This window comes from Oxyura jamaicensis, chromosome 1 (genome assembly GCF_011077185.1).
Source record: "Oxyura jamaicensis isolate SHBP4307 breed ruddy duck chromosome 1, BPBGC_Ojam_1.0, whole genome shotgun sequence".
Lineage (NCBI taxonomy): Eukaryota > Metazoa > Chordata > Aves > Anseriformes > Anatidae > Oxyura > Oxyura jamaicensis.
In genome coordinates this window covers 25,825,287-25,896,720 of record NC_048893.1, presented here as the reverse complement: position 1 = coordinate 25,896,720, position 71,434 = coordinate 25,825,287, and the positions used below count along the sequence as shown (strand labels likewise).

The window sequence follows — 71,434 nt, the reverse complement described above, 5'->3', positions numbered from 1 at the left end:
ATTAGCAAACATGCAGCCACAGGGCTAGCCAATGACCTACAGGAAAAAATGGGCGTTTTATTTGTAGATTGGTTTTCTGGAGTTAGTGGTTGCATAGGTGCATTACAGCAAGCTCTGACATAAGGAAGGCAAAAGTAGTGTATAGGTAGGTCAGAGCAAGCTAGATAGGATCTTGAGATCAGAATTACTTGGCAGTAAGATAGCTGACACAACAATAGCATTGGCCTTAGATGTTTCAGATCTTCTTTCTTCAAAAGCATCTTTGGGTGTCTGTAACTGTTTAAAACCACGTAAGAATGTTGTTTGTTTTTACATTCAATGCCCTCTCCTTCCCTCTTTTTTCTGCAGCATTTCATGAAGTTTCAGTTTACCCCAAGAAAGAGCTTCCCTTCTTCATCCTCTTCACTGCTGGACTCTGTTCTTTCACAGCCATGCTAGCCCTCTTGACACATCAGTTCCCAGAGCTTATGGGGGTCTTCGCAAAAGCTGTGAGTATTCTCTGCTGCTGCTCTCTTCTGGTTAACTAAAGACACAGATACAGGAAGAGCTGAGAGAAATATTGCCGAGTATTAAACATCTGCACATTCAGTAATATAAATAAAACATCGTGAGATGTCTGAGCAGGGACATGGAACAACTGGTAAGGGTTGTAATCGGTAAAACACACTATTGTCGTCTTTGGTTTACATGGCTCTTTTGTTAGGTTACATCTCTTGTGATTTTGCCAAAAAAGGTCTCGGTTGGACAAGGTAATACTTGTGTTTGCATACATAATCCAGTAAAACTAATGATGGCTTGCAGAACTCATCTATTTACTGTAGAGCCATTAATGACTGCACCACGCTTCCCAGTGCAATGCAAATTCTTAGAATGAGCAGAAACAGTCTGCTCTTAACAAGGGGAAATTTCTCTGTTCTTTCCCCATGAAAGAAATACCATCGGTACTTCCCTCACAACTTCTCTTAACTGCATCCAGGGAAGCCTGTGCTAATTCTGCTTCTGTAATCCACTAAGGATTAATAAGAGTTGGACGCTGAGGGGGAAAGGCCATTAATTGTTCACACATGTTTTTTTTCATTGCAAAGCCAAGAACATCATTGTTCTGGCGTTTTAGGACATGAAAAAGGTCTCATTCTAGAAAAGTTCCTGGATGATCAAAAAACTGTCTACTCCTCCAAGAAATGCTGAATATCCTCTGTAGGAATATGTTTTCTCAAGTATATTTGTATCTGATGTAGGTCTTGTGGCTTTGGTACTTTTGAGTTTGAGGGGGCAGGGGTGAAGAAAACTAGGCTGAATGGCTTTGTCAAATTCCAGGTTGTAAATTCTTTCTCAGGCTCCCTTTGCAAGTGAGCCAGGACTTCTACAGCCCAGGCTTGTGAGTGATAGAGGTCTGGTACAGCAATGGCTCTAGTGTCAATAATTTTGTTTCAATAGTTCTAGGAGACAGACAATAAGATAACCTGTAGCAAAAGATACCACTTCTATCAGTAAAAAGTGTTGAAGATTATCTGAAATGCCGTTCTTTTCTCTTGTTTCTCAAGTGTGTATGTAGGCACTTGGTGGACAGCAATTGTGCAACTCAGGTTCCTGAGCTTCTTTGTTAAGCCTTTTTGTTTATTTTTCATTCAGTCTTTGCAATGCGTGACCCTTGTTTGGGGGCTCTTTCAGTGTAATCTTCAGTTTTCTGATGTTGCCAGTTAATGAGGTGAAATCTGTCCTGTTAGACTTGTCCCTGTGCTTGTCAGCCCTCTAGCCTGAACAAAGGGCGTATGTCAAGCGGGCAGCACGATGAGGTTTTGCACCGAGTGTATCTACTGCCGGCAGTGATCTACTGCAGCTGGAGAAAGCTGGTGGCATATTTGTGTGAGCTTAACTCCCCTGGCTGTGGTTACTGAGTGAATCAGACAGAGCCGTCGAAGTTACAGTGGTGACGTGTTAGTAATTGTTTCTCAGCTTTGTGGAGCCTGCAGGCTCCAAGGCCATTTGAGGAGTAGAGTCTCTCTAGAAGGATCTGCTTCCTTGATGGGTAAGTGCAGCTGCCATTGGTGTTACACTAACACAACAGATACCACAGCTTGTGCTGTACATAGGAAGGGCAGAATCCAAGCCTGTGACGTTCCCATAGTGACTCACAAGAAGGCTTTGCTTCAGGCGGCTCGTTCTGCGATCTCCTCTGGGAGAAGTAGCCCAGGTATGAGACTGAAGAAAATCACGGCAGCCAGCTCTTTGAAACGTGGCTGGGTCAGAACAGAGCAGAAAAGGTTAACCAGCCATGGCTCATCCCTTCCAGCTTTAGGGAAGACAGTTTCATAAGTAGCTAAAAGATGAAGGTACTGACTATTGCTGTGGGTATATGCGTTGAGTTACCTACTCCTGTCTGGTCGGTGCTCATTGCCACGTGGTGCATTACAAACAGCACGAAACTGCTTTAATGGGTCAAGATTATTCTTTCTCTATGCCTCCCAGTCCCAAAAGCATTTCAGAGATGTAATATCATCATCGTAGCCCAGGCTTATGTGACTGTAAATTGATATTTATTGTATTTCACAACCACTAAGTTAGCATGAGAGGGTGTTGGGAACTGGCTTGGTCCTGTTCTCCAGGAAGCGTCTTGTTGCACTTCTTCCATAGCCCGTTAACCCAGACGCTCTCGCTGTCCTGGCACACAGGGGCTCCAGACCGGTCCACTGATGGTCTGACATACGTAGAAATTTGTGAAAAGCCTGCAGAGACCACCCCATATGTAGATATCTACGCCCTTTCATTAATGCGTCTGTAACAAATCTAGGTGCCAAATGTGTTAATAACAGCAATTAATCTTGCATGTCAAGGGGGAAGGAAGGAGAGAGAGCAAAGGAAAGAAATCACAGAAGTGGCATTTTCTAAGCCCGTCTGTTCCATCCATTCTACTAACTGCTGGCCGGTTGGTCAGTTACAGTCAAATCTGACATGGGAGTCCCAAAGCTACGTAGTTCTGGCACAATTTCGTGAAAATGGGCATCTGGGCGAAAGAGAAAGACTGGTACCACCCAAGAGGGGTTGCTACCTGAGTTCCGAGGCATTACTAAAGATGAGAGTCCACACGCATGCTGAGACCTGGTGTTCACGGATTCTGTTTGCAGAGCTAAAGGAGAAATGCTGGTTCCAATGGGAACTAAATCCAGTGATGCTAACGTGTCCGTGCTTTTACTGTAGGAAAAAATACAATTTCAGGGTAAAATTCAATTTGTACAGAAGTTTTGATCATCTGTACTTAGAGAAAACTGGTTTTCTCATGAAAAGACCGCCACTTCAGCTAGCGCACTGTCCTAGGGCCACAGATGTGAATGTGGCAGTGACAGACTGCCCAAGGCAGAGAAAGCCCCTGTGTGCTGAGGACCTCCCTGTGTGAGGCTGTGCCTCTGTCGCAGTCCCTTTGGGCAGCTGTGTCACACCACTGGACGCAGAAGCCAAAGGCATTTTAAAGCTGTTTTCCTCTTCTGGGAGGTTGAACAAAGGCTCACAGGAATTCACCGAACTCCATTAGTGCACCCGTGTTTCGGAGCCACAGCCTGCTCTGAACGCTGCCTGCCAGGTCAGCAGCAGGTGCAGATGTTCCCCATGCATCCAGCCACGTCTGTACTGTTGTACCTGCAAGTAGGCCTGACCCTGCCCATGCAGAGAGGAGAAGAATCCGGTTCTCCCATTCGAGTGTTTTGTCAGCATGAGTATAAGTAGCTTGAAAGTGACAACGGATCTGAGCATTTTTGCTTGGTGTTCTTGGCTTACGCGTTTAATTTTTGCTAGACTTTCTAATGAGGCTTTTGGAGGTCGCTCAGTATGTGAATACAAGCAAAACAAATTTCTGGCTGCATGGCTTGGATGGAATTGCACAGTGTAAATGCGTATGAAAGTCATCATCATGCAGAAGTAAAACAGTATCTAAATGCAGGTCCTTCATAACAGGGCAGCAATGAGAATGCGCCTTAAACAAAACAGAGAGGCACTAACAAGGGAGTCACTGCGTAATACATCAAACCAAGTCGGGTGTCCAGAAGCGTAGTGCCTAGTTAAGTCACACCAAATTGCTGAGATGAGTGAAACTTCAGAAGGACTAATTTGTCTTTGATTGGATTCCTTTGTTTGCCTGAGATAAGTGACCTGGCCTGTTTGAATATTTCTGGTGTGATGGATGAGACCTCAGCTCAGCAAGCAGGTTTGCACAGGGAAATCTTTCATCTGCTTGGACCTCTACAGCCGCTGAGGTAGGGAATGTGTGGTCAGATCGCAGCGTCAGTTCCTTCATACAGATCCTGGCTATGCCATGGAAAAGCTTAAAAAGATACTTTTCCACGTCTGTTTCACCAGACGTTATTCAGAAGGTGGTCCTGGAAATCTGCTTCTGCCAGCTTTGAGATAGCCAGGTTGTTAGCTGTCCTTTAAAGTACAACATAAGGAGAGCAGACCTTTACAGGTCTCCCATCACCAGCTCTGCCACCTGAATTCCTGCTCTACTGCTGGTGCTGGTCTTCCTGTTCTGTGTGGGGAAAGAAAAGGCGGTACCAAAAACGGTTAAAACAGAAATGTGTGATGCAGACTAAGCCCTCATGGGTGGTGAACAGCGGGGCTGGCAGCTGCCAGTGCTGTTGGAGGGCAGGAGCACCAGTTTTCCAAGGGCCACACACTGTGCCCCGCTCCAGCAGCCTGGTGGCTGGCTACCAGGCCTTGCACCAACCACGCTGCAGTGCTGTCAGCCGAGAGGAGCCCATTGTGTCCTGCAGCTTTCAGGGCCAGGAACTGGGTTCCTTATTACCAGCGAGAAGAGAAACGGAGCTGTGGGGTCGGGGTTTTAGCTGGCTCTGTGAGAGATGGGCTGCTTGTGCCCCGTGAGCTTTGTATTATGCTTTGTAAACCAGCTGATTTTCCATGTGGAAAAAGACAGAGCTCATCTCGGCTCCAGAGTCTTTGTCACAGGATATAATCGACTACTTCAGAAACAAAAATTCTGCGAATTGCAATAAAATTTACCATCAGGCAAATGAGGCCTAATGGATCTAACAAGTAGGCAATTTGCACGGGTCACGAAGCTGAGCTTTACCCACGTGTGTGTGCTGCTGCAAGATTGCTGCTTAGGTCCAGTGCTGCACAAAGAGCAGAGGTTGGCCTCTGATGAGCTTTTTGCATTCGTCAAAATTTACGGGACGTGTTTATTTAAACAGTTCACAGCTTAACCAGGGGAATGGTTCACTTGGGTAAGCCCCTGGGAGAAGTCATGGCAAGCGCTAAGATGAGGGAGGTCAGCGCTGCACTCATTCAGCTTTGATTCATGGCAATAGCTTGAGAGCTGTTACATGGGGCTGCAGCTGCAGTCCTCTGTTCGGCTGCAGTTAGGAAAAGCTGCTTCTTTGACCTGTGCTGGTGACAAAATCTCTTGACCAGCGATGGTGCTACCTGATTCCTCCATGATGCACAAGGTGACCGCGATGTAGGGTATGCATTGTACGCAACGTGTCCAAGAAGGGAAAAAAGAATTTCAGCGCTTACTGTTGCCTTTAAAATGCACGGACTGAATCCACAGCATGAAAAGGAGTGCACGTGTGTTAGGTATTGTCTGGTGCCCTCGTTTTGTCAGGAGAGAGACTTCTCACGGGCCAAAGGAGAACACATCCAGCAGCACGTTGGCTTTAACGCTGACCTCCTGAGGAGACTTAATAGACACGTCGGGGTAGTAAGCAGAGTTCGCTTGCTTTGTGCTGGCTGCACAGCAGTAACTGAAACACAAATCTCACGCAGCTCTTGCTGCTCAGGTCCGCACAGAACTGTTTATTTCTGGCAAAAACGGTGAGAAGGCACAGTGCTCAGAGTCTCGCGGTGGCCGACTCTGCACATTGTTGTGTTCTCACACGTGCGTGGGGCCCCAGAATACCTCTGTGTAATGTGTACCGTTGAATTAGTGTAATGTCAAATAAAATAAATAATTGTATTATTAAGTATTTGTAAATAAAATCCGTGTAATGAAGCCTACTTCGCTTCGGTAGGATTTGGTTTGAGCTTTTAGTGGCTTCAGTGTGAGCCTCGGTGCAGGATGTTAGATTAGTGGGAACTTGTGTAGTTCATCCCTTTGCTCTTTGTAGAAATGGGGCTCTTTCTTGCCTGACTGCAAAATCCAGAAATCCGTATACATGTAAGGCTCAGAATTTGGCAGAAAGGCTTTATGCATGAACTGTCCCGTTTTTATAATGCTAGTTTTACAGAAGCAAGCAGGAAGAGTTGGTCATGTCGGACAGCTTTCTCCTGATGTGTATCGTGTCCTGGATTTTGACCTGAACGTGTATCTGATTTCTTTGCAGTTTCTCAGCACCCTCTTTGCCCCTTTAAATTTCGTGATGGAAAAAGTGGAAAGCATCCTGCCCTCCAGTCTGTGGCACCAGCTGACGCGGATCTGAGGGAGCACACCCGCGGACTGACTGCCATGGCGTCTTCTGTGCCAACGTTTTGTTGACCACAAGAAAGCATGATAAAAAGGGAAGCAGTTCTAAGACTTAAAAACTCTTCATGGATTGTCTGTTCTCATATGAAAACTGTTTTGTTGTACAAAATACATTGATGTTAGGTTCTATTATATTTTGCCTTCAGAAAAGACAAACTTAAAAATAAACTTTTTGTGTATTGCAGCATCGCTGTCTTTTGGCTTGTTCTTCAAAGCCCAGGCTGTACTTTGTGTTCTTAAACATCTGTGTGCTGTATCTGCCTCACCACAACCAGGGCTTGCCTTTCCGTTCAGTTAGTGGAGAAACACTAATAGCCTCACAGCTTAAAGCAGCAGAATCGCTGCCTCTTTGCAGAGGTCCGCCGGGGAGGAGCCTTCACCACTGCAGAGAGCCCAGGCCAGGCTTCTCGGCACTTACAGCTCCTGCTTCAAGCAGCTTTCATCTCTTGCTCGAGACAGTGTCAGGCTCTCCGTGTGGTTTTAGTGGTGCGTTGGTTTTCTGATTCCCATCCCTGCACAGAGGTCAGTTTTACCTGCATGTGAAGTTTCAAGAAGTCCACGTACTTTAAAGATTTTATTAATGTCAAGATATTTCAAGCACCTCCAGAAGCTCCATGCTTTGTTGGCTGTTCACAGATCACAACAGAAGTAGCAGCAGAGAACTGAGGACAAATTAACCCGCATTGTGTGGCCACTGCTTTCGTGCCTCTGTGTATTTGTTGCCGAGTTTTTCCTGTTATTTCCTGTGCTCATCGAGTATGAAAAAGCAGGTACCTTTTCCTGTACGGATTAAACATCAGCACTATAAAATGTTCGTTGCTTCAGACCAGAAGCTCATTAACGAAATTAGCGTTGGTTCATGCACAATTAATAGAGAGGTTGTTCACAAAATAGAGAGGTTGGTGCACAATTAATAGCGAGGTCGGAATTTTGTCATTAGTGCTTGCCTCAGGAAATCTCACCTGAGTGCTGGGATTCGTGTGTAACTTACCACTGCAGATGGGAACGTCCCGCAGACAGCTCTGCCATGAGGCCAGCTCTAAAATCCGTGGTTTGACCTGGAAGCTGAAGCAAGTAGTCCCCGCTGTCAGGAATTGATGGTGCACTCTTACAGATGCCTCGAGGATTTCTTTTTGGCTCCCCTCCCAGATGAGGGAGCGTTAATCTCAGGCAGCGGAGAAAGAAAGGCAACTTTGCCAGGCCAGCTTTGACGGGTACAACATGGCACGAGGCACTGCTGCGGCTTTAAAAATGCTGAGCAGTGTCAGGGACTGTGATTAGCAGGAGATAAATCTGTTTATCAGTGAGGAAATTAATGAGAAAGGCAAAACTCCCATTACTGGTGTTGGTATTAGAGGAAGGTATCACCAGCAACAACCGAGTTACCTTAGTTTTTGCCCGTTCGATCACAGATAGGCTACTCTGTGCAGAAGGTTTTTGTGCAGGCGAGCAGTGGTGCTGCATTAAAGCAAGAGCTGCCGTGCAATGAGAACGGTTGCCAGGAGCAATCGGTTGTAAGGATGAGACCAGGGAGGAACGCAGAGCAGCAGAGAGCCCAGAGCCGGAGCTGTGTGGCAGCTGGGGGCTTCCGTGCAGGTTTTTCATCTCAAGCCATTTGTCCTGCAAAGCAGCTCGCGGTCATGTTGAAAACAGCGTGGCTTACACCGAATGTGGGATGTGGGAAATGACTACAGGTGGAGGACGAGATGTGGGAATGTGAAGTGCAGCACAACGCTTATGTTCTCAGTACTGCACATGAATTACTGAAGCAGCCACTATGAAATACCTGTAAAGCAGGCACTCCTGGGCATCTCTAGCACTAAAACTTAGGATAATTTTATTTGTTCGCCTCCCAGCCGTGCTGTCAAGTCAGAAGGGTCAGGCTCAGTCAGGCTTTGGTTGCTTTGCCCTTGTCAGCTCTTGTTGCCATGTGTAGCTTTGTGTCGCTTACTCCCAGCCCCCTCAAACACCTGTCAAAGCTGATTCATGCATGCCCGACAGCTCTTAAGAGCAAATTGCTGTGATTGAATATATAAACGTGTTTGCACACACCAGGGTATGTGTAGCTGTGTGCAGATGTCCATGTTTATCAGCCGCTGAGGTACGAGTTTGGCCTGCTGTTGGAGGAAGAGATAAGGTGACATTATCTGTGTGGGAATTATTACCCGCACCAATCTGTGTGACAAAAAAAAGAATGCTTAATTCCTTGGGGCAACCAGAGCCTTCCCTTGAACTCCGGGGAGCTTAGAGGAGCTCAAAAATACCTGTATGCGATCATTATTTCTACTATCCATCTCCCTTATAAGCAGTAATGAGCTATGGTTTTTATCTAGAAAGTATCTTTCTGCTTTAATTATACTTCTAGGCATCTGAGAGACCAGGCAAGTCAGACAAAGGCTTTTCTTTTTCATCAGGTGTAGTCTGATGCCTTAGGGTTTTGTGCCTCTGACATGTTTCCTGTGAAGTTCAGCATTGCTGAGATCAAACGCCGAGCACAGCCTGTGATCACCGTGATAGAAAGCCCCTGGCTCCCTGCGGAGATGAGCTCTCCGAAATCTGGCTCAGATAGGAACGCATCTTTAGTTTGAAGGCTGATGGAGATGGGGGCTTTTTAACTCAGCGTTCACAGTTCCTGGTTTGGTTTTTGGTTGGTTGGTTGTTTCCTTTAAGACTCCCACATGCCATTTGCCAGCACGCTCCGCCTTCACGCCGTGACCTGCAGAGGACCAGACCCCGGAGCAGCACGAGGCCGCTCAGGCTGCCGTCTGCTGGCCCTCCCCCGGTGGGCTTCGGGCTGCTGCAAGGCAGGAGCCGTGCTCGAGGCAGCGAACGCTGTGCCTCCAGGAAGGCTGCTGCTGCCCCTGGTTGGTCTTCATTTGCTGTGATTTGGTGTGAACACCAAACAGACTCGGGCTTTTCAGCAGCTAGCGAAGTCCTTACCCCGGTAGAAACAAGGGAAAAGACTGCCAGTTTTCCTGCATTGCAGAGGGCTTGGAGACCTCACGGGCTCCAAGAGCACGGCATTACCTGAGGTGCCAGCACAGCTTCTTCTGCGCTGAGTTGCGGGAGCCCTCGTGACCGGGGTTCTCCACAGCAAGGCTGGGGAAAGATGCTCTCCACCATGGCGGATTGAGAGCTGCTTGGTCTGGGGCAAAAGCCCCTTCCCCTTTCCCCACACTCCCAAAGCTGTGTGGTCCGTGTGCCCTCCAGTAGTGCTTGGCCTGGATAAAGCTCGTTTCCCCCTCGCCACCGGCTAGCGTGTGGCCAGGGGCTGGGCAGGGGGAATTGCTCCCAGCCTGCGGCCTGGCTGCCTGCCCCCAGCAGCTCCGCAGGACCAGAAGCAGGGACAGCTGAGGTACCGCATTTCTAATTAAAACCTAAGCAAATTCTGCAGGGGTGGGAGGTGAGGAGGTTGCACATGTTACATGCAGAGATTTTTGCAGGGAAAAATAAACAAATAAATAAATAAATAAAGCACCACAAAAGCAGCCCAGTAGTCTCTTTAGCTGTGGTACTAACATGACAACATGCCAGACCTAAAAGTCATTCCCACTGTCCAGGAAGTAAAAGAAAGTCAGATTTTTGGGCTGAGATTTCTCCTAAGAGCTGAACAAGCTTTTAGTGGTAAAGTTTGCTGAAGAATAAAATAGTGGCGAGGGACCGATCCCAAAGCACTTGGCTGGCTCACGGCATTGCAGAGAAATCGCTGGGGTCTTATTATGAGCACCACAAGTAACAGGAACGTCCTCAAGAAAACTGGACTCTGTATTAAAAAAAAAATAATTCCTACAGCGTTTTGCCTCATCTAGCATTTTTTTCTGACACTGAACTGTCTGCCTAGGGAAAACACTTTTCTTCATGAATAAATAGATGAGAAAATTTCTTCCATAGGACAACCTATAAGATTGTTTTATTTAATTTGCCTTGCTTGATTTCTTTGTTTCTCTCTTTTTTTTTTTTTTTTTTTTTTTTTTTTTTTAGATGAAGGTCAAGGAGGTTCTTTCCTAGAAATATTTACATAACCTCTTCTTCCCACTAAGAAATGGCAAACACTCCCAGGAGTGCCTTCTTCATGGAAGGGGCAGCAGAAATGCTCATAGATGTAAGAAGCCTACATTAAGCTCCCTGTTTTTTTTTTGTTTGTTTTTTTTTTTATTCATACAAATAAAGCAAAAAATATAAGCTTATTGTGCGTGGTACTGAAATGGAGTATGAGCAACCCGCCGTGCACAGCTGCGTTGGGCCTGCTGCATGGCGCAGGGGATCTGGTGAGAAAAGGCGCCCCGACAGTACCCAGTGCCGCCTTTGTGGTCTTCGCGGTGAGTCCAGGCTCAGGAATCGCAGGCCCCTAAGACCGGGGGGTTGTCTGGAGGCAGGCTGACCGTGGTGGAGGACTGGGTTAGGGAACATTTAAATGACGAGGACAGACACAAGTGCCCGGGACCTGACGGGAGGCACCCGCGAGTGCTGGGGTCACCATGGGGCCACTCTCCATCTTCTCGTGGAGGCCACAGCAGCGGGGAGAGGCTGCTGAGGCCTGCAAGACAGAAGGGCCTCAGGAGCTAGAGGCCGGCCAGCCTCACCTCACTGCCCGGTCAGGTGATGGAGCACAGCCTCCTGGAAGCCACTCCGAAAATGCTAGGGGCAGGAAGGTGACTGGGGTTGTGTGAAAAGGGAAATTGTGTGGCTGTTGCTCACCTTTACCTTACCTTGATGCCACCTCCCACAGCATACTCCTGGACTCAGCGATGCAGTGCAGGCCGAGTGCGTGGGAGGTGGCTCAAAAACTGGCTGCACTGAGCTCAGAGGGCTGTGACGGGTGGCACCCAGCACCCATTCGCCCGTGGCGCTCCCCAGGCGCCTGGGATGATCTGGACAAGTAGACAGAGTGCAGCCTTGCAGATTGTACCTACGTGGTACCTTTTGTATGGTTTTTTGCTTAGATTGCAATGGATAGTGCAAAGACATAAGTTTGGTGTAAGAACTCAACACACACGCCACCAGCCACCTCTCAGGGTTTCAGGCTTTCAAAAAGTGCTGTTCCCTACAAAGACAAGATATCCCATAAGATGAAAGTAACCTAAAACCCTCAGTCTGGAGAAATGGAGTTTTTAAAGGGCATTCTATCAGCATACTGGCTATTTCTACATCATTTCTTGCACAGGTAAAATGAAGACTTAAGTAACAGGACTTAAATCTTAGCTACGTTTTCATGTAAGGTAAAGGTAAATGTTTTTTGCCAGCAGTGCTCCAGGTTTTGTGATGTTTCGTTCTGCCGGAATAAAAGTTCTGGCACCATTAATACAGTGACCTCAAAACACTTTATATGGGGCTGTAGAATTCAGGTGTATTTGTCTGCTGCTGAATTAACCAAACAATGAACTTAAGAAGCAATTGAGACCGATTTCATTGCCTTTTATTCAACTTCCTAGAACAAGTTCCCGCCCCCCCTTTTTTTTTTCAGAACATTGAAATGTTTTCAGCATTACTACATGGTGAATTTGTAGACTACTCAAAGGATCTCTGAATCTTTCAAAACACCTGACACACACACACACAAATTATATTATGCTTCTTTTAGGTTCCTCAAGGCCTAGCATGTGGTCGTGCTCAGCCTGTGAACTCCATTTAATTTCACAATGAAATTTTAATGAAAATTCTCCTTGGAGCTCACCTCTAAATACAACTGGGTGTGAGATTTTGCTTATTCAGCCTAGAGCCAGACTTTCCAGCACAGCCACTGAACTGTGTGTACAGGTGTATGTGCACTGCGCGTGCATGTGGGTAACGTGCACGCTGTAACTAGCACGCTGGGGGCCGATCCCCACCAGCACTGGGTGTCTGCCCAGTGGCATGACTGTCTGTTACTTCTAACCACAATCATTACATTAGTGCTGTACACATTAACAGAAACATTATTTTGTCCAGATAAATAGCTTTCTGGATCCTCCTAATCTTTTAATGCAGCTGTGCCTTCTGGAGCTGCATTGCCCATTTTAATGATGAAAGCTTTTCTACAAGAATTTCAGATTTAAACGACTGCTCTCTCAAGACCTTTGAATGAAAATAAAAAAATAAAAATAAAAATAAACACATTATTTTTTAATATCCTTTTCAAACAAAACAAAACAAAAAACACATTAACCTGACTACTCACCTTGCTTTATTGCCATGGTATGCTTCTTGTCTATTATTTTTTCACACACCGTTTGTACACACTAAGGTTCCTCCAGTCTTTTCCATTTTCACATGGAAATATTTTCTGACACCCACTCAAGCTCCTTTTCCTAAGTTATTTTTCATTACCATGCCTGTCCCTGCACTTCATGGGTGCTTTTCCACAGCCTTCCAGGGCTGCCTTACTAGACTGACTCAGTGGCACTGGCCCCATTTCTGCCCTCTGCTCCTCAGCAAGCTGGCTGTTACCTCTCTGACACAGCTCCCCAGCCTCTCTCCTGTGAGGCTACAACTTCAGGGCCTCATGAGCCTACGCACATTTCCAGCACTTCGTTGTTTTTTGCTGATCTGAGCCCAGAACACAGACCTGGCGCAGCTCACAACTGCCTCCAACGTACAAAGGCCACTGTACAATCAGCTGCAAGTTTGTGCAGCATGCGGTCCGAGAAAAGCTCATTCAGAAGTCCCCACTGGAACTGAAAGTATCATTCTGAGCACACTTACATTAGGTTTATTAAATTTCAAAGAACATAGGAGTCGATAGATTCTTTAGAATGAAACCCAATTGTTATTAAGACAAGGTATTGCTTTCTCCATCATATTTCTGCAAATGTTTCAGTAAAATTCAGTAAATGAAAAATAGGAAATCTTATCCTTAGGTAGTTTAGTGTCCTGTCTCCAGCTGTCATTGGGCTGGAATTACTTTTCTTCGATCCTTCAGATCAAAAAAAAAAACAACAAAAAACAAACAACAAACATCAGTGGTTAGTATGAATAACCTTTTATAAGTCCTTAAGGCAAGTTTTCACAAATATATACCTAAGACATTCGCTTTGGCTCCTTACTAGCAGATGAGATTGCAGTTGAACGCTTCCCGCTGCTCTTTGCCTTTCCCTACAGGCCAGTCTCTGCCCAGCGCACCTCACAGCCCAGAGCTGTAAGGGCCCCCGCAGCGCACGCGCCACCCCACAGCAGATGGGTGAGCAAATTCACCTCTGGTAAAGCCCCCAGACCACCCTGGCCACAAAGTTTTCCACGGAGGAGTCCTTGCTCAGGGCCCAGGCCTCAGCCCAGTAGGCCAAGCACCCAGGGCATGGCTGTGAGCAGCACCAGGCCCTCAGGAGGCCATAGCAACCCGCAGCCCCCATATTTTGGCATCCAGTATGAAATGGCTCATCTTGATGTCTCGTCGTGCGTCTGGCTGCAGGAAGGGCTTGCCACAAGGAGCTCAGAGTTGCGTGTTGGTTGGGACAGCAGCTCCTTCCAGCGTGGCAGTGGTTGATACATAAACCGTGCAACAACGCGGTCACGTGGAGATCACATGAAGTGAACACTGCAGAGTTTGTAAGAGTCATTGAGCAGCTTCTGTGTAACGAAAGGCAAACGCAAAACCGGCGTAAATCCAGCAGAGGCCTCGGAAGCATTCCCTGCGTGGACCAGGCAGGGCGGCAGTACCCAAACGTCATGTCCGGGACGTCCAGCCGGCGCTCTTGGGCGCCTTGCAGGTGTGGACATCCACCACCTCCAGGCAGTCCTGGCAGCGCACGGCGCAGCACCAGTGGAACTTGCACTCGCATTTCGTCATCCTGCTGACGCGCGAGGTGTCGTAGCCTCGGCCGCAGCACATCACCTCGCAGCTGTCCATGCCGCGGGACGTCTGGTTGCAAACCCGGCCGGCCGTCCCTGGAGAGCCTGCAAGGGGAAGGCAGCGGAGGTCACTCAAAAGAGCAGGGGGTGGGTTTTAAGGACAGAGAGTGTATGAGAACAGGAAAAGGAGACATTGTGAGGTATCTGAGCCTGCAACATCACATCACTCCACAGAGGAGCTTGGGAGGGCTGCCAGGCCACAAACACTACATCCAGGGCTGCAAGGGACGCGCTGGGCAGTGCCCCAGCTGCCGAAGGTTGGAGTCTGCCAAACCCAACACCACAGCAGGCATTTTGGGTGCCAGGGCACTGGGCTGTGGTTTACAGCCCCAGTGCACACCAGGCCAGGTGGCCGCTGATGATCTGTCCCACCACACATCCCCACAGAGCAAGTACAAAGGTTTCTGCTCTTCCCTGATACAGAATGCACGAAACTGATTTACAGCCAGCTGTGGAAAGGAGGGCAGGGAGACATCCCGCGCCTCGCTGCAGCAAGCTAGGGCAACTTGAACAGCTCTGCCCATCCCCAGGAGGCACAAAGTGGCTGGATTCACCTCTTGAAGGCATCTCCTGCCCAGACTGCTACTGTGACACACATCTAACACAAACTTATCTCAGGGTTCACTTTACTTTGAGAGGGTTCGACAGATTATTCTTATCCACCTGAAAACTTCATGAAAACTCATTGCTTATCCTAATTTCTGATCTACTGATATTGTAAGTCCATTTCAGGCAGAGCCATGAGATAAACATCATGCTGGCATTTTCTTTAATCCAAATGATAGCTATATTATTTCATTCTTGGCCAAAAAGGAATCTCCTAAATAATGGCCACAGTCACTGACTTAGTGGGGAACATTTTTACAAAGTGTATCTCCGTGGTTTTATTATCATCTAGTGGTACAGGTATTTCATGGGCGTACATGAAAAATTAACGCTCTAAGAGAATAAAATGCATGCAGATATTAATTCACATTTGCATGACGTAGGATAGCAAATCGTTCCTAATTAATAAAAACCTGAGCTGTAATTTGTAATTATTGAAAATCCAAGCTGCGTTGACTCTTTTTTCCCTCCCTGTGGTGCACTCCTGGTTGCACCTCATGGTTGCACATACCACCGCCATGGTACCGGGGCACTTCAGCACGTACCAGCATGCGCTGTCCCACACTGTCCCCACTGTCCCCAGCAGCAGGGACACATCCCATTTTCTGGCCCTGGACCCAGGCACACAGGCGCTGAGTGGTCTCAGGCACTTGAGTGCAGCCACCTTCTCAGACCGCCGTCTTTCATACGATGGGTGTGTGATTAGCACGGGGTGGGAGATTTTGCTCTTTTTACATTGAATCAGGACACGCCTCAGCTGAAGTCCTAGAGGAGGGTTTCAGTCCCCCAGAGGCAGCTCAGCCTTCCCTCCCATAGCCCATAATCCATTTCACTTAAATATTTAAATATTCACTGGGACAGAAGCAGAGGTGTACACCTGGAAAGCTCTGATTTCCCATCACAGCATCACAGAAAGGCCGAGGTTGGCAGAGCCCTCTGGAGCCCACCTGGTACGTGCCCCCACTCAAGCTTGCAGCTGTGGCCAATCCATGAGCTGAAGGTGTCACCTCGGGAAAGAGGTGGCCTGAATGGAGGGCCATGTGCCTGGCTCCCTTGCTAGCTGGCCAGTATGGAGCAGAAGAGGGCACTCTGTGCAGTGTGGCTGGAGACTGCTCTGGTCCCCAAACCAGGCTGCTCTGCCTGGCTGAGCTCTGCCATCCCCATCTCAGCCCCGTCCCCAGTTTGCCCAGCTCTGCCCAGCAGCGGGGCAGGAGGGGAGCTCAGGGGCAGGCTGAAGCCTCGTCTGTTTGAGGGAACACCTGACGGCAGCGTAGAAACCAGTGAAGGACCTGGGAGGATGCAGAGCTGCCTGACTTGCCCACGGTCACATCAGAAGCCTGTGGCAGAAGCAAACCAGACCCTACTTGCAAGCTACCGTGTTCGCCTCGATCCATGAGGCTGCGCAAAGAGCTGGAAGAGCTGCACGGTGCTGTGCCCGTGCAGCACACAGACACATCTATCGCATCGCAGGCTGTGCAAAATGCCTTCAACCGAATAAACACGTTCGGAGGGGCTTGTCCTGGGGGGTTACCATGCTGATGGGGCCCAGTAACAAAGTCCTGGGGTGCCTAGGCTATGTGTTGTGTTATGTCAAGGATAATAATCTGTAATAACCACGATTTGGGTTAGATTTCCAACTGCTATGGGAGGAAGACCTCACGTCAACCTCTGCGATAAGGTCAGGGCGATTCATCAGGAAATGCTGTGATGAGGTGCGGGAGCTTTCCCGGGAAGGTGCAGCAGCATTCCTCAGCCGAGGCACAGGTTATTTCCCAGCCCCAAAGTTCTGATTTCCAGATGTTTGAGGAAATCTCACAGCAACCAAGAGAACCTGAATGGGAAACTCCCACCGATTTCTGTGGGAGTTTTGCCACCAACTTCAGAAAGAAAATGATTTCATCCCCTAGCAGATAGTCAAAAGCCAGTATCACCTGCTGTCACCCACCACACACAACCAGCAGCACTGTGCCACTAGGGAGGAGACCAGATCATCCACAGACCCTGGCAAAAGAGAAAGGTTCATAGCAAGGCATGGTTCCTGAGCAAAACCAATGTTTTTGAGAAGTTCCAAGAGCCCCTTCAGCATCTCTGTGGCTCTGCCAGAGCCTGGGGACAGTCCCTGGTCACCTGCCCCCACCAGGGAAAGCAGGACATGGAGCAGCCCATGCTGGGGCTCCACCACTGGGGACTGGCAGACACCTCCAACCCTTTGTCAACATTCAACACACACACACTCAGCTCACCTCAACATAAAACCCTTGCCAAAACAAACTCAGCTACAACACATGCACACACAAAACCCATTCCCGTTCATGAGACAGAAGACAAGCAATAGCTGGCAGCGCAGCCACGCACATCACGGCGCTCCTTGGAGGTGATCCAGCGCCGAGGCCAACAGCAGAAACCAAGCAAAAGGGCAGGATTTGCTGTGCCTGCCCTGCTACCTGCAGCACACCTCCTCATCACCTAAGAGGCAGGACTATGTTCTAACTCGCAGAGAGTTTTCGTGCAACCTCTTTGTTTTTAGTTCAAGTTTCAGAATTGCCATGCCAACACACAACATCGCACCTGCCAAGATAAGCAGGTTTGAATACTGCCAACATTATGGCCTGTACATCAAACCCTTCCTTTACTTTCTCTCCACTCCTAAAGCACGACAATGACTTTATTTCTCTATAACATGAGATTTCCCCTTCTATTTCTATTGATTAAAAATCTGGCTTCAAGCAACAAAGTTCATTACTCAACATTCACGTTAAATAATAATAATAATAAATTACAGTAACAATAACAACCACACGTGCATTTTGGAAAACAAATAAATAAAAGCAAGTATTGAGAGAAAAGGGACTCTGAAGATACTTTTTAAATCAAGAAATACGAGGGCCCTACACACACCAGGCAAGTACAGGAGGGTCTGAGGGGACAGGCAGCGCCCTCGGGAAGCAGCCTTGTCTGGAAGAGCTGGGATTTTGTGGGCCAGCAACAAAGAGACAGAAACATTTTGATAAAAGAAGAGCTTATCCAGATCCAGTAGACAGTAAATATGTGTCTGACTCCAGTTCCCATAGCCACTAATAGGTGCCGCAGTCCTCCAGCGTGGCCTGTTCCTGAGGGCACCTCCTCGGCCCCTCAGGGACGAGCACCTGCCCTGACTGAGGGCCGGGACTTCGCCTAACACGTTGCCAGTGCAAGTGCTGGGAGATGTAGGCCAAGTATTCACACAGGGAACAACTTAGCAAAACGTTTCTGACAGAGATCAACATGGGTTTCTCTCCACAGGTGGCATACTTGGAGTGCTAGCACATCTCACCCAACACCAATACTTTGCGGGCTGTAATTTAATTTCACATTTTTCTTTCACTACAGATTGGGCCCTCCTTATTCATCTCTGAAATGCAGCAAATGGCTTAGATGGGGCGGTAAGGGATAAAAAATAACCCTGTGAAGGAGTCCTCAGACACGGACTCAGCCACGTGCCCACTTGTCGGGCACACGGGAGACTGGTACCACACGCTCCTGACCCAGGTGTGCCACCCCCAGCCCACGTGCAGGCAGAGGCAGCGATGCTGGCTTTGATGGCACCCAAACTGGGACCAAACAAGTGTTGGGAGGAACCTGTGGGTAACTCAGAATAGCTTGGGGTATACCTCAGAAGGGTTTTCAGCAGGTCCTGAGAATATCTGCACATGGGCAGAACCCGTCTCTTCGTTCCACCACCATCTTCAGTGGGCCAAAGCCTTGTTGCTACCACAACAATTGCAAAAAGTCAACCCTTGCTTGCCAACACGATCCTACTATCTCATCCATCCTGGAGAGGTGCTCTCTCAACTTCATCCCAGCTACCCCAAGCACATAACCGAGTTCAGCCTGCACTAAACCTTGGGGTGAGTTAGGTCAGGGTCTCCCTGCAGGAAGAGAGGTTTTACCCAAACACTGCCCAAGCTTTTTGGCTGCTCTGCACAAATTAATTTTTAATAAACCTGCTGGATTTTTATATTTTTTTTAAGAACACATCACTCTGCTTTAAAAGACTCTACAAAAAACAGTCCATAATATAGGACCTACCAGTTAACTGGTGATGTCTGTGATACGGCTGCTTATGCACTTACTCCCAGAGAATTCTCCGCTTTTGCACTACTATGTCCAAAATGTGATAAACGTGATACAGTTTTCAGTCAGCCTAGCCTGCATGGATGGTAAAGTGGCAACATTTTAAAAATTAACCTGTTTCTACCAGAAGCTTACAAGCAGACAAAGGAGGCTTTTGTTGAGGGCATTTCTGAGGTGCCGTTGCGCATTCAGGATACACCAGCATGTGCTACACCTGGGCTGCCACCAGTGAAACCTTCACTTTATTTCCTTTTGCAGTGTTATCATCTCCAACCAGTTTCTCTATGTATAGTCCTGGGTATGCTTTTACTGATTTTGGCAGCTGTCAATTCATGTTAATTATAAGGGAACACCATGCAAAGCGTGTCAGAATTTATAAGTTCACAACAAGGTTTTCAAAAGCCCTCTTGGATGTCCAAGCTCTGTTTCTACTGAACTATGAGTACAAAAATGTGGGCAGAAAATGATTTTGGCTTCCACATGAGCAGAATCCAGTGACTTCTGAACACTTGTGAAAACCTTCCTTTGGTCCTTTCCTAAAAGTCGTGAATCTTAATGCTAGCTAGAAGTGGTTGGCTTATTATGTGCTCTTCCTATTAAGCGAGTTGCTATTAGTGGTTTCCACAAATTATCTCTCTCCCAAAAGCAATGACTCCTCTTTTCCTTCTAGGAAAAAAATAATACGGCAGTTTTCACTTTGCAGGGGTGATTCATGTACGTACATCCAACTGCCCCTCCCGGACAGACTACTGGGGTGTATCCAGTGACAGCACCCTCCGATGGCTGCCTGCCACCAGAGAGAAAAGCCAAAGCTACAAGCTCCAACAGGAGGAGGCGAGATGCGGGGTTTTTTGGATAGATCGCTGGTGATACAACTCCCGAGTACCTTTAATTTACTGGTTTATGTGTATTAACACACCCAAGCCACAGAGGATACTGGCTTTGTCATTTCACAGTTTGTGAAGCTGTCTCCTGGTCAAGCTGCAATGCTTCATAAAATGTGCTCTGGGAATCCTTCGTTCAGCCCTGATACTAATCAAACTCCAGATTCATGGTTTTTCTGAAGCACTAAATTGCTTGAATTCCCCAGAGAATGAAAGGCAGAGCTATATTCAAGGGCATAATAAAGTACTGTGGTATTACATTTAGCTGACACTGAGATGCTGTCCGCATATTTCCAAACTCAAACTTCTATAATCTCATTTCATTTAACCTCCAATCATCTAACAGGGCTAATGCTCTGGAGTGCTCAACAGGGCAAAATAAAACTAATCAAGAAAAAATGCTGCTCAGCTGCTGATGTTATCTCTGTTGAACTCAGATCAGCTTGTGTTTATCTGATTCTTTCTTTGCTCCATGAGAGTAGCAGCAATCCCGCAGAATTGTTCCCGTTCCCATTGAAGGTTTACTACAGCTTTCCAAAAATGTGCTCTTCAAAACAACCACATTCTCAGGATTCTGAGCGGCAAAGAAACGCCTCATCTGAAGTATTATCTGGGGATGAGCAAAAGCATATGTCAGGCTGCGATCTCCGGGCGGGCTTGACAGCATCAGGCAAGCGAGCAGAGCACACCGCGGTGACAAACGCCCAGTCTCCTCCACGATAACGAGCCTGACATGCTAGGTTAGGCTTACTGCAGAGATGATTAATGGCTTCTTGACATAGAAGTGGCTCGTGCACTGACTCTCCTTTTAAGGGGAAAAATATCACAGATCTTACAGCAAGAAAAGCAGCTTCAAGAAAAGAGTTTTGAATAAAACCTAGTCTGCAAAGAAATCAAGTTTTGACTAAATCCTAGTCTCTGCACAATGCCACAATATGCCCATTTATTCACCTGGATTAAGGTATTAGATTTTATGGTATCGGTCACTACTCAAGGAACAATATGCCCTTGTGCAGGTAATAAGTACCACCTGTAAAAGCCATAAATAACATTTAAAATTACCTTGACTACTTAACTAACCAGGAACACTACACAATGTACTGGATGAAATTCTGGGTTCACTGAAGTCAATAGTACATGACCAGGATTTCACATATTGTTCTTATTTAAGTACAGTTGTTTTGCAATGCCTGTTCCAAGTAAACTTGGATTGTAAATACACAATGGTGCCAAAAAGAGCTAAGCTGCGTTGCTATCCAGATACTTATGGATGTGTCATACCGGGTGCACTCTGGTACGTTATACAACCTATTAATTAGTTCCACAGCATCTTTCATACATTACTCAGGCTCTCTCTCTTTTCCAAATTTCAGTTGTTGGTTGTTGTTTTTTTTAGTTGTTCTTTTTTCTTTAGTTTTTTTTTTTTATTATTATTATTATTCTTAATTGCCACTCCAGGAAATGCTACATGCTGCTCAAGAGCTGTTAGCATGCTTAGCATTGCTTGGCGGTGCCTTGAACCCTGGAACTTTGTTAAGGGTGCCTCTACTGAAACCTCGGAAAGCAGAAACATTCAGTGTTAACAACAGCCCTGAAACTTCACCTCTTCCCACTGGGGCTGGCACGACTCTACAGAAAACATGATAGTAGTCATGGCTGAGCCAAGGCTGACTTACAGAGAGGAGTAAGCACGGTGTCTTTGGATGCTGTGCCCCACTGACCTGCACTCCTACAGTCACCTGCACATCCTCCAGCCACTTCGCACTGCGCTATGGTGCATTGACTGGTGCCAGAGCAGAGCTGCCTGTAAGGAGAGGGGCATCTGCAGCTAGAGACAGTCCACAACCAGCTCTGAGGAATGTGCAGATAAAGGGCACTTGTCTCTTGGGAGTTCACAATACAGAAGGGAAGCAGTGTGACCGATATGGTACCATGGGGACAACACAGGACTCGGTTCTGCTGCAGTTAGCCCTGGCAGCTCTGCACTGAGCTATGTGATACAACTGTACACGCGGCTGCATTATGGCATGGACCAGCCTCCAGAGCATAGCTGAAACTTGTCCCAGAAGCAACCTTTGCCTTGCAGAGTCTCCATGGCTCCATAGTATCTGGAAGAAACTGCTGAATTGTGTTAGAACTGGCTATCGTGCACCTAGAGACACTGAGGAGCTATCATTCTTGTGCAGAGCCTCCCTTCCAGAACATCTTCCTTCCTGTTTCCTGCTGGTTATATGCATGGATTTATATATATACACTCATTAATAATGATAGTTTTTGACCTTCAAAGTACAAATGTCTGAAATAAAACCATTCATGTGTAATGATAGAGGCTTACCTACATCCCTGTCCCTGATACAGTAGTCTGGAGAGCTTTCAAAGTATACCAGGTCATTCTTAGTTGGCTTCTTAAATCTCTTATTAGCCACAGTGAAACCCGTGCCATCTTGATTCATGACCACCTGAATCGCTCCATTGTATTTCTTCCACAGATAATCTCCTGTTTTCCTAAAGTCTGCCATGGCCAGCCAACAGGTCCTTAGAGTGCATGATCCACTCACACCGTGACATTTGCACTCCTGTTTCAAAAAACGCTTCACGGCCTGTTTAGAAACGCAGTAAAATATACACAGGTAAAACAAACTGTCATTTAAGCTTCTCAATCCTTTTCCATTGATCCTGTAATGCCAGGCTTGCAATGGGTCTTGAAACCACGGTCTGTAGTGACACCCACTGGCAGCATCAAGTCAGCCTCGCATGGTTGGTCTGCTCTGCTTGCTTTACTCAACCATACCACCAATCCTCCAAGGGTGTCCTTACCTCCCCCCGCCAGTCACCCCAAAGACCTCTAGCACACTATAATGAGAGATCACAGCTCGGACAGAAGGAAATAGTCTGGGTAATGGACAGAATCGCTCAGCCCCTTGATAGGCGAAGGTAACGCATTGCACCATTGCTCAAGCTGAAGCACCGCCATACTGAGCGTCCCTATCTCAGCTTCATGGAGTGCTCTTTGACATGAACACTTAGGTTGTATGGAAAAAAATACAGAGAATACTGTGAGCTTTCCAGTGCTGAATTGTTAATGAAAATTGTATTGCAATCAGGTCTAAGTTTACCATGAAAAAGTTGACAAAACAGTCCGACTCATCAAACAGCTCTCAGGCATGGCGTCTAAATGCCTATGCAGATGTTGATGGTGTCTTAATTATTGCCTAGAAAATCACAAGCGTTTCACATGAAAGTGTTCTTGCAGAGCCTCTACAAAACACCCTATCTGGGCTAGGCATTTGATTGACACACAATTTAGAAATAAGATATTTGTAAAATGCTTATAAACCTTTTTAACAAACATTTTAGGTACGACCCTCATTAGTTTGCAGTGGAGAGACCACTTTCATCATTAATTCAATGTCTGGATAGCATGAAAGCCATTTCAGCTTCACCTCAAACATTTAAGCTATCTATATGATGACAGGGAACAACAGATGGGTTCACATGCAATAAATAATTCATTCCTAATTCTGAAGACGTGGGTATCTGATCTATAAATATTATGCCTTAAGGGTTCGTGAAATATGAACATTGTAGAGTTTGTACAAGAGGAACAGCATCATGGGAAGAAGATAATAGAGAGAAAAGGTGTGTGACCAGAAGTGACACTGCTGCATAGCAGAACAGCACTTCCTATTCAAGCACTTGGTGATAAAGTAAGAATGTGTTACGCAGCCAAAGTATGTTTCTTTTTCTTTCCAACCTGTAAGTTGTATTTGTGACAACTTTAAAAAAAAAAGTAGGACTGGGATTCTTCTCAGAAAGGGATTTAAGCAGATGCTTGGTTTTAATTATCTGAGAAACTACAAATAAGTTTAAAAGAACTTGTTGGACTGAGGCCTTGAATACCTGAAGCACATCAGGATGCAGCACTTATTTTGCCGGTGGTGTCCCTGTACTGATGCACAGCATGTTACTTTGCATGACTCCTACGAGATTACTATAAATGCTTATTCTGTGTATTTCTGAATTAGTAAAATCCAAACAGTCTAATTTTAAGAGGAACCTGTCAACATGGGCCTCCCCTTTTGTGGGTATGAAAAAGCCAAGAGCACAGCTGGCCTTATGCACACCTGGATGCCAGGCTTGTGTGTGGGCTGAGGTGGTGAGGTGCCTGCAGAACTCAGCCTACACTACTGAACCAGGGTGCAGACCAGCACCACTTTCTGTAAAGCCGGCCCTAAGGAATATGAGAATGCGTTAATTATTTTTAATAAATCAAAAAGCCTACCTGCTTACCAAGGCTGTCATACTATTTTGCACACATATATATATTTTTAAATTTGCTAAAACATTTGACTGTCACAGAAAGAACTTCCCAGCATAGAGCTAGCTCTCCCCCAAAAAGTCTTTGCTTGTGCTGTAGACTGCAGTCTCTTTTGGGCAGTAGCACACTGGCAGCTATATTAGGCTGGTTCCCCCCCAGCTGTATATCACAGCCATGCCTATCGCTGATCTGAACAGCCTCATCTGGCTGTGTTATATACTAGTTGTACCTGCTGGTAACAGGTGCAACAAAGGTGTTGTTGAAGAAAGATCATCTGCTTTCAGTACAATTCATGACAATTGTGTTTTTTTCCTAATACAGGCTAGTTAATATAAGGCATTTTTATAGTATATTAAGGGAACTTTTTAATACAAAAAGATCAGAACACGAACAATTTACTTCCTACTGAATGTATTAAATTAAGAAGAACAAGACACAAAAAACAAGAAGGCTCTTCATGTTAGAAGCGCTAGGTGTAGCGCTTAAAAACATCTTTCCGTATTATTTCATCATTAAAACATCTTTCCGTATTATTTCAGATGATACAGATGCAGTCAATTTTGAACACATTTTGAATAATGAAACAGCATATTCCAGCTATGTGCAGTGTTCTTATTACTTATCACCACTACCAGCAAGTATCGGTGCATGTCTTCCTCAGCCCTTGCACTAGCAGTGGGCGATGTGCCTGGCAACTACTCCCTCTGCTCACATGTAATAACAAAGTGAAGATTCTTTTTGTTGAAATTAAAGAATGGGATTTCCATACAATGTTTAGAGAAGGGTTTTTGTTGAGAGCAGGTTGAGGATGAAACCTTTTGGAGTTACATGTGTTATGACTGTTTTCTTAAAAAGTTAAGTAATTCTATTTTATCTCTGCCCATTCTGTGTGTTGGTTTACCATACACATGGAGGAATAGATAGTAATGTTTTTTTTTCTCCAATGGTATTTCAAATTTACTCATTAATGATCCAGCCTGCTCTTCAGTGTGGTCTTCAGCCTCCCTTAGGAACTTCTATTTTTTATTAATCAGAAGTAAAACTTCTCCATATATAAGGGTTAGGTGTAAGGATTAGGCTCGAAACAAAACCTCCACCCACACTGACCCTGCAAAGGCTTGTTCTTATGTTCACCTTCCTACACAAGGAATCACGGAAGGGACTCGGTGTGGCGCACTGATGAGCAATAGCTCTTTCTGTATGTGGAACCCCCTGTCACACTGAACCTTAAAGGGGGGTGGAAATGGCATCTTGGTCTTCCACTCATCCCCTACTCTTTCCTAACTGTTGAGATTGGCCAGCGAGAGCCAGCAGTTACCTGCCCCAGCACTGTGAGAGCTCACAGCGAGCATTTCCAGGCATCTGGGGGATGGACACCCACCTTCCTTCCAGCCCTGTTGTTGTGCAGGTTCATCAGCGCTCTTGCGTCCTTGCCTTTCCTCTCCTTGGCATCAACGAAGGCCCTGGCGAATTTAACGCCGTAGTCAATGTTATCGCTGCAGCCGCCCCAGTCGAAATGGCCCTTGCTGTCCTTCGCAGAGCCTTTCTTCTTGGGATCGCAGGAGCAGGATTTCAGCTCTCCTTGGCTACATGCCCTTGTGATAGCAAAAACTACCCCAGCGGAGGAGATGGCGTGGACAAAAGCAGATTCCCGACTGCCTGAAACAAAGAGGCTGCTTTACAAATCATTGAGGTAGCTGCTCTGAGCAGCTATCCTAACAGTTAAAAGTCAGCTATCCTGGACTTTTTGCTAAGCAAAAGACAAAACTGGGCTGAAATCGCACAAATGCATGTTCCCCGGAGTCAGAATTAGTCATGGCTTAAACTTGGACCCCTCCCTGGTAAAAGCTCATCAATATAGTGTTGGAGTTGGAAAACATTAGAAGTTTGTTCCTGATATTGATTAATTTACTTTCACGGATCAGTTGTTTTGCACAGATACACAACCAGGACAGCTGGTGTTTCTATCCTGTTTCGTCGATTTAGAAAAATATATGAAGTGCTATTTCAGAGAGCAGTTTAAGAAGTCATTAAACAGGGACACTGAAACGACACGTATGTTGCAAAATCCTGCAACCAACTTTGGAAACTCGCTTTTCCTCTTCTGAGGCACTTGGAATAATCTTGCATGCTTCAACGACAGTAGTGAGAAATCTCTGGGGTCTTTTTCCTGAAGATAAGTTAAATTTAACTTTTCTGTCTAGAGCCAAGGCTGGTGCCCTTAGTTCATACAAACAAGTTCCATGAAATCAGTGGCACTGCTTGTGTAATGCTCCAGGCAGGATTTGGCCTCGCAGATGTGGCTTCCACACCCCAGCTGCTCAGGCAGTTTTCCCTCCTGTTAACCAAGTTAATTTATTTTATCGAAGATTGTCCATATTTCTAGCCTATGCCTACTCCGAGGTACCTATTTCAATGCAATGATAGCTTAAGTTTATTTTTTAAGTCTATCTTAAGATGTAATCATGTACAATACAGAGCTGTGTTGTATTGACACAACTCTCTCTATGGTAACGGGACATTTTCAGCCTCAGGAAGGTTTTTAGCATGCAAACTGTGCAGAGTACCTCTTCATGCAGTAGCTGGGGCCACTGGCAAGGAGTGATACCTGTTTGGAGCAGTCATCACCCTTAGATAATACCATCACAGTAAATAGGACCCCAAAGAGGCAATGATGTTACCTGTAATTTCATTGTAGGGAAAACAGGATGACTTCAGCATTACACCATATAACTTACTATTGAGTTTTTATATTCCAGCAGCATCTAGATGCTTCAAATATGAATTGCCCCTTGAGTTCTGCGTGCTGTGCAAACCTTCAGCAAACAACAGCTAAAAATTTGCAAAAGCACTGGGCAAACCCTGCTTTTTCCTACACTGGCTTCAAAATCACGTAAAGAAATCCTGGCTTGTTACAAATCACGCTCTTTGGAAGATTTCATTTCTGAGAAAACATGTTCAGAAACATTACAATTTTTTAGTGTGTTAATTAAAAAGAAACACTTGATGTAGTTGGAAGAGAAATGTTTCATCTGAGTTTATTAGGTTAATCAAAATCATTTCATTTCAAATTAGAGCAATATCAAGCCACGTTTCCCATTGCAATCACTGCCTAATCAGGCTCAGCATACAGCGCAGAAGCCTTGTGTCTTAAATTCTCTCCTATGAGCCTGCAAATGAAATTTTCAGTTTGGGGCAAGCTGCGTTTTGACTTGTTTATGACATAGCCTCCTCAGAACCAGGCCGTGCTCCACCAGACAAAAACCTCATCCAAAGCTTCAGCTGAAAACTGCGGGTGAGGTCGGCGGTGACTCACGAATAATTGCTAAGGGAGCACGAAGCTGGTTGTGGGCAGTCACCGTTCACCAGCAGCAGAGGCTGGCACTGAGCGGGGCTGCAGGGGTGAAATCTCACGGCTCGGGTCCCTGTGGCATGAACACAGGTGCCCTTGGAGAGGCTGCACGCTGCTCCGTGCTTCCCAGGAGAAACGCTCCAGCAGGGATCGACTTACGGGAGGGGTCATCACCTGCCATCCCAGGGAGCTGGGAGCCTCTTGGGATGCCAATAGCCTCCTCCAGCCCCCATCGGAGTGCTGGGGTCCCCAGCTGGGGCTGGGTGGCTGCGCTCTGGAGCCCCCATTTCTCCGTAGCCCCTTTTGGGGTGCATTATGTGCTGAAAAAAGGAGATGTGGGAACTGCATGGCCAACTGCTAAAATACCCAAATTCTCTTTCTGAACTAAAGGTCTTTGTGATGTAACAGTGGTTTTTAAGCAAAATAGCACTTCTTATCATAGGGTGACAGAACGGTTTGGGCTGGAAGGGACCTTAAAGCCCACCCAGTTCCAACCCCCCTGCCATGGGCAGGGACACCTCCCGCCAGAGCAGGCTGCCCAAAGCCCCATCCAGCCTGGCCTTGAGCACCTCCAGGGATGGGGCATGCACAGCTCTGGGCAATCATCCCCAGTGCCTCACCACCCTCTGAGGGAGGAACCTCTTGCGATGACAGCACGCCTCACCTCGCCCTTCACTTCTCTCCCGGGGTGCCTCAAGCGCTGACAGAGGGAGACGCCGGTGCGCGGGCAGCCTCCCCGCGGCGGCCGGGGCCCCGTCCCCCCCCCACAGCCCCCAACCCCCCACAGCCCCCACCCCCCACCCCACCCCCCGATACCCCTCGCCCCACTCACTGCGCAGCAGGACGCGGCCGAGCAGGCGCTGCCCCCGCTCCAGGGCGCTGCAGTCCCAGCGGTGCCGGCGGAACTGGTGCTGGCACTCGGCCGTCCAGGCGGCCACGCCGCGGCCGATGGAGAGCATGGCCTCGGGGTGCCGGCGGCACAGCTGCCGCTGCCGGCTCACCAGCCCCGGCACGTTGTCGCACATCACCCGCGACGAGCCCACGGCCCCCATGTACCTGCGGGAGGCAAGCGGCAGGGCAGCGGCGGCCCCGGGCTGGGGCAGGGACCCCCCACCCCGTACGTCCCCTCAGGGCGGCCCCCGAGCTCCGGGGGTCAAAGAAGCCCAAACCGGCGCTTCAAAACAAAATAGAAGCCCTGACCAAAATTAAATTACATCATCATCAGTATCCAGATGTTCTCTATTAAGCCCTGACACGCTTAGCGAGGTACCGCGCGTAGAGCCCGGGCCCTAGGTGTGTTCCGAAGGGCTCCCCCGGCGGGACTCGTCCCTCTGGGACTTCACCGCTCCGCGGGATGGCGAAGCCGGGACCGCGGGGGCACTGAATCCCTGCGGCCGTCGGGCAGGGTGCCCCGGGGGCTGGCGAGGCAGGTTCTGCCCCGTTCACGGTCCGTCCCCCCTCCTCTCCCCCCCCCCCGGAGGGCCGGGGCGCCCCGGCTTACCACCATGAGGAGGCGACCCGCGGCGTGGCCCAGAGCAGGAGCAGGGGGAGCGGCCCCCAGATCCCGGCGAGCAAGTTCATGGTGGGAAGGCGGCGGCGGTCCGCATCGGGGCAGGCGGCGGGCCGAGGGGAAAGCCCATGGAAGGAGGGGACGCCGAGGGGGCCCCGAGGGCTGGCGGCGGCTCCCGGGGGGGCAGGGGGTCCCCGGCGGCCTGGGCCGGGCCCCGCTCCCCGCTCCCCACCGAGCCTCCCCTGCAGGCGCGGCGCAACTGAGGGGCTGCTGCGGGCTGCCGGCGGACTGGGTGGGTTCGGGTTGTGTGGTGTTTTTTTTTTTTTTTTTTTTTCTTCCCTGTAACTCTGATGGATGAAATGATGTCAAGAGACACATGGGGGAAGAGGAGGAGGAGGGAACACCTCCGCTCGGGCCAGGAATCCCGATGAGCCAGTTGCTTCCCGCTAACCCTACAGACGAGCAGCCGGCCCCAGGCACGGCGGTGGGGCCGGGGGCCTGGTGCTGGGATCCCCACTGCCCCCCAGTTCGGGGCCAGGGACCGCCCGCCCCTGGGGGAACTGGCACTGCCCCATCCCTCTCCAAGCCCCTCGCAATGCCAGCACCGGTCCCTCAGAGGGAAGCTGTGTGCTGGTGGGTGCCAACTAAGTACATTTAGCAACTTTTTTTTCCACACGCCCAGGACCGCAGACGCTCCAAACCCCACAGCACACCGTGAGCCAGAAGGAAAGGCCCGGTTCTAACTCAGGCACCTGTGGTAAAGTCACCAGAAAATGCCTGGAGCACAGCGCTCCCCCCGCTGCCTTCAGGTGCCAGCCCGTGTGCAGAAGCTGGGGAAGAAAGCAAAGAGAGGCCCTGTGGGACCGCTGCTTCAGGCGGCAGCTCAGGGCGGGTGCTGCCAGCCAGGCTGCCAGGCTAGCGCCGATGAGGTGTTGAGGTGACAGCTGTACAGCCAGCCGCAAGCCTCTAGCGTTGGAGGAAGAAAATGCAAAGAGTTGTATCAATGCCTGAGGCAGTGCCGTTCACCTGCTTCTTGATCTCACTTGGGAAACAACACGCCAATAACTAACCCAAACCAAAACCAGAAACAAAGCAACCACCCTCCACACCAGAAAAGCTCTGGGCTGCACACTTTGGGATAGGGGAATAAAGCCCGGAGCACATCACTGGTCCTACAGCAGCACTACTTGTCAAGTGGGAACCTCACTTCAGGCTACCGACCCTAGGAGGTCCCAAAAGCAACAGCTTGGCATTCAAAATCTATTCAATAACACATTATTGATGTGAAAGGAAAAAAACCTCCTCTTTTCAGCCAGCAGCCGGCTTCAGTTACTGAAGAGTAAGGGACATGCATCTTGGATCAGTTAATAGGGGAGAGAAGACACAGCAGGGAGAGGACAGCAAACTCCAGCAGGAGTTCAGGTCTTTCTGAGCAGAGGCCACAACCCTCAGCTACCAGCCTCCTCAGGTGTCCAGGCAGCAGCAGACCCATTGCGTTCCTCCACAATAACCTTCTCCATTAACAGCAGCACCTTCACTTGCAGCAACCCGCAGCAACAATGGATGCTGTCCTCCTCCTCCCCTCCAGAAGAAACTCAGCGTGCAGCCCCAGAGACCGCACTTCCAAGGCCATGTTTGCCTTCAACGAGTATGTGTACACGGTTTCTTGTCAAGAGGTCGTGCCATGTGCTATGCAGATGGCAACAGAGCGTTGAGAGCCCGACTCCTTCCATACACACCTTATGGAATTGAGCTGAGGCTCTTCAATACAGTGAAAACAACGTAGTCAAACCTGTATTTCTGCATTCAGGTGAAGACTGTTTTCAGAAAAGCTGTTGGCTCATCTGGGAAGAATATTTGGTTCAAAACAAAAAACCAAACCCTTAAGTGAGACATCTTCCTGTACGTATCACAGTCAGTATCACAGCTTAGAAGAACTCAAAATCCTTCAGAGAGCCCTTTGAGTTTTACTTACAGGGACTTTGGCTCCGTATGACATCAAACTACGCTGTTTGCATCAGGATAAGAAATATTTTAAGTCATTAAAGCTATTTAGGATACACACCATTCATTTGATGGCACTGAGACCTCATCTCATACCTCACTGCTTATCATTCCTGGTCTGTAAAATCCTGCGCTCTGGTACATGGGAATTCCTATCCCTAGAATAGGAAATATAATTTTCCAAATACACCTTTCCCCCTGTGCCTCCAGAACACAGGAATGACAGCAAATGTCTTTAAATGCCGAAACCTGCAGCTATGAAACCTACTTGACCTCCAAGGCTTTTTGTCTGTGTAGACGTTACCTGCCTTACGATCACCCTAACAGGCTGCAAGGAAACAGACAGCAAACCCAGACAAGACGTGGATCACTCAGTCCCCCTTTCATGACACAGCATAAGATGGATTTATTCCCAGACAGACTTGTCTAGCAAGGCTGAACACTCAAAATTGTCCATTGCATCAGGTCCAGAGCAGTATTTATAGCACTTTACCAGTAGCACAGCTTTATTTGGGTAAGAGCACCTGTAATTTTTGCACAATTACTGGAACTGAGTCTGGAGAAAGCCAATGTAAGCAGACACATACCTATAATTATTAGCAAAAGTTACAGTTTGGGGGGAACGTTGGAAGAGGTTCAAAAGAAAGGAAGAGGAGAAACAAACTGCATAGCTCAAGTTTAAGTCTTATCCCCAAGAGGGGGGGGGGTGGACAAGGCACCCCGCCGCCGCCGGGGAGAGAAAAAAAAAGCCATGAGCACAGCTTTTCTGTAAGTCAACAGAGAATGTAATAATAATAAAAAAAAGCCCACTCTTTCCCAGTTTAAGAATGCACACAACTAAAATTAGTCTGCTATTTGCAGCTGGAACCAAACAGGAAAATGAAGGCAATGTGAAGGCAATGCCTTACTACAGGTATTCCACAGGTTAAAGAGTGGGGGAAAACCCAAAGTCCAGGAAGATGGAGGGAACACAAAATCTCTCATTCACAACCTGTAGTTTATCCTGGACAAGTGAGAAATAAAATCCTTTAGGTTCCTTCAGCTCTCTACAGGATCATCCAAGGCCCTATATTTAACACTGCAGTCTAAAGATGCAGAAAAGGCCACTGCCTGAATATCCACCAGTACCAGGAGAAGTTAGGTATCCAATGGTATCGCAAGGCTAAGTAGGAACCTAGCTGCATCTTTAAGCAACTCAGTCGGATTTGGCCCCAGGTCCAAGCCACTCAATCCCGCTGCACCCCGATTTGCACTACTGTAAAGGGAAAATAATACCTCACAGGCTTGTGAGGCTTACCTGCTTAATGTATGCAAAGCTCTTGAGCATTTTCCTCCCATCCCCTCATAGATGTGCTAATCATTGCATTATTACTATTTCAGGATAATGACTTTAATGTGGTGACTTACAGAAGAAGGCCTCTCAGCAGGGTGATTTTCATCTGAAGGCTCCCGCACCAGGTGCTGGTGGGGGGTTTGAATTTTGACTGCATGGCTCAAGGGCCAGATTTTGCGGTAATCTCTTTGCTTCCTGCCCTATCACAACCATATTGTGATACCTTCTCAAGCAGGGCATTTGAAAAGGGCACTGAAACAACATCAAAGTGAACACAGGACCTTGAAGTTCACTGTTTAAGCTTGAGTTTGGAATCTGAATACTTTTTTTTTTTTTTTCCAAATGATGTGGTAGTCTGAAGTAACCTTTGTTTATTTGGCTTTTATCATATCCTACTTACTCAGCACAATTAATGACTGACCAATAAAATGAGACATTTAAAGTCCAACATCAGGTCTAAGATGCTTTTTTCTCAGATGTAGTTTATACCTGTTTGAACACTCCAACACACTTAGGATGCTGATGGCAGAAAATCTGTATTTAACCTGCATGCTGCCCACAGTCAAGTGTTTGCAATTGTGGTCTTATGAACAGTGCAAATAAGCGATTCATGAGACAAGTTAATAGGACTGGCTTCTCCCAGATGCATTTTGGAGGCCAGCCTAAGTAGCAGCTTATTGTAGAAATGCACTACCCACCTTCATTAAGGAGGCAGTCGATTTAAGCAACTATACAATGAAATAGACACTATTATTTAAAATAGAAATATCTTTTGCTTTTATTGCACAAATTACTAGGAAAAAGCAGTCCTCTACTTACTTGATTTCCCTTATTAGATCTGTAACGCAGTCTACAGAAACAAAAAAAAATTGTTTGCCCAGTCTACTAGTAGTGGAATAGTAGTAATTGTAGTAGCAAAATGAAATGCATAGTAAAACATAGTAAATGAAGTAGTAAAGAAATGTAGTAAATGAAGTAAAATGTAGTAAATGAAGTAGTAAAATGGAAGTGTGGTAGTAAAATGAAGACATTTGGAATTTAAAGTATCACCTTTCTGAGGACTTCATATAAAATTAGTTTAGTACAACGTCCAAAGCTTTGACTCATTTCTGCCAAGAATATTTTATTGTACCTTTCAAAGTAGAAGCCATTTATCAGCAAGTATCATACTTATATCTCCCCTCATAGGTATTTTACAATAGATATGAACAACAACAACAGCCCCAATTGGAAAAAACAAAAACAACAAAAAGCTGTTATGCAAACTTCTACTAACATTTGCCAGCTACCTGTGCAGTGGACAACTGCATCTGAGTATTTATGAAGTGTATTTAGAGGTAATTAGAGGAGTGCTGTATGTATAACATTCCATGTGTGACAAACAGTTAAAACTGTACTTTATAGATTTTTGTATCTTCCATTTTCATGGATTTTTCCTTTTGTGATATGTCTTGTTAGTTCTCAACTAATTCCAAGGTAATAAAAAAAACTATTTTTGAAGTATTTCATTTTCTTTGCTGTTTCAAGTCAGGATGCTGATACTATTATGTACTTCTACACTTCTGCTGGTAGATGGTGGGGGGGGGAATATGACTTACCCCCCCCCCCCCCCCCCCCCGATCCAAAGATGGGAACAGAATAGAAAAAAAAAAGTTGTATTTGCTTCTAGCTTCATCACTCTGTAGGATGTTCCTTGCACTGAATGAGAAAGCTGGGACAAAAGGAGGTGAACTGCCGTAACAAGCAAAAATACTAACACGAGGTAATTTTTCTAAAACAAAAAGCAGAAAACAACTGTGACAGCAACAGTAACAGCCTGCAGTAGCAATCGGTCTTCTCATTGCTAGTCTCTGGAGGAAGCATCCAAGATTAAGACTGCACACACCTCTGAAAAGAGTGCTGAAGTATGACACCCCTTGAAACTGCTGGTTCTTCAGACAGCTTCTGATTTAATAGAAGAATGTCCCTTCACAAACTTTCAGCACTTTTACATGCTTTTACTGAAGTCTACAAAGACATAACTGTGATTTGGATGACATATACCAATTCCCTTTTCTGCAACATAGCTAGTGTGGTAACCAGATGAAAAACAGACACTAATATTTTGCTGCAGAATTACAAAACTCTTTAAATGGAGAAAACCTTGAGAGAATCACTCAACACAAAGCTGCTGTAGTGAAAGCTCATCAGATCAAGAAGAAACATGCTGATATTCTAAGTTGCCTGCATTCTCGTAGCTAAGGATTGCTATAATCCTTTTAGCATCCTTATATAATCCTTTTTGGGATCAAACTGTTAACAGAAGTAATTATGCCTGAGGAAACAGATCTCAGGCATGAATTGAATAGCACAGTTCAGTTGGAAATTACTTTTCAGACAATGTGTAAAAAGATATCTCCAATCCTGTGGCTGTTACAAAACAAAAACACCTCACCGGGAAGTTTGTCATATGAATCTATACTGTACAAGATCTTTCTCAACATAAAAATCATGATACTTAATATTAAAAAGGCAAAACACGCCCGCATGATCATTTTAAATATAAGCACACAACATAATACAGTATTATTAGCTGAACAACAGGTGAAAACAAAACTAGTAATCAGTAAGTACTAATTACAACCTTGTGGCAAAAAATGCAGCTTTGATGAGATTTTGTACCTACTGTACAGACACCAGAAACAAAATCGTAATGTGCTTTGAAATAAGATTTTATTCTTTATTCTAGACCAAAGTACGTACTGGATACAAATATTAAGGATACAACGAGAAACTACAGTAATTTTCATATTAATGCAGCTCAGTTACATATGCTGAATAGAAGCATATTATGACCAAGTTTTCCAAAAGTATTCAAAGCACAAAAAAAAAAAGTCAGCCTTTCTTTGCCATTAACTTAGTTGTAAAGAAGAACAAACCAAACCCAAACAACGTTAATGCTCCCATTTTTACTAATCTTTTTTCCAAGGTGGGTGGTTTTTCTGGGAATAACACTCGACTGGGGTCATTCTTCTGTTCATGCTGAAGCGTATGTTAAGTTCATGTAGAAAGCACAACAAAGAAAAAAAGTTAGTATGAAAGCTTCTCAAGTATGTAATAAAGCACAATCCTAGATTCTTAGGACTGAGATTTTATTTCTGTGTGTCCGTGCCCTACTTCAACAGAAATCAATGTGTGCAAGCCTTTATCTTATCTCGTGCAATGATTCTGTAAGCAATACACACTAGAAAACAAACTGTTTACAAACTGAATTCCTCAGGAATAAAACATACTAATAGACACTACAAAAACAACACTGAAACATTTAAACTCCAATTGTCAAATATTTTAACCAGGACTTTTGCTATTTAGTAACTAGAAGAACTGTTTATTAAAACAACAGTTAGACACATATCTGATTGAGCTTTCAATGACTCCTTCCAACTAAAGGGAGAGTGGAAAGTACCATACAAGTGCCTGCTCAAATGCCTGTTGAAGTTGAGTGCAGCCCTGTCATGAAGTGAAGCACTGGTAAGCCCTGCTTCCCTCCCTTAGTATGCAATGCTTGGCAGGCCACCTCATTTACTACTATACTTTCAAAAACTGAATGCCAGGCACTTAACGCACACTGAAATCAAAATCTTGTAATGAGGAAGCTTAGGAAATACTACTCCAGACTTTAAGAGAATTTGTACAAACTTATTATCTAAGGGGTTTCACTAGTTCATTTACATTGACACTTTTCATAATAAATGTTTCAGCACTCTACAGTGATTCAGTAGTGCCCCACCAGACATTTCGTATAAGAATGCTTCATGTTAGTCCTCCTCAGTCACATTCTAACACACTACACTATTTTAGTAGAACAGGAATTATAACATTTTTCAAAATAACCAGATGGTTAATATTTAATGCCTGTTTGTTTAACAGTGAGTGTAGAGACACTGTGCTGCATCTTCACAGCTATAAAACCTCAAATTCAGATGATAGCCAGTGCAAGTAGCACCTTACTCAGGTCCTCCCAACCCCTCGCAACTGGCCTGCACACACAGGAGGCAGATAAATATATGCAGTTGACTTTTGCATATGCAAACAAAGGAACATAAAGATCTAAAGAGTTCTTTGTTAGAACCTCTTAAACATATTTGGTGTTAAGTGATTTATTAGGAGAAAGCTGTTATATTACATTAAATTTACTTGAACTCCAGGAATTGCATTAGTAGCACTGTACTTAAGGTCCGAGTTCCACATGGCTTCATTCAGTAACAGATTCCTTTCTGACACTGATGCTCCATTTACTCTACCAGAGCAGCCATTCATTTTACTGGCCTATTACTTAACGTGACCCCACTTGACAAGAGCGTATCATTGTGTTGGTCTGAGAATGACTGATGTGGTGCTAACATCTAGCCTTGACCTCTCCCACCCTCTTCTTTTGTCACTCTGCAAAGTTATCTGGGATGCCTCCTATTCAATCCATAAAACTGCAGTATCTTCCTTGAGAGTCAATAATTCCAAACAAAAGATTCCTTAATTAAGAAGTATTCAGAGTGCTTTATGCCACAGTGGCTGTCCACGTGCACAAGAGTACTTCCCACTTAATTCCTTGCTGTGGTAGAAAGAATAAGATCGACTACTCCTTCATTTGGAGACTCTCCACACTGTTTTGTAACATCCTAGATTATTTTGTGTTCTGTTATGGAAAGGTGGAAAGAAGGGTACGAGTGGTGGATGCAATGATCAAACTACAGCTAAAGAGGCTGAGACAGACTAAGGTACAAAACATTTCACTGATGGCCATCACATTCAAGATACTGCAGACAGGTTTCTGGGTGCAATGTAACGGCCTCACTCTCACCTTCTCCACAAGGTCCTTCAGTTTGGTAACTTCTTCTCCCAACCTTTCAATGTTGTGAACCATGTCTCTGCAGACTTCAATATATCTTTCAGTTGGCGCCCACTGCAGTACTATCTGTTGAGAGTCAGTTATTTGCCAAAATTACTGCAAATTATAACTTAATGTTAATTAGCTGATGTAGTATAAAAGGCAGTGTCAGAAAAAAATGTAACTTTATGCTAGTTTTTCATTGTATGATTTACGCATGACATTGATCTACTACTCTTTCAGCCTTCATGGGAAGCTCCTGTCACTTGAATTCCCCCATTAGGGGAAACACTGAGAAACAGCCTTATGTTCTTTAACAGGGAAGCTTAGCTCTTTAAAGTACAATTATTTTTAAAAAAATTATTTCAGAGAAAAAACATTGGACAGCTTTAGAAAACTAACCATGATCAAGACATTTGATTAGTATTCATATTTTTCATTTTACAGCATAGAATAATGATATTCCCCAAACTCTAAACCATTTTGTCCCTTTCGCTGAATACCTTGTGAGAATTTTTGAGCAAGTGATTATTTATGGTCTGCACAGGAACAGTCAGCTTGCTACACTCTTTATTCAACTTCTGAAGGAACTTGAGGCATTCATCTCCACTACCAAAACAAAACCATATTCCATTATTTTATATGGCAAATTGTATATGTGAATTGTATATGTAAAAGGCTATGTCTTTTCACAAGCTCAAATCATCTATGCATTTCTAGCATTGGCTAGTAAGTGAATCAGAGATGCAGTTTCATTACATTAAAAAAATTTTGTTCTCTTTAACACATAATACTGCAATTAACATCTTGGCAAGTTTGGCAATTCCCCACCCCAAAAAGTAGCAAATCATTAAATTATCTGGAATACTGAGCTACACAAAGCTGAGAAAGTGTCATCCAAAAGCTTTTGAGAAACATCCTATTGACCTCCATTTCTGTTTCTCACTCTCACCAATCCTGTTTTTAATCAATTTAAGAAACTTTATACCAGATTATGCATAATAACCCCCGAACACGGCTTTCCTGTGCATGTGGGCATACAGATCAGTCTTCCAACACCAGGAGCAGAGAGCTTAGTCAACTTTATGCTGACGTATCAATATTCATTACCCACAGACTACATTTTTGAGAAGGATTTGGGGGGGGGGAGGATGGTAGTAGTCTTGTGGAGTCATTTCGTTTCCAGCATAGTGAAAGAATGAAGAATCTGTTACTGACATGGGCCCTGGATCTGAAAATACATTTCTCCAAGACAAAAATACGTTGTTATCGAAGAAAAAGGTATACTTAGTGCTCACAAGACAGGAAGATAACTGAAAATTAGTTTGATCGGTCTCCAAAGAGTGGAGGAAAGGATATAGAAATTTAACAGGCTAATTTCAGTGCCAAGTTTTTAGAGCTCCCACGTGAGAGTGACTCAATTTATTTTATGTGCCAGAAAGAACCCCAAGTGTCAGTTCTAAGTCATGGTGTGAGCCAGAAAGTTGCTGCCACTGACTGGGCAAAAGAAAAGGATGGGGAGGGTTAAGTAAGATCATCCGTTTACTTTTAACAAGTAAACTCTCAAGTCCTAAAACTTCTGAAAAGTGCCTTTGTCACCAGTAGAAGCTAGCTGTAAGCCATTTAGGTGAGTAACATCAGCCCAAAACAAAAGACTATTTTAAGCTGGCATTCCCCTATTGCAGGACTTCGTTGCATCTAGGGGAGGATCTGGGTAAATGGATTGAAACCTCAACCTCTCTTCTCCTTAGAGCAATCTGCTACTAAACCAAAATACAACATAGACACATCCCCTTGCATGCCTCTTCTGAGGGCAAAAAGATTGAAATGAAATTTGCCAAACACCTGAACTAAGCTACAAGCTTAGTAGCTACAAGCTATGTAGCATGCTACATGGCGCAAGTGTCTAAAAAGAGGCTGCATTTAGCCCACATTGTTTTCACTCAGCTCTCAACTTTTTCCTACAACACCATCCCTCCCAAACAAGCAATATTAAGCTGCCTACTGGCAGAACACTGCTTCGTAAAAATAGCTGGGAGCCTGGGGCCTGATCTACTGCAGCATCTACACAGGAGGATAGGCAAGTCTGGAGACTCAACTCTTTGGGAACCAATCTGCACCTAGGACTTGTTCCACCAAGATGGTCCATCAGGAAGGGAGAAGGAAAAGTGTAACAATAAAAGCAGAACACAATTCTCACTCAGTATTATCCATATCAGGATTGTATTGCTTTATTCCTGTTCTGGAATTCTGATTTCCTTTAGTTTTCATTTCATCTTTGCTTCTTTCCGCTTAGAAAGATATCTTTTTAGCTAGCTAGGATCAGTTCCAGCACCTTCTGTGTTCTGTCACATAGTAAGTTATTTTTCTTGAGAATCCCTCCAGAATTCCTACATTAAGTATTTCACAGACATGAAAAGGAGGGAAAAATATTTGCAAAACTTCTTTATACCAATATAGATCTTAAAAAACATTTTCATGGATTTCCTATCTGTTGCAGTGACATGTTATTTCCATTTCCAAATACTTCCAAATGGAAGTAACGTTTTCAAAATATAATCGCTTTTAAAAAGAATTAACGGCTGTCAAAACACCAGTGGCTAAACAGTGCTAGACACTCTGAGTTTATAATCAATCAGTTCAACATTTTCTACTATGTTAGTTTTTCTATGACTTAATGACTGATCTTCCTTCTCACAGAATGACTTTGAACAAATGGCAAGTAAAATCTTTATGTAATAGCAGGTAAACATAGCCTATGATTTTAGTCTCAAGGTCAGATGCCTAGAATACAAGTCAAGATGTTTTCTATGAAATCATGCAGTGCTTGCCTTAACTCAAATGCTGTCCTATTTTGAGAACAATGTATGTTCCAAACCCATACTGTACAAACAGATATTTTTGATGACCATGTTACTGATGTATGAGACTGTACCTGATGTTATAGATATTATAATTCCACCCCCCCCACCCCAGGTGGCTTTGCATGCAATGATTGATAACTTTATTTCTTCACTTAATTATGCTAATTTTTTTTTTTTTAGCTGTACTGCTTGAGTGTGTATACCAAACACCACTTGCTATAGGCTGATTTGAAAAAGCGAAATTTTTAACATAAAAAAAATGCATGAAGCTTGAACTGGACAAAGTCCTTTCAAACTGCAGCTAACGTTCCCTTTATGAAGAATCACAATCCTTTTATAAAGGTGCTGAACTTGGACACTGAGACACCCAGATGCCTGGTCTACTTCCTCAGCTCAGCAGCAAAGCCTCTATTTTAATAGGAAAGGCTCAGGTGTTGTGGAGAAGAAACAGCTAACAGTAGTAATGTAGCTACTAGGCAAGAATTACCCTCTTGACTAGTAGTACGTTAGCCAACAACAAGGTATCTCCCAGAGGGATGAACCTAAATTCAAGTCTAGGTCTCCTTTAGAAAAACGATTACACAGCAAAATAGAGGATAAGAGGTTTAAAAAACGTTAAGACACCTTTACACGTAGTACAGCCTTCAATCTTCCCTTAGTGGCAGATATGGGAACTATTCTACCAGTGCTTAGGGGACTGATGAAGTTTAATAAGGCTGCTGGAGGATATTTCTCTCAGCTCAAGCCTGGCTTTAATAGGACTGCACAAAACGACACCAGAATAAAGTACCACAGGCACTGCAGAGTTGATGCTAAGGCCCTACAGAGAAGTTCTTTTCATCTCCACACATCTTTTTATTGCATTTTAAACTCAAATTTAAGTACTACAAGTGTCTGTCTTGTTTACAGATACAACGGAGAATTACAGAGGCCACATCAGTTAGTCTGCAAGGGTCAAAAATGCACTTGAAGCATGGGTAAGGGAAAAAGGCAAGACCCCATTTCCATGAAGAAATAAAGTCTGCTCACTGAAGCACATCAGAAAAGATAAAGAACGAGTTAATAGTGGAGTCAGAGAAGCCACGTATGATATAAATTTAATTAGTGAAACCCCAGCACAGCAAGGCCATGTAACCCTGCCTGGGGTACAGAGAAGGAATTTATCAGTCAGAGATGACCAAAGTAATGGCATAAGATGGCAATATAACCCATAAACAGTGTCCTACAACAATAATCTAGGCTTCTAACTTTCTTTGTACAAAACGTAGACTACAATCTCTCAAAACCCACTAACTCACATGAATGCTCATACATAGGGTAAGGTGAGAAAATCTTAGCTCTGTGCTAAAGAAAACATTGCAGTCACTCAAATAGTTTGTATTTCCCTTTACTTTCCTTAGATATACAGTTATTACCTGAATTCCATCTTCACTACTTCAGGGAGATCTCCGATTCTTATTTCTTCCACTTGTAGCTCATTAATAGCATCTAGGAGTTTCTGTTGATCTACAGGATTTGTAATGCCAATCTAAATTTAAATAATCATTTCAGATTTATAATTTAGTTTTAATATATATTAAACAGTTCAGTACTATTTGAGTCAAAAGAAGTTACTTTTAAGTTAATGCAGTCAACTACAGTGTTTGTAACTTCGGAAAGAAGAAAAAAACACACAAAATTTAAACTATTTAATGATGGAGAACAAAATGACAAGAACCCAGTAGGAGTTAAAACTGACACTGCACTTTGAAAAATCTGTTTATTACAAACAACTAATAGCAGTTTCTTTTTAAGTACTCTTATGTTGTTAGGATGCTATGTGTAGGTGTTTCAGAATCATCTAAGACACTATCCTGTTAAAGACTCCACTACCATAAAATACTCTGAAAAGCACACTTTTTATGTATCTGAAAGACAGCACACTTATAAAATCAGAATACGTTTCTCACCTCAAACTGAGACCAGGTATCATAAGCCTGTAAATGCTACTTGACATAGGCTTATACAGTCCTTATGACTTAATTCCTCATTCTCCAGCTGAGTACCGAGACTCATCAGGAATGGGCCACTACAACTTCAGACTGCAGGGATGCCACAGACTCCAAAGCTGGGACCTAGGGGGCTCTCACTACTGTTCTTGAGATCTGAAATTCCATGCTGCAGCCTCAGAAATCTGTAAGATGTAAGATTTGCAGACCTCCACCTTTCTGGAACTATTGGTCTGGTTGACGAGATGCCCAGCACAAGCCAGCAATGTGTGCCTGCAGCCCAGAAAGCCAACCATATGCTAGGCTGCATCAAAAGGAGTGTGGCCAGCAGGGTGAGGGAGAGGATTCTCCTTCTCTACTCTGCTCTTGTAAGACCACACCTGGAGCACTGTGTGCAGCTCTGGGGTCTCCAGCACAAGACAGAAATGGAAGTATTAGAATGAGTCCAGAGGAGGGCCACGAAGATTATCAGAGACTGGAGCACCTCTCCTATGAAGACAGGCTGAGAGAGCTGGGGTTGTTCAGCCTGGAGAAGAGAAAGCTCCAGGGAGACCTTATAGCAAGCAGCCTTCGATAGGTACTGTAGGCCTGTACCTAACCGGGTGTGTGGGGGGGTCTACAGAAAAGCTAGGGAGCATAGGGTATCTTTGTCAGGGAGCATAGTGATAGGACAAGTGTTCATCATGGCTCCATAAAAGCAGTCCTCCAAGTTCTCTGCCAGGTGTTCAAAGGTGACAGATAACATGCAGAACTACGAGATCACAAGTTCTCTTTAGACATTTCAAAGGGATGTTGCAGATCTATAGAGAAATAAGTTCTTCAGCAATTTCCATTAGGTTTTCACAGGTTCCTGAACAAACTGTACTCAAGTCTCTTTGGTAAACATCACTAGCAGCTTTAAAATAGAAAAACCTGGATTTTCTAGGAATAAAACTTTTATGTTGAGCTGTAAATTTATTAGTTCTCAACTTTTTCTTGTGGAGCCCTATCTAGTATGAACTGATTTTTCTTAACGTTTACAAAACGAAGTGACATCTAACAGCAGTAACCTGATTTATGAGCAGCAAATTTAGTTATGATTAACTAATCAAATAAACTCTTCCAAGGACAGAGTGGCAGTTTTTCTTGAGTATTAAAAATATTTGGCTTAAAGCAGGAAGTATTAAGATAATTGAACTGATTTTGATGCAATCTTTTCATTCCTGGAACAAACGTCAGGATACCGTTTTCTGATCAGTGTATCAAGACTACGATGTAATTTGTATTCCTGAAAATAAAACAACTTCGTTCTGTGAGCCAATCAGTTGACTGAGCACCACCACACCTTGAAGATATGGCTTATTATGTATGGAGTATCATAAAAGTCGTTATCAATGAAGTGCTCTGTCACCTCAGTACTTTCTGAATCCTGAAGTCCTAGGTGCAGAATTTAAGAAAGTGGATATACCAGTGCAACCTCCTTCCCCAAAGCAGGCATATTTTCCCTTCCAGCCCATCTATGCTGAACAGGAGTGTTTACCAAGAATCTGACCATTCGTGTGATGACGAAATGCATGGAATGAAAAGTATATGAAGCCCCTCTTCTTCCTTATGGATAAGCAAGCTTTTGAACTGGTGTCAGTTCAATTGTACTCTGCAGCCCATCTAATGCAACTCTCATTTTGAAGTGACCATACATTTAAGAACGTAGAAGTGTTGTACCAGGACTTGCTTGTATCTGTTAAACAGACCATAAACAGAAATATGCAATTTTAGGCATATCAGCTAAAAACACTCAAACACAGACCAAAAAAAATCCATGAACATGACTTTTCTGTCATCCTTTAGAAAGAAATGAAAGGTGAGTAACAGATTACCTCAAGTAAAAGATGGCATACTTCTCAGATAACACCGTGAGGTTATGCACTAAGTCTCGCATCTTTGCCATACTGCCCACTATTACTGGTCACTATTTTTTATTTTTATTTTTATTTTTTAACAACTTCAAAATATTCTGCCAAATATCAAAAGCTTTTTTTTGTGGGGGAAGGTGAAAGAGTAAGGAGAGTCCTGGTACTATGATATGGAAGTATGCAGACCAGATAACTCTCTAGTGATGAAGTTAAACCCTTGGGTTATATATCTTTGTGTGTCAAATTTTTATTATGCTTTCTCAAATCCAGAAGAGCATGCCAATTCCTCTTATTCTAAGCTAACAGACACATGACACATGAGAACAGAGCCTTCTCAGTCCAAAATGCATCACGAAATAAAATTATTTGTGCCACTGTCTTCTGAGATGAATACTCAAAAAAGATGCCTGCCTGCTCCCCTCCCCAAACATCTAAGTGTCATGAGAAGCACAGAAACAAACAGCCATGTCCCACTATATTGAACAGACTTGTCTCAGTACGGAACAGTTTATAACTTGAAGGAATGCAAGGATCTCAGCTTGAAAGAGTCATTGTTTAGGCTCTGTTGTAGAATACAGATAAAGATATTTACAGAGAAAATATCTTTCTGATATTGTTTGATGGAGCAAAGTGTCTCATGTTAGTGACAGGATTTTTTCTCCACTTCTTTGGATAAAAAGCAGCATGGTTCAGAGGCATCCATCAGAGGTCATCATTAATCTTTCCCGTAATAAGATCCAGGCTCTTTAAAAGAGCTGGCTGTTAGTGGAAGATCTGCCATCACACTAAAACCTTTCAACTCCAGAGTTATGAGGAAACAGATTAGATTTTTTCTATCAGTGGAGCGGGAGAAACTGTTAATAGAGCTCTAAAACTAGAATCAAGAATTTAGGGTAACTTATGAAGTGGTAAGAAGCCAGGAGCATTATGTCACTTAAAAAAAAATCCCTAGTTGAAGACTAATGTCCATGCACAAAGCATGACTTATTTTCCAGGTATTGTTTCCTGCTGTTGCTGAGGCAAGGGTCAAAAAAGTTCTGCTCCTACAGATATGGTCTTCCTGTGCAAGAACAGCTGATCCAGGTATTTATTTCAGTTTGTCCCCAAAAGTTCTTTGTAATAAGAAGCCTCCAAACACGTTACAACACTGAAACGGAAGTTATTGGTATATATGAAAAAAAATGGTATCTCTTCAGTGAGGGAACGCTAAGGCTCAGCTATTCACTCAAGTCCATAATCCTCTCCCCCTCCTCCAAAGTCCCCATGGCAAAAACAAATAATGATTACAACATCAAAACAGGCGATAAATTTGAACATGTATTCAGATTTGTAGTTTAATGCAATCACAAGAGAGCAGCTCACAGTCACAAGAAGAAAAACCACAAAAATGTCTTAAGAGTGAAATTCCAGTAAAGGGGGGGCTTTACGGACTCAAATGAAGCCCACACTGCGATGCTGCCCAGCAGACACAATCCCAAAGCTTCAAGAAAACAGATGCTGACATGCCTTGTAATATTTATGTCTACATGAACTCTTAGAGAAACCTTTTGATCGACAAAGCTCCCCATAGGTACCCCCTCTGAGAATACAGGTATTTCTGAGCTCTGTCAAAACACTGAAAACACCAAGCCTACTCAGTTACAAGATAAACCTTCATGCAAAACATCCTTGTGACACCTGCACTGAAAGAACATTAACATCTGCAAGTAAGTGTTGATTCTGCCTGCTAGAATACATGCATCCATGGAACCATGAATGTTTTGGTACTATCCCAGGGTAAAGCAACAAGGTATCCAAACTAGAGTAGGGAAAAAAGTTTACACAGAGGATGTATGTGGCTAGCATGTGTAGCAGGAATCAGGCCTCAGGCAGCTCATTTAAGAAGGCCTCTTCAGTATCCTGGATCAGGTACAGAGTGCTCGGAAGTATCCTGCAGCCTGAACTAGTTACATTGTTTTAAGGAGATGCTAAGATGGGATTTCATTATGGCATCCTCCATTAAGCGGAGGAAGATTTTCCCAGAGCAGTAATTCCAATGAGTCTAAGGAAAATGCAATCACCTTATTTCTACTACAAACTGAAATCTTACAGTAACTTATCAGTTTCTCCTACGCAATAGTGAAATACTGAGCTTCCCAAACGTAGTGAACTGTAAGAAATTTTTTTTTTTGGTTGAGGATTTACAAGTCTGTGTGGGATCTGAGATCCCAAAATTCAAAAGATACTACCACCTCACAAACTGGATCACACTTAACGTGGTTATTTAGGATTATCTGCTGATAATACTAGCACTGATTTCAGTTCAGGGAAAACATACTTACATACTTCACAATGCTAACAACTAAAATTCCAAACTGAACTACTTCCTGCTCACCCCAACTCCTACATCATTACAGCAAAGGAATACTGGGGGCCTCCACTTCATACTCAGGCTAAGAATACCCAAGAATTCAACTCACAGAATTTGAGGCTGGTCTGTGGGATTACATACTTTAGAAAACATCTCTCTATATACAGAAATTCAAGTTGCTGTCCAAGATTTTGAAAACAAACCTTTGAAGAGTTCTTGGAAAGTTAGACATTTATAAGGAAATGATACTAAACCCATTTAAGAAAAAAGACAGAATTTTCAGAGTAGTAAACTGACCTGTATTAACTCTTCTTTTTGCATGATCAGAAGTTGCCTTAAATATACATCTCTTTCCTGTGTAAGGTAAAGGGTTTTCTGTCATCAAAAATAACTTCAAAAGAAAATACTGACTTTAATTTTTTTCCCCACTTACGTTTTACTTCAGTTTTCAGACACAAGAACAACTGCACAATACCATTACCAAAGAAATGGAAGAGTCCTCCCAATAACCAAAATTAATCCACTGCAGTGGACCTTTGCACTTCAAAGGTGACTTTAATTTAATACACTTATTTGAATTAATATTCCAAAAGTGACAGAACTTCTGCTGATGCTTAAGGTGCATTTGTTTTCAAGAATTCCTTTACAGATAGCAGATAAATCACAATCTTACCTTTAACAATCCTATTAGGTGTTCTAAACCAAGTCCATGTAAGAATACTTCCATGTCATCAAAAGTTGAATAGGAACTGTAAATATAGTAAGATTCAAGGTGATAATGATGGAAAATAAAAGCAAAGATACCCTCAACAATACACTACAGAAAAAATCCCAGACAAAGCACTGGCAGATCTAAACCTGCACGTACCTACTGATAACAGCAGTCTCTCAAAAGCATCACAGGGTACAGCTTAACCTATCAAAATTTAATGATTTCATTTTTGGTCTATTAAGTAGAGTTGAGCTTAAAGAAAACTACTTTCACAAACAAATGTCATGCTCAAAACATTCTGAATGAATTTTAAAGTTGCTCACAAAAGACTGAAAAATTTTCAAGTATGGTTTTAAGATAAACTGTGTGTTCCTATTAGCTAATCTTCATATAAATCAGATTCAGCCCACAGCTGTTACCCCTTTAAACCAGTTCAATTTAAACCAAAAAACGTCAAGAAAACAGGAATGCCTGTATTAAAGATAGCAGAAATCAGTCCGGTAACAAATTTGTTGTCAGAAGGCTACTGTTCAGAAGTTTGACTGATGAAGCATAGTAACTCATAGTAAGTTTAAAGTTTAACATTTATAAACAAAGATAAAACATGAATTCCCTACATTAGTAAAAGATATTAAATTTTTTGAAGTTTAAACAGCTTTCAACAATTAGATGAACTATAATGAACAGAATTAAACTAAAAAGCACATGATATAAAATTCAAAAAGGACTACTGCAATTGCGATAGCAATCCTTTGCCAAAATCTTGAGCTTAGAGATAGTTTGCTCTGTCTTCTTGTTGGCCTTGAAATTAAGGTTTGCCTCCTTTTCACAAAGGCTAAGTCATTAAGTTCCTACCATTAAAATTCTGTGGGTATATAGGGTCAATTTCAGCAGACAATATAGAAAGAGTTTAAAATAGTTTTGAGTTTAAATATACTGTTCCTACCACAAAGTTGTGCAGAATTGTGTTATTATCCCCCCCCCATTCCTCTCCCCCTCACCAAACAGACAGCAACAGCCGCCTTTGAAGTAACCAATTTGCATATACATTCACACAATGTGTAAAGCTGTTGCCCCAAACTGGGGAGAGGAGGTAAACAACCTTCAGTGATCAATTTTGCTTTTTCTTTAGGCAAAGCATCTCGTTGGCAGAAGTTTGGAGAGTCCTTTGGTAACTCAAGGCTTCTAGTACAAGGAAAAGACATTTATTCTGCCATCTGTGTGTTTATTTGAAAGCCTCTGAACAAGATGACAACTCTTCAGAGAAGCCTAGTCTAGAAATTTAAGAGAGCAAATTCCTGACACAGATGTTTGCCTCCTTGAACAATACAGGCATCTGGAGCCAGGACGATTCTCATTAAGGACAGCAGAAGGCAACGACTGAAGCTACCCTTACTACCAAATGATCGGAACTGAATAACAGCAGCATCTATGACAGGTTAGCCACTATCAGGTTTCAAGAGCACAGAATTTGGGTAACTGCTGCATGGTGCTTACTTCCTTATTTTATTAGTAAGATGCAAAAACAGAGGACAACACAGACAATTGACACCAAAATGCCAAACCTTCACCCCTCAGCTCCATGAAGTACCTCTGAGATGACCACAGATGAAGCCCCAGAGGATAAAAATCTTACTGAGGTAAACATTCCTCTAGCAACAAAACCTAATGAGGCTGTCTGAAATGAGGTACTCTGACACTACTTCTGAACTGCTAACTTGGGACCTGCAGTCAGCCTCATGGTACAGAACTGCGGCATTTCAAATCCAGCATGACCTGGCTGAGCAGGGACACAGAAAATCAACCTGACCAACCAGAACAGACTGCACAGACACCATGGGCTCTGGAAACTGTCTGCTGAGAACTACGTAGCTCAAGAAGGAAAGCGGATGGTTTCTTAAGGACTTCTTAACTTTATGTTCTGGTACAAAACAATACCAGACATCTTCAAAGTTGCTGAAGCAGGTGCTGATTTCACCCAAAGAACACCCGCATGCTTCAGAGTCAGACGCATGCAGGTATCAATGTTCTGGAGCTTAACTGCTGTTCATACTTCACGTGGACTTTCTCAGGTGTATGGCCCTCCTCAAGGCAACACAAGCGTCTGAATACACATGGAAGAACAAACGGGGCACAGCTCTTCCTGGTGGAATAACACTAAAAACAGGCATTCAGTGAAAGTATTTGAAATTTACTATCAAATGAAGATAATGACACAAGGAGTATCTAACAGGGGTGCACACAAATTTAACAGCACTGAAAAAAAGTGAAGTGACACTGGACTCTGCCTCTACTTTACTTCCAGTCAGAGCCAGGAAAGATCTAGAGCATGCTCATTGTTCATAATGCAAAGGAACTATGCAGTCTTGAAAAATTTAGAGTGTATTAATATACTTACTGTGGACTCTTGGTAGTGCTCCAAAACATACGCAATACATATCAGTAAAACTTAATCACATTGATATGAACAAATACAATCTCTCAGGAATGTTTATAAACTGAAGTTAAGCTATGACTTTATTTACCCAACTCTGTGGTCAGGGACAGCTGTCAGAAATCTGTAGATAGCCTCTTGCTTAATTGTTTCATGGTATTTCCCTTGCGAGTGATTTACAGCCAAAGAGAGTAAACTATAAATCTGAAAGAGCCAAAATCAATTAATTATTATTTAACTTACTTCTGTGTACTTCTTTACACATTTTAAGACTACAAAGAGATCTATCATAAATTACTACACACAGAGAACATGAAACATCTGCCATTTCTTCTCTCTAAAACAACTACAGTGAGGAGTTAAGACTAAGCCCACAGAGCCTATCAAGAGCATTTCTGAATTAATCAAAATCAAAGCTCAACAATAAACTGATGCAAAGCAAAAGAATGTATGTAATGTAGTCCTAGAACAGCTAGCATCCGGCATTTCAGAAGCAGCAGTACACCAACATAATTATTTGTGGTTTGTAGACAAGAGTTCTATACCCTAGAGGGAGTAAGTTCTGTGAAGTGCTTAAAGCATAAAGGGAATCTCAATTGCCAGTGCATACATGGATCCAACATTTAGCAGTTTATAACTGATGATTTAAGTTAACTGTACCTGATGGGCAAGGATTCTTTCAACTGACTGAAAGCAAGCCTTACATCAAATACCATTATGCACAGGTGATGGATTCCAGAAACTGAATTGCCCCTGCATGAGCTAGTTACTAGAGAATCTAGCAGAATTAGTAGAACACCCAAAAGACCAAAGGAATGGTGAGATGACTCTTCTGAAATTCAGGTGACCAGCCAGTTTTTTGTGCACACACACATATGTACATGGTAGACTGACTCTGGCTAGCAAACAAACCCCCCATGTGGTTGCTTGCTCACTCCCCATAATGCAATGTGGTAGAAGACCAAAAGCAAGAAAAAAATGTGTGTCAAGATAAAGTTTTACTGAAGAAAAATTAGAAAAAAAAAGTGATGCAAAGGTAATCACTCACCACCTCCCAGTATGATGCCCAACCAGTCTCTATAAAATACTTACATTGCAAAAATCCCCTTCTCCCCCACACACTTTTTTTTCTGGCTGAGCATGATGTTATTTATATATGTGGAACAACTCCTTGGTCAGTTCAGTTCAGCCCACACAGCTATGCTCCCACCAGCCTACTCACTGGCAGGGGAAGAGTGACAAACAGCAAAGGTGCACGTGCGTAAAGTGATGCTGCGTAAGCACTGTTCAGCAACAGCCAAACCACTGCTGTGACACAAACACCCTTTGGATCACAAATCTAAAACAGCACCATGTGAGCTGCTAGGAAGAAAAACTCCATCGCAGCCAAAGCCTGTACAATATGCAAGGAAAAAAAAATAGCCTCCCAGATCTAGTTTCTGCAGCCACAGCCTATGTGACAACCCGTGGGGATGCCAACGGGCTGAAGAGCAGGCTCCTGATCTGGAGCTCAGGACCATTTAAATATCTCGGTAACATCTGCAAGACTTCGCAGTAACTACAAAAACTAGCACTTCACAGGTCAAGAGGCAAGACCCACCTCTGAAATGGGAGGAGCCTGTTTTCCCTTATGTCGGAGTCGTGTTATAAGATTATACAGCCACAGCCTGCTGATAAAGTCACTTATCAAAAGGCAGAAAGCATCTGTAGCCCCTTTCAGTAACCTGAGTTGACAGATCACAGCCTCATACACTCATCTTGCTAGCCTATGCTGACAACTGTGCGCATAGTTAACACTTTTGCTCCTGCCTAGCCCCGTAGCCTTACAAGAAATAATAATAAAGAATCTAATTACAGTGAATATCAATTCACTGTAGTAACATTCTTAAAGAGACACTGCAAAAACCCATGTCATAGGCAAGAGCAACTCAAAGCAAAATACACAAGTCTGGTTTGTCTGATCCACCATGCATCATCCAGCAACAGCAGTAAGGAGACTTAATTTAGGAAAATATATGCTGTTTACAGCAGCTCTCTTTACACTGATAGTGAGCTGCTGCTCTTCCAATGATCTGATGACCAATTTATATTGTTTTAGACTGTCTTCTCTCCTGAGAACAGATTTGGAAGGCAGCCAGTACATACCGCTGACTCCCCTTTTCCCCCTTTTAGCTTTAGCCTTTTACCTTCCAAATTCAATCAGAAACTATTCATGGCAAAATAGTTAATATCTGCATTCTCTCACACACTTGGGCATACAGAGAAAACGTTATTTTACTACTTCTCATATCAACATTACCAACATTAATAATCCCTTGTCAAATTTGTATTTCAAATTCAAGGATTCTTCAGAAAAAAAAGGAATTATTGCAAAACTTAAAACAACACAAACCCTTAAAAGCATTCAAAGCACAGTCACAAGTTGGGATATAACAGAAAATAGCACAGATTGAACAGGAAACATATGCAACTAGCTGCTACAGTTTAGCTATTAAACTAACACTTCTACAGAAGTTTTTTGAGGCAATCTCAAACAAGTAAACCACCACCAACAAACTAAACCCAAACCCACAGAATCCACATCTCAAAAAGCAATGAAGTACCTCTGAATGTTTATTGATTTTTGCTAGCTCTGCTGCTGTCTTCTCATCCTTAGTCTGTAGATTTTTGTCAGCTCCAAGCTCCAGCAACTTAAAAATGACATTTTTATGTCCGTGGTGTGCTGCCCATATTAATGCCTGCATAAGAACAGTTTTGTTTTTATCAAGTTTACATATGAAGCAAAAAAAAAAAAGAAAAAAGAATAGAGGTTCAATCAATAATACAACCTTCATAACTTCCTACATAGCAGAAACTGGAGACAAAGCGCGAAACAATCTCAAGGTGGTGGTAAAGCAGCGTAATTGAGTGTTTTTGAGGAAGGTACACTAGAAACAAGGTTACAGGCTCCTGTTTTTAAATTATTTTTTAAACTTTATTTAAAATACATGGAAGTAAATCACTTACTGAATATCCATTTTCATCTTGGGCATTTATGTCTGATCCATGAGCAACAAGAAAACCAACAACACGAGAATGGCCTTTTCTAGCTGCATACATCAACGGAGTCATTTGTCTCCTGAAAGGAATGGGGACAAGAACGTCAAGATGTTAAAATCTCAATGCATTATCAAGGAGGGCACCTCAATTCAGTGAAGACTATCTATGTGTAGAGCAATTCAGAGGAAGAAAGTCCACAACACCACATTTTACCACAAGGTTCAATTTAACAGAACATACAGATTCAGCAACTTATTTATATCAGCATTTTTAAAGCATTTTAAGAGCTGACATTTATTTTCTAAATGAAAGGAAGTCGAGTCAAATGGTGCATTAAAACAAAGATATCCTTAACACTTCCCATATATGAAACACAGGAACTTGGTGACTAAACCGTTTCTGATTTGTTTCTTAATCACATGAACCTTTTTTTTTTTTCCTCTTTAAAGACCATCTCTCTTGATGCTACCAGAGACGCGGTGGTAGGCTTCTCATTTAGCACATGGAGTAGCTTAGTCCGGGAATAATCACAGCTATAGATCAGTGTTTCCACCTTATTAAAAGCAGAGAATATTACCAGTTTGCCCATTCTTTTCGTCAATTCAGGGGAAAAAGTAGCACCTTCACTTTTTACTTCAAAAACTTTTTTTTTTTTTAAGAGAAACACAGTTGAAGTGATTAATTCTATACATGGTTTAATTTAAATTGAAAGTTTCGAAAAGATTTACTGCAGTTTTGTGGAAGGCAAGTTGTAAATCATAATATTCTTCTCATTAACTATCCAGTTAAAAATAACATCTATGTATATACTTGCAAAATTCTCTGGTGAAAACAATATAAGCCAAGAATCACAGGTCACATAACTCCTGTGAGCGTGCACAGCTGCAGTGTGGGTGCAGGGTGCACGAGCTCAACTAATATTCAAAATGTTACCTGGGTATACTCAGGTAAAGTCCTCTGAAAATTACAGAGAAATGCCACACTAAGTATCTTTTTAAATGGTAAAAAATAGATGTATATAAAAATATTTTTGTCCTTCGCCTCATTGTTGTTCTGTTCCCTGAAGTGTTGACACTTTCTCTCCCTATACATACACAGGTATTTTATCTAAATATACACACACACACATGTATATATATGTAACATTATTTCTTGCAATTGCTGAAGTAGTAAATACTTACACTATCTTTCCTTTTTTTTTTAATATCCCAAAACGGTGTTGACAGTCTACTGATCTTATGCTTCTATTTAGATGCTTTTTTATGGTTGTAAAATGAAACCACAGTGAATTGGTTTGAATATTCTGAAATAAAAAAAAAAATCCTCAAATGTTTCCATTTAGAAAAGTATTTTTTGAGATGCCTGACACTTACTCTTTGGTGGAATAAAATCACAGAATTGAAAAGTGTTTCAGGAGAGTTGATTTTCCAATTGCTATGAATTTAAAAGTTACAAACTGAAATATTTTACTAATGATGTCTGATTACAATTTATTGTATCTTAAAATGCAATGTCTTTTGCTGAAAGTGTTATATATTTTTAATGTACAGCTCCATGACAAAAATTTGCTGTCAAAAGTTTTTTTTATGTTGCGAGAATGCAATTTGAGGGACTTTCCTGAACTTTAGCAGTTTCTTAACTATAATGTTGACCACTAGAGGGACCCCAAAAAGCATATGTGTACCAAAGCAGATGCCTTAAAATGCTTTCTGCCTACTTCAAGAATATTGACAGAGCTATGGCATTGCTCATCCTTTTTTTGGTATTTCTTATTCACAAAAGGTTATGTTACTTTAATATTTTGTGTTACATGAGCACAGTAAAAAGTCTACTGAAAAAACAAGCATATAAATGTGAAGAAACTTAAAATAGAGTGAATAAAACATCTATTACTAGGAAGTAAGGAAACAAAAGGTAACTATACCTTCTTCAGACACATTTAATAGGAGAAAAATCTGGTAATGAAATGAAGAAGAGATTTGCACCAGTCTCTAACTAATTCATTTTAGCCCATCAACATTTTGAAAAGTAAAAGTTCTGACTGAATATAAGGAAATATTTTTCTTATAATAGGAGACAGTCAATTGCTGGAACTAGTTGCACAAAAGTTTTCTGGTCTCTGCCTTCAGCAGTTTTTGAGGCCAGACAGTAACACAGCCTGATGTCATAGCTGATGTAGCTTGAAGAAAAATGCTGGACTAAAGATCTTCTAATGTCCCTTCTGACCTTAATTACCCTACGATCCTATCAAGATTACCACAAAAAACAGAAAAACACTCTACAGTCAGTCCCTCTAACTTAACTAAATAATGCTATATATACATACACACACAATGTTTATATATAGACACATACAGATACCTATAAACTCCGATATCATTATTTTAAAGAATAAATAGAAGTTGATTACAACCTAGTAATTTGTTGCAACAGAATCAGAAGTTACTTGCCCAATGCAGAAACTGCTTCCCACACTTATTTATATTTGGCGATGGGTAGCCTGTGACAGACTTTCCATGCTACCATCTTTGAAGTATTTATCTGACCGCAAAAACAGTACATTCACATCCATTTTCATTTATTCTGCTTCTAGTACTTTTTTGAAACTTGCACACTGCTACTGCCTCACAATTACCTTCTTTTTCAAGGAAAAAATACTGAACAAACATCCAGAGGCAACAGAACACTCTTTTCTCTGAAGTACAACATGTAGAGACTACAAGTGCACAGTACTGCAGAGATAGCATCTGAAATCAAGGCAATAACTTAACAACATGAAAGGCACTAAGAAAGTGTCTCTCCCTTTCTAAGTAAGTCCCAATAAATGTGATGTTTAAAAGGTCTACCAACACAAATAGGCAAGTCTGACTTCAGGCATTCCAGTTTCATTTACGTTTTAAATTAAACAGCTACAGCCTGTTTCAGGGTAGAAACATTTACAGCACTACATAAATATGCAACAGAATCTGAGGGGATACCACGCCATCTCTTAGACAAAACCACAGCTTTGGAAAGCAAGGCCCATTTACATGTATGCCCAGAAGTGGGAGACAAGAGCTTTAGGGAATAAAACGAACAAACAACTTTGCTATTCCAACACTGTAAAAAAAATAAAAATAAACACTAACCTGCAAATAAAACTGCAAGGTTTAAGATACAAAAAAAAAATCCATTGTTTCTTGTTAAAGACACAGTACATCTTATTACAATCTGAAAAAAACATGCACATAAAGTAGAGTGATAACAGTCCAAGTAAGTGATCTGAAGAATCCTCTCTTCATTATGGGGATCCTTGCAGACACTCTAGTTTCAGCAACCTGGCTTGTAGAAGTACCTGTGTACCTGTTTTGCAAGAACCTGTGAAGTCCTTTGGCGTTGCACAATTTGCCACATGGTATTTGCCCATGTTTGACATGATACTCAACGCTTAGTCAATATAAAATAGATACAACTCTTAGAATGCACATAAGCAACTTATTAATCAAGCATGATGTAAGTTGAACCTGTAGCACAGAATTCACGTCTCAAAAATACACATTCTTAGGGTTGGAATCACTCTCTCGAGCAAAACGAAGTCCACCTTTCTAGAATATTCTCAATGAGGGAGGAAAGGAAGAGATTATCTTCCACCAAGACACAGGTTTCTTTCCATCAAAGAGGTATTTGTACAAAATTTAGTAATATCACAAGATACTTTTATTGCTGAAGAAGATCAAAGATCTTCACTCAATCAGTATTAAATGCCCTGATTTTCTTGCCCTGGCCATAAAACACACCATAGTGCATTAATTTTTCCCAAGCTATTTGCCTTCACTGAGATATACTATTAGTCATTTGGCATAGTTAACTATCACACCACAATAACGTCAAGGTCTTTAAAATTATTATGCAGCACTGCAGACTCACTATCTTATCAGTAGCAATAAATATCGTGCTAAAACTGAGGTGTTACACAATTGCTTTATTCTGACTATGCAACCTGAAGAGAGACCCACCTTGTGAACGGGACAATACTGAGGTAAAAATTTTACCCTCCCACTATCATCCGTATTTACGCCTGGACTTGATGATTTTAGAGGTCTTTTCCAAACTAAATGGTTCTACGATTTTCTCAAGAGAGTGAAGTAGTCTAAAACTTCTATTGTGAAACAGTTTCTTGATACTCCTTAAAACTACTCTGAACATAAGCAGAAGTGAACTAATGTAGGCAATTTAACACCAGACCTGAACAATGATTAGATTTTAATGTGCATGCATTGCTGTACATAACAGTACGCTTCCATCTCAATTCTTAATCTGTACAACAACACAAGTATAACAAGACAGAAGAGAAGTCTAATGTTATAATACTTGCACACACACAGTTTTTCTGAAGATTTTCTTCCAACAGACACAAAATTCATAACCATTTTAAAGCAGAAACACAGTCTTGGTCATTGACCAGGACTCAATTATGCTAGAAAATTTGAGATTGAGTCAAAAAAGCTACATACATCCCATAGAGAACATGCAACAAAGAGCGTATTTCAAAGTAAAGGAAGTTTCAGTCATTCACCTATTTGTATGTCCTTCAACAAAAATCTATTGGTATGAAACATCAACTTAAAACACTGCCCTTACCTGCAAAGCCATTAGGTTTCTTTTATTGTAGTTATATAAACAAGAATTTCGAGGATATCATCATTAAAATCCAAGTTTACTCAACAACCTATGAAATACAATCCTAGGAATTGTTCTGTAATTTAGTTGTCAGTTGGTCATACCTTTTACTTCTCTCTAAAATGAAGTCACATATTAATAAAGCCAGTGTTCTTTTTAGAACACTGCAGGTTAAAAGAAGTTTTTAAACAACAAAACCAAACAAATAACAAAGAGTCTGCTTAAATATTTCCAGGCCTTACAAAAGGCTTAAGTGTATCATTTACATTTTAGAGCAAGAGGTAGGTAAATTGTACAAGATAAAAACAGCTAATGTCTCAAGCTAGCATTCACTTAAATGAAGCACTCAGAGTACAGTAGCTCTGCAAAGACTATTATACAAGATTACAATGCTTTCCCATTTCACCTATCCAATACCTTGTTAGTTTTTCAAAACTCTTCAGCTGGCACTTACACTTTCATACACTACCTTCTCAATAAAAATGCTTTTACAGCCACCGGTATGTAGTTCCTGATTTTAATTCAGAAAACATAACAAGTTACTCTGCTTTCTCTTCAGTACTCTATTCTATTGCTAAGAAACCATTTACCTATCCACTCTTAAACTTGTCTTCTTAGAATGCATTTCAAATAACTGGTTATTTTCAGTAGTCTTCTGCCTCATCATGCACGCATCATGAATTAGTCAAAAAAAATTGTTTATCACCTCCATATGATGTGAAATCAAAGAACAATCCATATGGCTTCTCTGCCAGATCAACAGAGAAAGAACAAATATCAAACTCGATCTTACACCATAGGTAAATTTTCAGATGTGAATCCACATCCAGTCGCTGGCAGATATAAGGGAAGATTCCTAAAATTACTGTTTTTTAAGTGCTAAGGCAACCAAATAATGTAAAGTTTAGTTCTTAACATGCAGTAAACTGATCACATAGTGAAGACTCATGATAATCTCAACTCACTGACAGTTCAGACATCCTCTTATGGAACACTCTGCTTGCTGTAACAGAACAGGTGAAGCAGGACTTGAGTGCCATGAAGAGCATCTGTTTTGTTTCATAATCTTCACAGAATTCTGATGGGTTTCATACCAGTGTTTCTGAACACACTGGAAGAAGCTCTCATAAAGCAGCAGCTAAGCTGCCTAAGCAATTCTAATAATGGAGCAATATGCGTGGAAGTCAAATACTGGGTAGGGGAAAAAGGCAGCATGAAGATTTTTGGAAAAAAAAAAAGCTCGTCATCTAACTTCTACTTTTGTTGGGTTGAAATGCTGCATTTTGGATTGTCTGCTACCTTTTCATTTGAGAAAGCAAGAACTACCACAACTGGACGCTGGATCTGGGAATATGTGAGAATTCACTCACATGTTAGCACAAGGTCTTAGGGAACAAAGAGAGATAGTAAATAAATAAGATCAACTATGCAAAACACACACTGAGTTTATAAGTAAGGCTTTGCCCTTAAAATTCCCAACTCTTGTGTCAGAAGCCAATCTTTTTTCTTCAAAGTTCAGCCAAAGGCCTTTTCAAGTGTAATCTTTCAGCTTTAACTTATGTTTTCAAACACCCAGGGCAAAGTTGTATAATGCAAAGACTTCCCCCATTTTTTCAGGCTGGACATTTATTTTAACACCCAGCTATCCGAGGGCAACACATATTGTAATTATTTCAGAATTTGCAGGTTTCTTTCAGAAGCAATTTTTAGCCTATCAAGAATGAATGGGGCATTTAATTTTGGTACTGTAGATCAGTGCCACTTCAGCACAACTTTTTTTTTTTTAGAATCATTATTATTGTTCCCCATCTATCAGTACTATGATTACAGTGAGGGTCAGGGCCCAGCAAATTAATTGAATTATTTTAAGAAGAACCCACAGGCCTCCAATTCTGTTCTTTTTGTATCACTACACAGTCGACATGTTTTAGGTAATGTGGTAAAGAGGTGAAAGAGCTGTGGTATAAAAAATTAATTTCAGCCAAGTGAAAAACAAGCAGTTTCAATTTGAACTAAACACAGACTTTTTTCTTCCAGCAGAGGGAGGATAGTTTATTATGGATCAGCCCAGAATTTCCTTCTTTATGATTTAAAATGAAGCACTGCAGCAGACTATGCAACTACAGACAGCTTACAAGGTGTTGCTTCACACTGCTGAGACATGACATGGTAATTTGAGAAACAAACTGTCATCTCTTTTTTTAAAAGGAGATTAAAGCTTGCTTGCACTAGAATACCTGTGTTTTATTTACAGAGAAGTTTACTTTTTCCATAGGAATCTGTGAAAGGAATATAGCTAGGTAATCACAAAAAGCTCAAAGGCAAAGCCTGAATTTAAATAAAGAATTAACTGATGGGTTAACCCACATCCTTATACAGAATAAGAAATACAATTTGGGAAAGGCAAAGGATGTATTTCTTGTGCTTTCACTATTGTCAACTGAAAGGATTAAAATAATTATCTTAAAAAAAAGCAGTACAAAACAAATACAAAAAACATACACTTAAAGTTGATAAAATTGATCACACACTCAGGTGAATAACTATACTAGAAGAAAAAACACCTGCACACTAATCTTTCCGTATATACAGAGAGCAGCCAAGTTACAAAAAGCTAATGAAGTAAACATCATCTAAGTGGTAACAACTAAGTCTAAAAATGTCTCTACAGTAATATTACATAATACAGAGCGTTCACATACTTTTTTTCTGTACCTGCAAGTAAGGTTAGGGTCGACATTCCTTGACAATAGTAGTTCTACAGTCTTCAAGATGTTTTCCTCTGAAGCATGAGCAGCACATGCTGCCATCAGCACTGTGTACTTATCTGTTTGGAAACTTACAGTTAGAGAACTGCATACACAAAGTCAAATACTATGCTAATCCAGAAGTTCCTTTAAAAGCTTTGCTACATTTATCACTTTCTGATAAACTAAGATATTTTTAAAAAGGTATGAAACTTGTTTTTCTTCCAAAGTCACTAGAATTACCAGCTAAGATAAAGACGTCTAAAAAGAGAAGACAGAATTGAATGAGACTAGCAGAGTACCAACCACTACTGAAGGTGAGGATGCTTACTTAGGTAGTGGTAAAAAAAAAAAACAAAAAACTGCAGGAGCTTAAGTTTAGGTATGTTTCTAAAATCTTGGTCCACACCAGGAGATTCATTCCCTGTTCCTCCCTACCTCTCCCTAAAACACAGTCAAGTGAAGAAACATCTTACAGGAAGTTAACTGCAATTTTATTAAAAAGTGCATGAAACTTTTTTTAAAAAAAAAACAACACATAGAAACATCAATTTTAGGGAGAACAGAGGTCCATACAAAGGACAGTTCAAGTAACAAGGCTTTATTGAAGGGATGAAGGAAAAAGAAACCAGTTTACAAACCTACACTACTATTGTGCAGTAGTGGCAGGAAGAAGATGGCAAAAGGAAGAATGTTCTTTAAATCCATATCCACAACACGTAAAAACTCATCATGAGGAACCAGTGTATTTATATCCTCCAGCTCCAAAGCCAGCTGGGTGTTACATGCCACCTTTACTCATGGATCAGAACTGTACACCATGGCTGTTTGCCCACAGAACAGGGGAGATCCTTCCTATTTTTCTGCTACAGATGGGAAGCATCACACCTCAAGGACCTTTGTGAGCTCTCTGGCTTAGAAGACTACCATTTGAACAATTGCCCACTTTGCTTATTGCACAAACTTACATACAAGTTCAAACACGCCTTCAGCAATTAAACAAGCATAATTTTAACTGTACATACTTCAGACCAATCCTTGAAGTGTTACGACATATTTTCTAACTTTCTTGTAGAAATCTTAGGACTGTGTATGCACTAGCACCTTTATTCTTCAAAAGGGATCAGATATTTTTTGCACTCAAACTTGAGAAGTTTATATACTTCACTCCAATCTCCTCTACTTTCTTTGCTTCTCACAACTTCTTGTCTTTGACTCCTCCAACTTAAGACCCAGGTTTGTGTTTAAATTCACCTAGTTTTAATACAGACCAACCTGTAACTTTCAACCTTCTCATACAGAAGTTGTAGAACACATAAATCAGTTTATTAAATGAAAAATTAAGTTTCATAGGGTCACTCGAACTCCTTAATGGTAAGTAATTAACTTTCCAGTAAATAATTTCATTCATTAACAGATTCTTACTCTACACATTTAAACTGGTCATCAATTATAACATGACCTGAAAGCTGGCTGGACTTTGAACAGAAGATAGCAATAAACATCATTAATCTGGGAATTACATTTAAGAAGAAACTGTAGTTATATTCAATAGTTAAGGTAGTGATAAAGGGTAGGAAGTTGATTTCTGCTGGCCTACCTACAGGTCATACATAAGCAAGAGCAGAAGAAACACCTTAGAACACTCAGGTTTCTCTTCTGCACAGAAAAAAAAAAAAGGTAAGTCTGCAAAAAAGATTAGTCTGTGGTCAGGCTAGTTGGAAAAAAAAAAAAAAACAGACATTGAACTTACTCCTTCAAGATGCTACATTCTGATCCCACCACACAGCAAATTCTACCATTAGCTCCTTATTCTTCATGACTACCAAAATTCATTCCACTATTAGGTTGAAATTAAGCAAGTAGCTTACAAAGAATAACTAAAATGTGACAAAAGGTGATTAAGGGTAGAGCTATATTAGGATTATAAGGTTATAACATTACTAGTATGGGATCACTCTAGTGATTGCCAGCTCAAACAGAACAACCAGGACTGATGACATTTAGTACGACTAAGGGTGGTATAGCTGTACTGAACACATTTGGCTTGACCTGAATCAATTAATGGCTTGCAAGACTGTTCCTGGCAAGACAATACTCTGCTGTGCTGTGCCCTAGCTACTGTTGCACCACACAAAACAGCAAGGAAACAAGCTGAGAAACCTGATCCCAGCAAGGTGCAACTTTGGGCAAACACAACTGGTCACACTGTGAAAAAATGCATGTTGGTTAACTGGATGGCTGAAAATGCTAGCCATAGAAGTTTCTGCCCAATTTATAGCTCTCTACAACCATAAACATGGGACAGGCATGAACTGCAGGCAGCCACATGGAAGTCCTCTGACACTGGCTAAGGACAGTAATTTGAAGGCATAACTGTCTTGGTGCAGGCAATCTACTCTAATCTCAGACTGATCAGCTCCTAAGAAGAAAATTTTAATACCTAGATTCGTACCACCTGCACTGCAGTCTACTACTTCTGTTACAAATACTGCCAGTCTACTGGACAATAAGATCACCATTTTTTTGTACATCATGGTAACATGTTTCATCAGTTTCTTCTGTATAGCAATGTCTTTTCTTGAGCTTGGTTAAGTTTTCCAACATAATGAAACAGAAGAAAAACACTACAGTTGAAGCAGGATAGAGTTATTAATGAGCTGTAAAAACAGAGAGGAACTAGTAGTATCTAGAAGTTCCACTAAACTCTTGCCAAAAACCCTGATCTAGCAACACACTGAAGAGTAATTTTCACTTAATAAAAAACTTTTGCTCCAGTTTTAGAGGAGTCTACAGTAGTTTCTCATTAACTGGACAGCTACTAATGTAAGCACATTATTTCTTCAGTTAATGCCAGAGAAGAGAATTAGTGTTAGTCACCATCTTGCAGACCTGACATCTGACCTACTCTTCTGATTGTTAGGGTGTAGTCATTTATAATATAAAAATCAAAACCCATCATTAACCTAAAAACTAGTGCTTATTTATTACTTTGGTCTGAAACAAGATACAGTGCAATCACATGAGCAAGTCAACTGGCATAACAATGAGTGGCTGGAGAGCAAAAAGCAAACAACTGCAGTGGGAGAAGCATCTATGGCCTTATAGATGAATCTATTGCACGTAACTGCCCGGAAATCTGAACAAAAGAATAACATTTTATAGGAAAAGAGCACTTCTGTTAGATTTAGAAGGGATGAAACAACATCATCATCATGAATTTATTTCATGAATTCAGGATTCTTGCTGTTTTCTGCATGTACATAGTTCATAACAGGATCAAACAAAGGAAGTTTTAACTCTACAACCTCATCCTAGAATTCTTGAACAGGTTATTTTCACATACAATATTTAAAAATGTACTTGGGGATCAGGAGGTGGTAGGGAAGACAGAGTAAGAGAAAGAGAGAGAGAGAGAATAAGGATATCCATCAGATGAATCCAGATGAGATACAAAAATATATTTTTTACTTTAAAACTTCTACTTTTACTTTATAATTGGAAAATCTGGACTATATCCCAGTTCCATTATGAAATTTTATTTTTTTCTCTCTTTATAGAAAGAGAATAAAAAGACAACATCTGGTATAGAAGGGTACCGGCCACTATTTTTATTCACATCTTACCTATTTCAAAGCACGCGTTGGCACCTCTGTCCAGAAGAAGACGTACCACTGCAAAATCAGCCACGCTTGCAGCACACATCAGGGGAGTCCATCCAAACTGAAAGCTAGATTCTATGCTTATACCTGTCAAAATTTATGATACTAAAATTTTAAAATTACACCAAAATAAAGATACAGTTTATGAATCTTATTCAAATATGTATTCTTATGAAGGTTACACAGTTTCCACTTAGTCCTTTGGAAAGAAAAGCCTCTCATACCATTTTTGTTTTTTAAATACATATTTATATGGAATACCAGAAAACAACTTTTGGAACTGACCCCAAGGAAGCCCAGTACTCAATCCAAGTAGTTAAGCACAATAGAAAAATATTTATAAAAATTTTAATAAAGAATTTAACTGCAAATTAATTTCAGAGAAGTGCACATAATCTGTTTTCTTCACTTTAGTGCTACAGCTTTTCTCAATCTAAACCCCCAAATTTTTATTCTTACCAAGCCAAATGGGCTGCTGTGGAAGCAACGTGCTTGTCATACTATTAGGACAATACTGACTAGGGTTTTCCTGCTTCATGGCTCCTTTCATTATCTGTCTTCCAATACAGCTAAGCTGCAGATACCAGTTTTGTGTTCAGTACTATGAAAATATTATCTCCAAAGAAATATAATTTATGGTCTCTTCCAACCCAAACCATCCTATGATTCTAAGATAAGATAATGCAAGATTCAGTAACAATCTCCAGCTTTGTCTGTTAGTCTGTATAATGGCCACAGCCTCTTCTGTGGCTAATAAGAAATTGGCCAGACTGTCCTCCCAAATTCACCAAACACGAAGTACCAGAGCCAGCAACTCATGTGACAACTTTCAAATAAAAATCTTTATAGATTTTTGCAATAAGAGAAAACATCCCTTCATTCATCCATCACATATTATTTCCTCTACAGCACTGGGTTGCCATCAGCTGATTCCATGTTAGTCCAACAGTGATTATGGATTACTCAATATATTTCTTTACAAGAGGAAGTTGTAGAAAGCACTGTCCTAAGAAATTTGTGACAGTCAAGCTACACACAAACCTTTTCATGAAGAACGTGTTATTTACTTTCCCTGCCTAGATAGCTTGTCAAAGAGGTGCTCATTGTATCAACATGAAGCCATTAAAGCTGAGAGTAGAAAGTCACTGCTCTGCAATTGATTCTTCAACTGTTTAAGACCAGGAGTTTTAATCAATAAAGAGGAAGCATTCAATGAATGCCAGGTTTTGAAGCACTCTAACACCTGCAAGCCACAGAAGCTATGGTCAAATCTTTTCAGTAATGCATACACACTAGCTGCAATCTTTAATGCCACAGCATTCCTGTTTGCAGTTTACCAAACGCTTCACTGAGGCCCACAGCCAAGTTCTACGAGGCAAGCCAGTAACTGTGGGTGAGGACTGCCAGTCGCTCAGCAGTCACATCTGACCTTCCTTGAAGACAAGTCACTTCAAGTATCTAGTAAGTTTGATATCCCACAGCCCACTGAACTAACACCACTAGGGAAGGAGTATCAGAAAGCTGGCACTCAGCATTAAGAAGTCACTTTCCCTCTTTAGAGGAAAAGCAGTCCAAGTAACTAGAGCTCCCATACAGAGCTTTTTACTAAGTATTTAAACAATAATGGCAAAAGACCTACTTAGCAGGCATACAGATGTACTAGAACACCCGAGAAAGTGTTTTCCTCACTGCTATCTTTGCATATATAGCGGACAGTATCGGCCAGATTGCTGGTGCTTTTCCTAAGTTTTAAAGGTAGAATGGTCTTTTTTTTTTTTTTTTTTTTGCAATGCAGCTTTGAAATATCAAAGCTGCATTACAACCTGTCACACATGGTCTGCTGCTGTCTTTCTAGTGAGTGCCTTGAAGCATTTATGGACTGTGGAAGTCACAATGCAGACTGTTAGAGGAAGATAGAGAAAGGACAACTACAATAGTACCAAGACACTTACCTGGCTGCTTGGCTGCATGGTTATAAGGAGTCGTTGACTGAACCAAAAAAATTCCCTGCTAGTTACTACTCCAACTCTCCCATTGCATGAGCTGTTTTCAAATGCTCATTTGTTATTAGAAAGGCCTTTAATAAGTCCTATAAGGCAACAATGAAGCCCAGGGACAAAAAAAAAGGTTTAGGGAAAAACGAGGCCAGATCAGCCAGCCAGAGAGGTAAGCCTACTGCAGCTCCATGTTCCCAGGTCCAACCAGTACCAAGGCTGTGTGTATGCCCAGCAGGCACACACACAGACCACGCAGACGCCACCAGCCCCACAGACATATTCAGACAGACACACAGAGCGCTCATGTGAACACAGCATCAATGGCCTCATCCTGCTCCCCCCTCTGTCCAAACAGAGGTCTATACACCCACACACGCACCCCCCTGCCTCACACTTCACTCACTGGTTAGTCTGCCTTGATCTTTGCTCAGGATCACACACCCACTCGCACACCTTAGTACAGCTTCTCTGGTACCTCGTTCAGGCATTTCGTTGATTGTGGCTAGTAACAATAACGGTAGAAAGGCTATTTTCAGAGAGAAAAATGCAACCTTGAATTCAGAAAGTTTAACAAGGTCATGCCTGAAGAACTATGATCAAGTTCTGCATATACCTTTTCATGGTAATTAATTCCATGGATGATACAAAAAAAATAAGGTGCTGAAAGGCTCTTAGTTTAAGAACCGCTTCTACTATTAGAATCCATTCATATTCCGTCTCAGTTTGTTTGAGGGATAACTTCTAAAACAACGTAGTAGAAGACTTCTTTTCTAATAGAAGAATTGATATAAGTCTGTCAACAGTTATTGCTGTGGTTCCACAATACCTTGAAGGTATTGTACTAAGTTAAATAGCGCTGCCGTCTCCTGCTGCTGGGCCATCAATGGTTCTCAGTTCAAAGTCCTGAACTGGCCAAAAAATTATTCATTCCCCACCCTCCCCTACGTAATTTACTATTACTTTAGTTGTCTGAACCACCTCGCACAAGATCAGATGAGCTCCAACAAGCATGCAAAGACAGGTGTGGAACAGCCTGCCGAAAACAAGGAAGGAGTGGCTGTAGTTCTATCTCTGATCAGCCTGAACTGTCACAAGGCCTTAACTTCTAGTCCCATTTAAGGAAATGGGATTATACAGTATTAAATATTTTCCTCCCAAAGCAGACCAAAATGCCAGTTAGAGTCACCACCGCACCTTCTACTTGCTTGCATTACTTTGTGACACACACTTCAGGAAACTGTTCTTAGTACTTTAGTACTTTACAGGAGAGATTAGAGAAGACTTGTCCATCTCCTGAAGGAGCTCTATGAAACTGCCTCAGCACCACGGATTCTTGGAGCAATTGCTATGCAAGCCAGAAGACAGCATGTTCTTGTTCTACCTGAAAGAACGTCCGTAACTGTTGCTAGGAAATCCACTTCCAACACAAACCTGGAGCTTGGTAGAGTGCTGGTAGCATGCCTTCTGCAAGCTCTACTGAACATAAACTAAAGGCAACTTCGGAGACAAAGATTTCATCTGACTAAGCACTAATCCTCTGAAGAACAATGTTACCTTTCTTCAGAGAGGCATTATGTTCCACTGCTCTGCGGAGACTATACTGGATGTGTCAAAAATTAATCATAATCTCAGGGAATTTACAGACTCTCTCATAACACTCACTGCTTTGTGCATTTTAGGGGACAGGATGCTGGACTACAGGAATTTTGACCTTCCAAATGTCTAGAACAGCTCATTATGTGGCAAGCATCAACACAAGAAGGTTTGATCTCAGCTATTACTGTTTTGCTGAATAAGCAGTTAGGAGTGGCTAACCGTAACAAAACAACTAAGCAATCTAATGCACACGTATCACTAAGAACTCTACACGAGAACAGATTTTTTCAATGCAAGACAGAAGATATGTTTCATACAGTGTTCACAAACCGTGTTTCAACCTGTGCATTAGCTTTGAGTTAATACTGATTTAAAATAAAATTATTCCCCACTGTGGTGAGAAAGTCTTCTCCTAGAAGGGAAAGTAATGTCACCAATTTAAAACTCAGAAAAACCCATTGCTAACTGAAAAAAATACTTTCTTCCAGCCGTAAGACACATTTTGTAAGAGAGCAAGCTCACAGCTACTTATTCTGCTTGCTTGTTGAAGCAAAACTTCCTGATAATTATCTCTAGGCAGGTCACCTCAGCTATGCAGCTTCTGATGTCTCTGGATGCTTCAGTAAGTCCAATCCTCCTAACACTGAATAGCAGAAACACATTACAGAGAAATACCCAGTAACAGATCAGGGAGAAAAGCTTTTAGTGTCAGGACAAACTACTTTTTAGTGACAAATGCCACATAAATGCTATTAGACCTTTTGGAATCACAAGATCTTTCTCCAGCTGATATTGCCACGTACCAGGTAGTATGGTATTAAACGTGGCACTTGTGAAAATTAAGGTACTACAAATGACACATGCCACAAATTTAACAGTGCTGTGCATGAGAAGAACATGACATTTTCAAACAGGGAAAGCACAAAAAAATAAAATAAATAAAAAAGCTAATGTAGTTCCTTCTTCGCAACCTCCAAAGTACAACAACAAGGTAAAGAATACCCACTCAACCCTCACTCTCAATTTAAGCAACCTCAAGTTCAGTGTTTGTGGTAGATATTTTCAGGTTAAAGACACATCTGAAAACAAAGAAACACCTTATGTAATTGCTCACACGTTACAGCTTTCTCAGTTTTCAGGAGTTTTGACTGACAAAATTAAATATAAATTAGAAGGAGCTTGCAGAAATGCATCATGCTGAGCAACCAAGAAGAGCAATTTCATCTTTATACTAAGAGTTTATATCCCATATTGGAAATATCCACTTATTCCTATATTGACCCAAGATGTTACTTTGAAACTAGAAACTTCAAAGCTTTAGAATTCTTTCCAAGTTCAAGTAAATGTATTCAAATTCATAAATAACTTTAATTACCTGAGTTTAAGAGTTCTTCAATCAAAGGCACGTCACCGTGAACCAGAGCTTTCTTGAACGCATCCTTCTTGTCTAACTCCACCATTTCCTCCAACTGATAGACAGACAAAGAAAAATTAAGTCAAAACATGATAACTGTTTCAAGCTATCAACTACAGCTTGATTTCAGTATAAAAGCACTGATGATCTCTGCAAGGACAACACAGAGAAGTGGAAGAAGAAAAGTGTCGTTAAGACTTTACTTCTTCCACCTCTGTAGACCTGCGTGGGCTCAACTATAAAAAAAGTTTTAAGATGACCTTCTCAGAAAGGTTCCATTCTCTGAAAATGCAGGTATCTTCCTTCTCAACAGATGTGCTATCCTCCTACAGTGTTTGCAGGTTTTCTTAATGCTGTGTTATTTCAATTAAGACTCCTTTTCATATTTTGCTCCTAAAACAATATTGCAACACATTTCTTTACCTTTTTTTTTGTACATTTCACTTGCTATGAAGCACAGCATTAAAAAACATTAAAACTAATATAATTGGAAACTAAAACTGCAATGCAGGGCAGCGTAGCACAATGACTAGCTGTGTGGCACAGCCCAGAGTTTTCATGGCTGGGAAGAGTTAATGTTATCCCCTCCTAATCCTGTGGTGGCAAAAGACTTGTAATTGCTTCATCATAAACGAGTTGGCTAAAAAATGATTTGACCAAAGGACTGGTTTACGATTCAAGCAGTTGCCTGACTCAAGTTCCTTCCACAGAAGCATCACAGATTTGTTCTAAAGTAAAGCTGCAGGTGCAGATTGCTGCTGGGATTATCCCAATTATAACTGATTACATACACCAATAAACCCAGGAATATTCACTAGTTTCTTTGTTGACAATAAAGTGTATAGTCAGAAATCGAATTTCATGGTAAATTTTGAAGCTGTATCACAAAAACTCAGAATTATACGATTTCCCCCAGCATACTGTAGTCTTTCTCACACTTTTTGCAGAGATCTTTGTAACTAATTAATGTAGAGACAATCAGTGATAGCAAACAGTCCATAAATTAATTTAGGCTTATTTTTACTCAACCATCAACTTCCAGATGACGCATATCTTTGGGTGGGAACGTGACGTATATCTTTGGGTAGGAACCTTGATTTAAAGATCAAGGCCGCTGAAAAATTGACTGTAACCTTTAGCAGAGTACTGCTAATTTTCACCTTACTTCCATTTTCCACCTCCAGCCACGAGAAAAAGCCATTTGGGGCCTCCTTTTGCCTCACACTATCAAATGCCTCACGATTATCAGACGCCATAAACCTCTTACGTCTTCACATTAGGAAGAAACAGATTAAGAGATTTAAAACATACACCAGCTTTCTAGGCCTCAGGTCTCTTTCAGATTCATTCTCACGTGGGAAAAGTGACTATGGTCTGACATCAGTAAGCAGAAGAAGCATTTGAAAGAAACCCTAAGATTTTATGTAAGAAGCCAACCCCTCAAAATCCAGGTTTTGTATGCCTAGACCAAGCGTGTTCCACCGCCGCTCTGCTAAAAAAAAAAAACACCCGCAACAGAGACGGGGGTGGTCTCAAGCCCTCTCCCCTCAGCCGCCACCCGGCCCCGGCTGGAAGAAGGCTCCGACAGCGGCGAGGCCTCTCCCCACCTGCGACTCGTCCCCCGGGACGCCGATATCCCAGCAGTCGTCGTCGTCGCTGTCGAAGTCCTCGTCGCACCCCGCCGCCACGCGAGCGCCCCACGATGCGGCGGAGCCCCGCGACATGGCGGCGCCCCTCGCGAAATGGCGGCCTCGCGCAGCACGCGCCCGACCGACGTCGCCTGGGGAAGGAGAGAGGGGCCCAGCGGGTCACGTGGCCGCGCCGCCTTCCCGCGCTACGTGAGGTGGGGCGGAGCGGCCCCGGGGCTGCGGGAGGGGTCCGGGGGGGAGCAGGGAGCCCTCGTGTGGCCCCTGAGGGGAAGGGGGGAGCTGGGCGGTGGCGGTGGGGACCCGGCAGCAGCGGGAGGGGAAGTGGGTGCCCTCGGGGTTATAAGGACGGGGGAGCGTAACGTGGTAGCGTGGTAGCGTGGTTCAGCGGTTTTGTAGGGTTGTGGGGTGACGCGGTAAGGCAAGGTATGATGTCCTTCCGCATCCGTGATAATGAAGTAGCTTAAATCTGAGGGAAATAAAAAATAATAAAACTTTTCTCTTGTTTCTGTCATCATTTATACACATTTAAAAAGTCGGCTCGTGTGATGTGGCAGCAGTCAGTCCCATTGGCGGTGTGTGCGCAGGTGCCGTCACCATACCAAAACCTACGGCTTGGCGGTTCGGAGGGGAAGGATGAGCGGTGGCCACACGGACCGTGATGAGCATTCACCTCGCTCCCTTCTCCCTTCGTGTACAATAATTCCCATTCGTTACAATAATTCCCATTTCAGATCTGCAGCTATGTTTCATAAGAGATCATCATGTCACATCCATTACAAGGTTCACATGAAGCCACTTGAAAAACAGATGAGGAACAATGGTTTGTATTTCATCCATAAGCAAAACTGCACTTCGAGCTTAGTGCAGACCTTGCCCGAGTCCAAAATGAATTTGGTATTTCACGTAATGAAGGAGAACAGAAAAGAAAAAGGCTGTTCTTGGTGAGGAGGTAGATGCTCATGTGGAATATTTAACACAGTCTTTGAACCTATGAGAGTGTACAAGTGTAATTTTGGGGAAATTCCTTGCAACCAAAATGTTACTTATATTGTAGGTATTTCTTCATTTTTAAATTTTCGTAAACTACAGTGCAATATGTAAGTTGACTGTCACCGTATTGGGAATTTGCAGGTTAATTAGGGTCATGCTTA

General features: G+C 42.5%; 3 protein-coding genes and 1 long non-coding RNA gene across 10 annotated transcripts in view; 2 read left to right on the top strand and 2 right to left on the bottom strand.

The window, feature by feature from the left end:
* The window catches only part of ST7 (suppression of tumorigenicity 7), a 144,460-nt gene extending 137,801 nt beyond the window's left edge, over positions 1-6,659 (top strand). For all 3 annotated transcript variants that reach the window (XM_035334448.1, XM_035334468.1, XM_035334458.1), the window contains 2 exons: positions 349-488; positions 6,333-6,659. In XM_035334448.1, coding sequence (XP_035190339.1) covers positions 349-488; positions 6,333-6,428 — 236 coding nt within the window. In that variant the 3' untranslated portion in view covers positions 6,429-6,659. The remainder of the gene's footprint in view (positions 1-348; positions 489-6,332) is intronic.
* A 6,481-nt stretch (positions 6,660-13,140) lies between these two features.
* WNT2 (Wnt family member 2) lies at positions 13,141-29,348 on the bottom strand. Its single transcript, XM_035347036.1, has 5 exons — positions 29,071-29,348; positions 28,402-28,625; positions 25,599-25,876; positions 22,235-22,499; positions 13,141-14,341 (listed from the first exon to the last, which is right to left on the bottom strand). The coding sequence occupies exons 1-5, from the start codon at positions 29,148-29,150 to the stop codon at positions 14,112-14,114; spliced, it is 1,077 nt and encodes a 358-aa protein (XP_035202927.1). The 5' UTR covers positions 29,151-29,348; the 3' UTR covers positions 13,141-14,111.
* Positions 29,349-30,011: 663 nt separating this feature from the next.
* Positions 30,012-34,934, top strand: LOC118178464. The gene is made up of 2 exons (XR_004756155.1): positions 30,012-30,727; positions 34,264-34,934. It is a non-coding gene; the product is annotated as an uncharacterized LOC118178464 (long non-coding RNA).
* A 177-nt stretch (positions 34,935-35,111) lies between these two features.
* On the bottom strand, positions 35,112-70,398 carry ASZ1 (ankyrin repeat, SAM and basic leucine zipper domain containing 1). 5 transcript variants are annotated; one of them, XM_035346988.1, is made up of 13 exons: positions 70,242-70,395; positions 68,596-68,689; positions 63,592-63,714; positions 59,934-60,045; positions 52,527-52,638; positions 52,124-52,258; positions 49,612-49,724; positions 47,048-47,123; positions 46,672-46,728; positions 41,560-41,672; positions 37,784-37,889; positions 37,254-37,367; positions 35,112-35,437 (listed from the first exon to the last, which is right to left on the bottom strand). In XM_035346988.1, the coding sequence occupies exons 1-13, from the start codon at positions 70,356-70,358 to the stop codon at positions 35,291-35,293; spliced, it is 1,419 nt and encodes a 472-aa protein (XP_035202879.1). In that variant the 5' UTR covers positions 70,359-70,395; the 3' UTR covers positions 35,112-35,290. The 5 variants fall into 5 exon arrangements, with proteins under 5 accessions (XP_035202879.1, XP_035202889.1, XP_035202899.1 ...); XM_035346998.1 differs by lacking the exon at positions 63,592-63,714 and having other exon boundaries at positions 70,242-70,398; XM_035347008.1 differs by lacking the exons at positions 68,596-68,689; positions 70,242-70,395 and adding an exon at positions 64,695-64,900.
* Between the last annotated feature and the right edge of the window lie 1,036 nt (positions 70,399-71,434).

Bases quoted from the DNA above. Each gene is read 5' to 3' on its own strand.
- WNT2 (XM_035347036.1), bottom strand. From the start codon at position 29,150: ATGAACTTGCTCGCCGGGATCTGGGGGCCGCTCCCCCTGCTCCTGCTC. The intron at 25,877-28,401 runs GTGAGTGGGGCG...TCTTTGTTTCAG, and splicing joins CGGCCGCGTCCTGCTGCGCA to GCAGTCGGGAATCTGCTTTT. The intron at 14,342-22,234 runs GTAAGCCTCTAT...TTCCCCTTGCAG, and splicing joins TATCAGGGACAGGGATGTAG to GCTCTCCAGGGACGGCCGGC.
- ASZ1 (XM_035346988.1), bottom strand. From the start codon at position 70,358: ATGTCGCGGGGCTCCGCCGCATCGTGGGGCGCTCGCGTGGCGGCGGGG. The intron at 52,259-52,526 runs GTAAGTGATTTA...GTTCTTATGCAG, and splicing joins AAGATGAAAATGGATATTCA to GCATTAATATGGGCAGCACA. The intron at 47,124-49,611 runs GTAAATAAAGTC...CTATATTTACAG, and splicing joins GTCCCTGACCACAGAGTTGG to TTCCTATTCAACTTTTGATG.